Source organism: Triticum urartu, chromosome 7A, assembly GCF_056163025.1.
Source record: "Triticum urartu cultivar PI428250 chromosome 7A, HENAU_Tu73, whole genome shotgun sequence".
Classification (NCBI taxonomy): domain Eukaryota; kingdom Viridiplantae; phylum Streptophyta; class Magnoliopsida; order Poales; family Poaceae; genus Triticum; species Triticum urartu.
The window spans coordinates 24125203-24197291 of NC_141879.1; the positions used below are offsets into that span (position 1 = coordinate 24125203).

The 72089-nt window shown below is 43.9% G+C and overlaps 4 protein-coding genes and 1 pseudogene across 4 annotated transcripts; 1 reads left to right on the forward strand and 4 right to left on the reverse strand.

Moving 5' to 3' along the window:
* Window positions 1–11927: 11927 nt before the first annotated feature.
* Window positions 11928–17398, reverse strand: LOC125527796 (putative helicase MAGATAMA 3). Its single transcript, XM_087531598.1, has 5 exons — window positions 16994–17398; window positions 16556–16883; window positions 16277–16447; window positions 15735–15898; window positions 11928–12293 (listed from the first exon to the last, which is right to left on the reverse strand). The coding sequence occupies exons 1-5, from the start codon at window positions 17396–17398 to the stop codon at window positions 11928–11930; spliced, it is 1434 nt and encodes a 477-aa protein (XP_087387724.1).
* A 2572-nt stretch (window positions 17399–19970) lies between these two features.
* LOC147957154 (uncharacterized) lies at window positions 19971–22013 on the forward strand (annotated as a pseudogene).
* A 10737-nt stretch (window positions 22014–32750) lies between these two features.
* LOC147957155 (uncharacterized) lies at window positions 32751–34681 on the reverse strand. The gene is made up of 4 exons (XM_087536602.1): window positions 34578–34681; window positions 34390–34498; window positions 34143–34286; window positions 32751–33675 (listed from the first exon to the last, which is right to left on the reverse strand). Exons 1-4 carry the CDS (start codon window positions 34679–34681, stop codon window positions 33313–33315), a joined length of 720 nt encoding a protein of 239 aa, XP_087392728.1. The 3' UTR covers window positions 32751–33312.
* Window positions 34682–34743: 62 nt separating this feature from the next.
* Window positions 34744–36157, reverse strand: LOC147957156 (uncharacterized). The gene is made up of 3 exons (XM_087531599.1): window positions 36026–36157; window positions 35623–35931; window positions 34744–35400 (listed from the first exon to the last, which is right to left on the reverse strand). The coding sequence occupies exons 1-3, from the start codon at window positions 36155–36157 to the stop codon at window positions 34744–34746; spliced, it is 1098 nt and encodes a 365-aa protein (XP_087387725.1).
* A 6752-nt stretch (window positions 36158–42909) lies between these two features.
* Window positions 42910–44590, reverse strand: LOC125520871 (transcription factor MYBS1). Its single transcript, XM_048685915.2, has 2 exons — window positions 43817–44590; window positions 42910–43710 (listed from the first exon to the last, which is right to left on the reverse strand). Exons 1-2 carry the CDS (start codon window positions 44203–44205, stop codon window positions 43293–43295), a joined length of 807 nt encoding a protein of 268 aa, XP_048541872.1. The 5' UTR covers window positions 44206–44590; the 3' UTR covers window positions 42910–43292.
* Between the last annotated feature and the right edge of the window lie 27499 nt (window positions 44591–72089).

Sequence of the window (72089 nt, forward strand, 5' to 3'; positions counted from 1 at the left end):
CTGTTTTTATATGATATATGTCATTGATGTTCATTTGCATATTCCATTATTGTTGATTATATCTTTTCATTGAAGTGGCCATGTTATATGCAAATTCCTCAATAGTGTTTGCTCATGTTATATCTTTTCATTGAAGTTGTTCGATTGTGCCCAAGTGGCTTTGTTGTTTCCAGGGAATGATGCTGAGTGGCCTATGTTTTGCCGGAATGTTGATTCATTTCTGTTCCGGCAAATTTCAGGTTCTCGATTTGTCCACTTTTTAGCAAAGGTCATGCAGAAATTTTCCGTGAATTTCAGCATGACTTGTGCTACAAACTAGGACATATCGAGTGCCCGGGATTTGCCGCACCAGGAAGGAGTCAACATTCCTGCAAAACAATAGGCCTTTTTTATGTCATTATTCATTTTATTAGGTCTAGAATTAATTGACTAGATTTAATCATAGGAAACATGGCTAGCAACGATGAAGGACAGGGTTCTGGTGATTGCGACGACGTCTACCGGGCGGCAGGCGATTTTTTTAGCCTTGTCGACGATCAACCGATGTTGTTGTTGGGCCCACCGGTGGCATCGGGGACTGAGACCGACACGCAGACCGGTGCTGAGACTGAGACCGGCGCTGAGACTCAGACCGGCATCGAGACCGGCGCTGAGACTGAGACCGGCGCTGCCTCGGGGAGCGGAGCCGGTGTAGAACCGAAATCAAAGAGGCAACAACTTCCTAACAAACTCAGGACTACTAGACTGGTGGTCACAGAGGTGGACGACGGCAATTTTGAGCGAAAGGCGCCCGAGCAAGCGCGTCGATGCTACGGCAATCAAATAGGCTGCATCGTACGGACAACCGCCACCATCAACGATGAGAAACTATAGAAGATAGAAAATATGAGGAGCTCCCTCCTAAAGAAGTTTCACCAGATATTCTTGTTCCCGGGCCGGAATGAGAAGGATTATGAAGATCCAGATGAGGACCCGGCAATGAAGAAGATAAACAAACACGCCATGACCAAGTTTAGCGACGTGTTGGCCGCCTGGAAAAATCGAGTGAAAGCAAAGATCATCGACAAGAAGGAACCCTACTCCGAGATTGTAAAGGATAATCCGACAATCATGGAAGAGCAGTTTCAAATATTCAAGGAGGCTTGCGAGGCCGAAGCTGCCAAAAAAAGTCTAAGTACATGAAGGCGCTTCAAGAGAGGGACATTGGGAGCCACCACCTCGGAAGCCGTGGTTACGGCGGAAAGAGGTCCAAATGGACCAAGGAGGACGCGGAAGCCGCGAGTCTGGGCATCCCAGGCCCCTTGGCGGATTTCACCGTCTCGCAGGAGCGTGACGTCCTCAGGGCCCGGCACCGTTGGGACCCAGTGAAGAAGGTTTACGAGACAAAACTGGTCATTATGGAGTTCATGAGACTGCTGGTAATTTTAGTTTCTGATCAATTCGACTGCCCAAGTTAGTCATATTTGTAAACGATCCTTGTGCCTTTTGCAGAGAGAGCAACACCGGATTGCGGCCGAAAGCGACTTGCCGTCTGAGGCATTGGCGAGGCCCAAGTGGGACACTCCATTCAACCGGGCGTTGAACATATTGAAACGACAACCGGTGGATACTCGACCGTCGTATGGACGCGTGCATGGTGTCGGAGATGGCGCCACATGGAAGAAGTACTACCGTGAGACCACGGAGGAGAGAAAGTAAAGATTGAGGTTAACTGAAGAAAACATCGACAAGAAGATTGAGATTGCGGTTGAGAAGAAATCATCTCAGACAGTCGCAACAGCGGCAGCTGCCGCAAAACAGGTGGTTGCAGATTTGTCTACTTCCTTGGTGACGGGCGTGTTCACCTGGACAAGGCAAAATCCAGATAAAAATGCAGAGGACTTTCCCCTTACTGACTTTTTGGGGAGCAGCTCGACTAGCGTTGCACCAGCACCTGCTCCCACACCGGCTCCCGCACCGGACGTGCTCGGTGGTGCTTCGTCTTTGGCTGAGCTCGACGCCCTCACGGTATCTGTCACACCGACCCCCTTCAATATAAATGTATAATCTCCCGTTTTCGTTGCCTTTCGAATGTCTCACGTCACAGACTTTTCTTTGTAGGCCGACGAAACCCCGTGCACCATATTGTACACCATCGGCGACCAGAAGGTGGACGTGGGGAAGGCGGCGATAATGGAGCCGAAGGAACCATTGTTCCACAGCCGGCCGATCCTCCCGAACATCTTTAAGGTTTCCGTGGCCAGTGTCAAACCGGGCCACGAGAATTTGCCTCCTCCAATACTAGTGGGGGATGACGACGAGACGCCGCGACGGCTTGGTGATTGTTCCAATGGGTGGTTCCTGTTGTGGCCAAAGAGTCTGCTTCGTCTGGAGGCGGCCGGGAGCACACCCACGAGCACGCAGCCTCAGCAAGGTATGAACATCAACACCCCACCTACCCAATTAGCGTCGGGTGTCGGGTTGGGTGATAGCGGATGGGGTAAGGAGGAGGCTCCATTAGTCGCTGATGACGTCGGCATGGATGAGGATGAGGACGACGATGGTGCTGAACAGTATGTCTATACTGGCGCCTCCTCAGGGTTTGAGCATCATGAGTCGGTGCCTGAATTGTCGTCTCAATGTATTAATGACGACCTTCCGGTAGTAAAGAAGTCTAGGAAGAGAGCGAGGAAAGGCAAAAAAGCTGATTCTATGATCCAGCCGCGTCAGCAGCCTCGGCTTCCGGACCGTATAGATATCCCCGATGCGGATAAATGGCATATCTCCGGTCAACCAATCCTACCTGCAACAGCGCTACGGGTCAGATTCGACGATCTAAGGAGACTTCATGACGATGTGCTGCGGGTAGAGAAAGGCCTCATCGCCTCGAAAGATCCAGGATACCCACTCTACATGATTAACGTTCCGTGGCAAATGTCGTACGTCGACAGCTTCCCCGTGGATAAGTTCTTCCTTCGATTCGATTACATATTTGACATGTTTCACGTGAAAAAGCTAGATTTTACGTTTGTCCGCCTTTATGCCTTGCACATGAACTACATCATCGGGGTTGAGCAGATATCTCATATCTGTGTCGCTGGCCCGTACTACATGCACGAGGGCTTCTTGGGAGTCTGCGCAAAGCATCGTGAATACGCGAGGGATTACATCGTCAGTTTCATGCTCGCCAATAAGGACAAGGAGGCAATTCTCGTGCCTTATCATCCCGTGTAAGTCATCCGCGCTGCTATCCTTCCTTCGATTTCAATCATTCATTTGCACGGTGGAGGCTAATTAATTTGAGGTGTACTTATTTTGCGCAGCAGCGGGCGCGCCGTCCTCATCATCCTCTAGCCCCGATTCTCCCACGCTCTTTACTTGGACTCGTCGAAGAACATTCACAAAAAGGATTACACCCATATCAAGGATGTTCTCGACAGTGCTATGTTTTACTACCAAGCAAGGGGTGGAGAGGTCAGGGACAAGAAGAGAAGGGGCGGCAGGGTCGCCTTCGGCCATAAGACCAACTTCTGCTGCATCCAGCAACCGAACGATTCTCTTATTGATGGATTCTATGTCCTACACCACATGCTGGAGTACAGACGGGATCACCAGAACCTTCGCATGTAACCTAGATCCGGCGATGCCCATATTCTGCAATGGGCAAAGGACATAGGAGATATCGAGGATCATCGACTTCGAGCTGAGTTCTATAACATCCAACGCGAACTTGCCCAAATCATCATGAAGGAGGTCGTCGGAAAAACAAGGATGTTCTACGGAGAAGGACAAATGTCGCGGGAAGACGTCCGAACATGGATAGCCTCTCTGCGTCTCGACATGAAGCCTTTCACTAAGCTCGAGGACTGTCTCCCTGACTTGAATGGATGGAACGACATGTTGGAGTGATTGTCGATATATGACAATGTGTCCGTTTAGTCCATACTTTCTGTATGACAAAAATTTGAGTTATGGACGGCGAAACTTTATTTGTGATGTAATTAAACCGTCCTCCTCCTCGACTAGCGAAATTCACTCTAGTTAGGGCATTTTGGGGTACGATGAACTTTGTTATTTATGCTTATGCTATGTTATTTCTATTTTTGCCAAGTCTGTCTCTTTCTGTTGCTCAACTATATATGTTGCATATCATCGACTCATGTGACGATGCAGGTGCATAGATTATAGATGGCGAAGAAGTGCTACGCCAGGAGTATATATATGACAAGTGGCCGGAGTGGCAGGCCCAGGTGTACCGGTTTCCGGTTTCCGAGCGACAGGCAGTAGTTAGTTTAGGTTCACACTAATGCGAGAGAGGGATACGAACTCATGTACTTAAAGTGATAGCTCTTCTCGCGTATATCATTGTTTAGATGGATGACGATGTATTTGCAAGTAATCGAGACTTGTATCGCTATTTTCGAGATGATGACGAGAGACCACTTTGTATTGGACGATGATTATGATGATGACATGATTTGATGAGACTAATTGTATGTATATGCTATGATTACATTTGTATGTGTATGATATGCTAAAGATTATTGTATAAAGCCTATTCAAATACAAAACAAATATGCAGGGGAAAAACTAATAAAACTAGTAGTGGCGAGGGGGAAAAATTTAGCAGTAGTGCCGCGTTACCAGTAGCGCTTCCCAGTAAACAGCACTGCAGATAATATCAACAGCGCCCTTTTCTAAAGAGCGCTACAACTATTCATGTATAGTAGTAGCGTGGGACAACAGGCGCTACTACTATACGTTAGCTGTAGCGCCTTATTAGTAGCGCCGGTCCCCGCGCTACTGAGAGGCCCAAAACCCGCGTTGCTGCTAGGCTTTTCCCTAGTAGTGTATGTCGGAATGGCTTGGGCCACAGACTTTATAAGGACTTCTTTTCCTCCGGCAGATAAACACTTTTCCATCCACCCCTGCACTCGTTTTCAGATTCTGTCCTTTAAGCCTTCTTTAGCTCTCCCCACATCCGAGGGAAAACCCAGATATTTCTCTGTTAAAGACTCATTGTGCACATCTAGAATTTTCCTGATCGTATCTTTGGTGGAATCAGGTACACCCTTGTTGAAAAAATTGAGCTTTTTTCCACATTAATCCTTTGACCAGAGGCATTACAGTAAACTCTGAGCAGCTCGTTAACACGTGTAGCAGAGGCATCATTAGCCTCAAAGAAGAGTAGGCGGTCGTCTGCAAAATGAAGATGATTGACCAAAGGAGCATTGGGAGCAACCACAATCCCTCGAACACCATTTTAAGATTTCAACATACATGAAAGCCCTTCAACAGCAAGCAAAAATAAGTATGGCAAGATATGATCCCCCGCCACAAACCACGCGAAGGCCTGAAAACATCCAGACTACCGCCACTAAACAAAACAGAGAAGGAGACCGAAGTCACACACCTCATAACCGTGTCGGTGAATCTGGGGCTGAATCCCATTTTTATCATAACTACTTGTAAGTAGGGCCACTCCAAACGATCACATGCCTTCATCATGTCTAGCTTGAGCGTGCAAAATCTATTCCCTTTCACCTTCCTGGTTTTCATGTAGTGCAGACATTCATAAGCCGTGATGAAATTGTCCATAATGAGACGTCCAGGGACAAAAGCAGACTGCTCTTCAGAGATGATGTCGGGGACAATTGATTTCAGCCGGTTTGCTAAGACATTCGAAGCGATCTTGTAGATCATATTACAAAGGCTTATAAGCCGAAACCGTCCTAAAACTTTTGGACTAGATATCTTGGGAATCAAAACGATGAACGTGTTATTTATCTCCTCCAGGGAATCAACTCCATCAAGCACTCGGATGGTCAACCTTGTAACGTCATCACCACACAAATCCCAATGTTTCTGAAAAAATGCGCGGGAAATCCGTCTGGCCTGGAGCCTTAGTCGGAAACATTTGAAAAAGAGCTTCTTTTACCTCTTCTCTGCTATAACTTTCAATGAGACGGGCATTCATGTTGCCATCCACCCGTTTAGGTATATGTGACAAGACTTCCTCCGTACCAATCGTACCTTCAGAAGCATACAAATTTTTATAGAAATCCGTAGTCATTCCGGCCAGCTCACTTGGGTCCATACACGTCGTGCCATCATTCTGATCTAGTTGCACTATCCTGTTCTTCGCTCGGCGGGCACTAGCTTTCCTCTAAAAAAACTTTGTGTTACTGTCTCCCTCAGCCAGCCACATCTTTTTTGAGCGTATACCTGTGTGTATACCTGTGTGTCCCCACTAGGCCCAATGCCATGCCCCCACTCAGCCCATTTTCTCATGTATTTTGAGGAGCCCATGGGGCCTATCTAGCTCTCAAGAATCAGCCCACCAAAGAATAAGAATTGCTGCAGCCCACAGCATGACACATTTCACACATCGCATACTTCACGTACACACCTAGCTCTAAAAAAAAACTTCACGTACACACCCCCACACAACCACGCAGGATGCGGAAGCCCTGGCGGCCACCACACCTCGCCGCTCACTGGTCGTGCAGTCCTCGGCTTGGCGCCGACAATTACGACTTGCCATCGACTGTGCCTCCTGGCCTTGCACGAAGGCGCCACAGCACATTTGCATCTCTAAATCCTGATCATGCAATTCCCTCATTTTAATTAACATCAAGGTAGCCATGTAAGGCATACATGTTCTTCTTTTTTCATTTTTTTTTTGCAATTTTTATCGTAGAAATCATGCTTGTCTCACCGAGTTATATATATAATTTACTGATTGGGGTGATTAGGCCAGTTGGAACAATTCTCCTTTTCAAACGTATAAATTTTACTGTAGAATGTAACATTTTACTGACGAGTAAAATAGGCTAGTGCAATTCAGTTCGGATGATATATTAACATTTCCTAGTTCCTACCGGAACCGCAGTTCATCATAATGTAGCAATTCATGTAACGTTTTCACCTTTTTGCACAGTGAGAGGTTTTTCAAAAGGAAAAGATATATGAATTAGTTGATTTGAACACGCCTTCTAGAGTTCTGTTCAAAAGGAAAGGACTGCATATTACAATCTCAATCAGCATGAGGGTATAAGAACAAAATACTTTGTGGGGGGCTCGTGAGCCTTGTCCTATAACGTATAAACCAAGGATGATTAGGAAGATAAATCTGCATTTTAATGGCGATTAGTATGATCACTACATGGTAATTGTGTAGACTACAATGAGGCAGACAACATTGCACTGTATTGTACCGTATGATAGGGGTGAAAGATTGCCCTGGGGGGAAACATAAGATAATGAGCTAAACCTCTTTGTTCTCTGATACCTACATCCTTCAATATTTTCATTCTCTCTTGGTTTTACATTGTTTCTTTTTTCTTGCAGGTTCTTTGTAGATTGTTAGAACAATGTGTCAGTGTTCTCTTTTGCAACTTCAAAAAAAGATATTTTCAAATTGATGTAAGTCATTTTGTCTCAAATAGTTAGTTTTCTTTCAGTTTTGAATGAAATTGGCTACAATGTGAGAAATGAAGTGATTATGCCAGGTTTTGTTAGTATATGCCTATACATTCTTGCCCCCTCTCAAATTTTTTCCTGGATCCGCCCCTGACCGTGCACACGCAGAAGCCATGCACAAATCGCTGGTTCAGTTACCTTGGGCAAAAGGAAATCATATTGATCCAGGAGACGAACCGGCGGCGCCCTTCGCCTATTCTCCAAATACTGTTCGCAAGCAAGCCCGCTAGGCCGTAGAGCTGATTGCCATCGGCCATCGCATGTTTGCACGCACGGTGGCAGGCACTGGCGGCCGGCGCATGTTCGCATGCACGGGCGGCAGGCGTGACACGACGCATCATCCAGATTCCAATGGCACGAAATCCATCTCTTGCTTCCTCTGGTACTGATCTTTGCATGCATCGGTCTTCAATTTTAAGCCCTAGGTTCATCTAGCAGTATGTATGATCTATTCATCGAAATTAGATGTGTTCATCTGTCGTAATACATCGTGAGTTTTAAAATTGGTATTTGGAGTAGCTCCTCCCATGTCAATTCTTAGCTAAACTAAATCCATCTTGCTAATTAGATGTTGGTTATTGATTTCTCTTTGTATCTCATGATTCTTAGCTTGTTTTTAATTAATAGAGTTTGTTGAAGAGAATACCCTCTAACAGACTAGGAAGCCAAAAGTGCTAATAGAATCAGTTTTATAGGCCAAAACAAGGCTTTGGCTTTCAAAAAACTGCCTTTGAAATCTTGAATACACACCCTTGAAATCCAGGATTGCTGTATAGTCTATAGGTTACACGAAACTCATAGGTTACATAGCTAAGGATATGCATGCGCAAAAGGAAAACAAACATTTGCAGGATCAAAACCGTAGTCCCGAGGAACCAATCAAAGGGGTAAAGGACTAAAGTCAGGAGGGGGAGGGGCGAAAGATGCAAACAAGAGCAGAGATACCTCAAAAAAGAAAAGGAGACCGTTTCGAAAAGAAAAGAAATTCAGTTATCTCATACTCTTTGCGCTTTTCCTTGACCCCAATTGGCCTTTCATAGACCCTCATTTTATTCCTTGATTCTTTACAGGTACTATTAGTATCTTTTTTTTGCTAGTAGTGTATTATCCCAGACCCAGTGGCAGATAATATGAGCATCTTGTTGTTAAGTATTAGTATAAGGGAATGGAACGGAAAATTCATAGATGATCAAGAAAAGAAACTGATGCAGCTGGCCCGACCCACTAGGAGAGAGGCGCAGCTAATCACTTCGTTGTTTTATTACCCTAAAAAATGTGCTAATCCATTCCTTATCTCCCAGACAGCGCCGCCGTCTCTCCTTCCATCGTTCTTCTTCCAGTCTTCAATCCGTTTCTTCCCATTTGACCCAAGCGCCCAAGTGAAGAAGCAGATTAAATAATTTTTTTCTGTGTTCTTCTAGCTATCTACTAAGTGGCCCACAAGGCGAAGGCCTACGACGGCGGCGACGACAAGCCGACCTCACGCACCAGACCATATTCGGCTGCGTGTTGAGACTTTGACGGCAACGCTCAGGGCTGTATCGCGCTTCGATTACTGCGAGGCAGCGGCGTAGGCAGGCAGTAGGGCTCATGAGTTTTCAGGTTGCAGAGGCTACACACCATCCATGTAACTGTTTTAACAATTGAACCTCGTCTAACTAATTTTTTTTGTTCTAATGAAGTGATCATTAACTTTTTATATTTCATTTTTAGTACACCTGCAGGCAGGAGATAGCTTGATTGCCTAGTGTTTCTTGAGTTTCGATGAATGGGCTTAATTTTTTTTTCTAATTTACTCCAAAATTGAGTTGAGGAGTCAGGACTTCAGAATTCAGGCGTTATCTCTCCTTATAGAAATGTTGCCTAAATGATGACTGATGCAGTTTGTTGGAGCCCATGGCATATAATTACATATAAATCATGTATTAGTATCTTATTTGAAAACACGAATTCACATTTCTAATGTTTGTACTTTTATAATGATTTTGGTTGTATATAATACTCCCTTCGGTCCTTCTTACTATACATATAAGAATTGTCTAAAGTCAAACTTCGTAAAGTTTGACCATATTTATATGAAAAAATATTAACATCTACATTTCCAAATTTATACAATATGAAAATTAAAGTCATGACGCATCTAATGTTGTTGATTTCGCATTATGAATGCTAGTATATTTTTCTATAAACTTGGTCAAAGTTTACGAGGTTTGACTTCAGACAAATCTTATATGCGAACTAAAAAGGACCGGAGGGAGTATATAGACGTGCAAATATTTCTTTTAACCCTATTATAGACATTGGGCCCACTATACTCTATCGCACCAGGGCCCTCGAAATGCCAGGACCGGCCCTGCCTTTGATTCATGTGATTTCCACGGGATTTTTATAGATCGCGACCCTGAGAATTCTCTGCTCTGGTAGGCGTTTGATTTGCAGAAATTCATTTCGTAGGGATTATTCCCGTGGAACTTTTCCTGGTCTTTTTCATAGGAAATTTTCCATGAGGATTGACCTATTTGAAACATAATCCTATTATTTTCCAATGCTGTCATTCAACACCCACTTGTACCAATTCCTATGTTGTTCAATTCCATAAGACTCAAGTGAGCAGGGCATAGCAATCCTCCATTTTGCCCGTCCTACCAATCAAAGGAGTCCTAAGAAAATTGATTTAGCAATAGGTACTCCCTCCGTTCCTAAATATTTGTCTTTCTAGACATTTCGAATGACTACTACATACGGATGTATGTAGACATATTTTAAAGTGTAGATTCACTCATTTTGCTTCGTATGTAGTCACTTGTTGAAATGCCTAGAAAAATAAGTATTTAGGAACGGAGAAAGTACTATACTAGAGTATGGCCAGGGGCGAGCCACACTGGCACGCATACGCAGCACGAGTGCAGGTGCTAGTAACGCAGTACGTACGTACGATCCCAGCAAAATACAGAAAAAGGAAACGCAGGATGGGCCATGCCGTTGGCTGGCATCTGGATGGATAACCAAGAAGGACGACAAGAATCGGGATGCACGTACGTACTGGGCCTTCAATCCAGCTACGGGAGTCGCAGCGCTGCGCGTGGCCTATCCTATCCTTCTACTCATCCGGCAATGCACTCCGTCAGAGCTACACTACACATGTGCACTGATGCGTCATGCAGATGGTTTTTTTCACCTTATTGAACTGGCGTCGTGGTTACGCAGGTGTCGTGGTTACGCAGGTCAAATCTCACGCCAAACTAACCATTTACGAGCCAGTCGCAGCATTGATGTCAGTCCAGTGACTACACACATATTTATTCCCAAATTCAGGGCAAGAATTATGGAACGGAGGTAGCACGGATGCCTGCACTGGGCTTGGAATCCGGACCGAATGCACCAAGGGATCAGCATTCGTTCTCGTGGAGGAAGAGCGTCGACACCTTAACTTAATTCCGTGCGCGTTTGGCAGTTAAATTTTCATCAAAAGCATCGAAAACAAGAGCGTGTGTTCCCAGAGGAAGGCGCATGCATGCATGCAGGCCTGCTGTCCGTGTGTCTGGGGCTCTGGGCATGGTGTGGCCTGTGGGTAGATTCGTTGGCTGGTTTGGTTGCCACGCCCACGCCACGGTCTTTCAGTCATCAGTCAAAAGATCCAGCATCACTACACATCAGATATCCGCAGAGAGGAAGCCCATACGTTGCGTACAACCTTGATGCGAGGGAAAAAGAGACCGGATGCACCAGACCAGAGCATCTACCAGAGTCCACAAAGTCTTTGCCCTTGGCGTACCACGCCATGCCGTAGCACGCAGGGCGCAGGGGAATGGATCCAGAGTAAAGTCTGTTTTAAACCTTAAACTCGTAGAGCTGGTCGGAATCGGACCTCATCCTTTTAATCCCTGAAATCGATACCCTCACCTATCTGATCCCGGTCAAAATCAACCCTACACCGATCCTAGACCTGTTTGTCGCACTGGAAAACTGCAATCCCGGGCAGGATTACAGGTTCACTGCAAGTCATATCCATCTTCTTCCCCTCGGCTATCGCGCCGAGCTCGCCGAGCGATGCTGCAACAGCCAGCACTGCGATCCATGGCAAACTCCACGGCATGCTCCGACACCCGCCGAGATGCCGAAGCCGAGTCAGAGGCCGTGCTCTCGGGCGTACTCGCGCGTCCATTGAACGGCAGCTAGCTGAGTTCCGCCGGTACAGATCGATCAAGCTAGCCGGCGTGTAAGTCATTACGTACGTTAGCTAGCTCATGGAAAATCCATCCACATGTCCACCGGCTTCAAAGTCAGCTTACGTGAATACGCTAGAATACCAAAATCGTGCGAGTCAGCTTTGCACAATAGTGTTCGCCGCAGAGTACTCGGCGACGACTCGGCGTCTTGAGGCTGTGCGTAATTGCCCATGGTGGCATGCGCTGACACGGTCATCGTCCTACGGCGGAACCAGCTCCGAGCTTTGTTCCTCACAATCAAGATGCAGTTGGCGCACGTGCATGTACAAGTGCACAAGGTCCCTCGTGAGCTCTCCCCTGGTGAGATGGAACCGCACCCTCATCTTGTCGTGCTCCGCCGGCATGCCGCCGCCGGGAGCATGCCAGACACGTCTCAAGGAAGAACCCGAGCACCTTGGTCACCAGGTTCATGGCGCGCCGCAGCACGTAGTCGCCAACTGATGTGATTACCGAGGACTCAAGCACGAAGTCGAGCAGGCCCGTACAGCGATGTACGCGCTCGTCGTGCACCTCTCTGGTTAATTCGGCAACGTCGAGGCGCCATTGGCGGCCGGCAGTGGCGCAGTTGAGGAGGAAGTGGGTGAGGCAGAGGCTGGACCAGCGCTGATTTCAGATGCAGCGGAGGGGATTGAGGATGTATACGACATGTGGAGCATGGACGTCAGCGATACTAGACTTTGATCCTGGGCGGGATTGATATTTTCCTGATGCGCCAAACAAATTCAAGGTTGATATTAACTGGGATAAAAAAGGTGAGGGTGCCGATTTCAGGGATTTAGACGTCAGGGTTCAGTTCGGACAAGCTCTACGAGTTCAAGGTTTAAAATAGACTTTACCCATGGATCCATCCCGCCAGTTGAGTTTTTGCCCACTGGGTCTCCATCCCTCCAGCAGGTGCACGCGTGCGAGCTCAGGAGTCGGACACCCAGACGTGAGGGATGGCCTCCCCAGTTTCTCCATCCATCCAGCCCCCGCCAGGATAGGATACCCATTTTCTTCCTTTTCCATTTCGCAATCCATACTTTATTTTATTTTAAAAACCGCAAGGTTCCATCTTACAACAATTTTTCTTACAATCACCTCTTCGTCCATCCTTTCACCCTCCGTTGATTTTCTTTTCCGGGTTTTCATTCTCTTCTGGTTTCGTCAAGCCAATCTTTGATAACCCAATAAACAGACCAATCTACGGTATACTCCCTCCATCCGGTGAAGAGTGTACATTTGGCTTTAAAATTTATGCATAAAAGAGTGTACTTCTATCTTCCCAATGCACATTAAAATAGAAAAAAAATGTTTCTCTCTCATCACATGATAATGAAGACCAATAACATTTTACACATGGTCTTCTTAATTTCTAAATGCACTTAGCTCACTGAGGGTTGGGTAGTTAAAAAGAAAATAGATGATGGCTTGGATCTTTTCAATGCATTTTTTACTTCACTTCATAATTTGTCCTAAAAAAATTATATGTACACTTTCATCGGACGGAGGGAGTAGCAAAAGTTTCACAATCCATTAACAAATTGTTTCTTAGACTAAGACCTTATACCTGTCAGACATTTTTGGTAACGCAATAAATAGCAGTTAATCTCTTATCTTTGGTATCCAATAAAGCAGATCAATCATGAGCACATATCACATATCTTGTCCTCACACTTGTGCCTCACCATCGCCGCAGGTACCGCACTGCGGCAGAGCGGCTCACCCAACCCAACGCGCGTGGGTGCAAGACATCCGAGGTGCCCTGGGGCTGGTGGCTCTGGTGCAGTATGTTGAGCTTTGGCCACGTCTTTCACACTTCCGACTGAGTGAAGTCTGTTTAAAATCTTGAAGTTGTATCGATGGTCGAAATCAAACACTGAACTTTAAATCCCTAAAATCAGCATCCTGTATTTACTAATCCGGATCAATTTCAACCCTATATCTGTTTGCCACACTAGGAACAATAAAATCCTAGCCAGGATCACTAACTTCTCTCACCTGCTGTATGGGCCTACATGTCTTCTTCGTCCTCTTCCCCGCTTTATGCCTTTATGCGAATCCGTCAAAGAAGAAATCCCAAACTGAATCAGACTAAAAAAGCACTATGAAGTACGAACAAATAATACTAGGACAGCCCCCGCAAATATGAAAAATAAAAATACTACTAAGACACATCGGCATGGATCAGCAACGAACTGACTAATACAGTTTGCTTAGCATTCACGCCTCGACGAAAACTACACGAAACAAAGCTAGCACATTAGCCACAGTAGCGCACGGTCGCTGCTGTCTCATCCCCAGCCATCTCTGGGAGCTGCTAACGCTTGGCATGCAGCGCATGGCCGACGCTCCTACCAACGTTGTTCGACATCGTCGCAGGCTCCCGGCAGGACGTGACTCCGACGCCACACAGCTACCGGGACCCCAACGAGGCACCGGGCGCTGAAGCGGCCGTCAGAAGCGCGCGAGCGAGACCTCGAACATCTTACTCGTCTCCGATGAGTTGCTGCTACTACAGAAGGACCTCCCGTAGCACCAAAATTCTGTCAAACACTTGGTGTGCGTGCAGCCGTGCACTCTCCTACAGGCCACCTTGCCTCCAAGCTCGCTCCGACCACCCCTGTAGCTCCGCGCGACTCGCCTTCCCGCGTCCCTGAGCTACATTCATCCTCTCTCCATCGATTTCTTCCTCCACTGCTCGCGCTAGGCGGCTGCTCTACCGTGAGAGCACAGGAGGTGCAGCGTGGACGACGCGCATGATGACCAGACGTCATGCCTCTCGCTCTTCTTTTCCATGCGCTAGCCATGGACTTTCCTGCTGCCCAGCCCATCCTCCGGTGCAGGGGTGTCCCAGCACAAGGTACACCAGCTACCAAGCCTGCCGAACGGCATGCCACAGTTTTTGGGAGTGAGACAGAGACGCTATAGGAGAGAAGGTAAATATGACATGTGGGCCCATGTAGTCAGTGAGAGTAAAGCAGGATCCCGGCCGGGGTTGTTACTTTCCTACTGTGTCAAACCGGTCTATACGGGTCCAAGGTTGAGATTGACCGGGATCAATGAGTGCGGGTTACCAATTTCAGGGATTCAGAGTTCAAGGTTCAATTCCGACTAACCGTATGAATTCAGGATTTAAAATAGACTTTACTGGCGGTGGAGCTGGACCACGTCGGGCGCATGCACGGCAAGATCATGCTACCTCGCCCTCTTTCATGATTCCACCCCCGACCCCAATTGGCGGCTTAGCTGGCAAACTTGGCCTCGGCTACGTATTAAGGACACGTACAATGGTTGATAAGATAGTCTTATCTTAAGTCTTGCATATAATTTGGAGATAAAAAAAAACATGTCTACATTAGGTCATTTCTTAGCCTTATATTCAATAACTAGGTATTCCTAAAAACACGACGAGACATATTTTGCTAAGAGATTATCTCTTGTCTTCTCTTAAATAAAAGAAGACAAGCTTTTTCTTAAGATTTCTATCTTCGCAGCTTGGATAAAACCATCATTTATGTTACGTGCCATTTCTAAGATAGAACCATTATACATGCCCTAAGATATTCATGTGGCTTGCCCTCTTGGGAAGATGTTGGACGGCGAACCACCTGGCGTGTCGGGGGTGTAAGACATATGATTTGGGAACTGCTCGACACCCCAAATCGGGGTGTGGCTATCTCATTATATAGAGGTACCCAAGGGGTATAATACAATGTTACAGTATATTACAAAGGCTACGTATATACAGTCTAACACCCTCCCTCAATCTTAACTATGGCCTGAAGTACAAAGCAAGTTAAGATTGCGCCTACAGCCTACAAACTGTGCTTGTGGAAGAGGCTTCGTAAAGATGTCAGCAAGTTGATCCTTTGACGAGATGAACTTGATACAAAGTAGCTTCTGTGCAACACGTTCCCGAACAAAGTGATGATCCACCTCAATGTGTTTTGTCCGAGTATGAAACACCGGGTTAGAAGAGAGATATGTAGCACCGATGTTGCCACACCACAGAACCGGAGAATGAGCTTGAGGGACACGCAACTCTCTCAATAGAGACTGTACCCATATAATCTCAGCAGTCGCATCAGCGATAGCTTTGTACTCAGCCTCAGTACTACTGCGAGACATTGTTGCCTGCTTACGAGCATTCCAGGCGATCAAGTTAGGACCGAGGAAGACCGCATAACCCCCCGTGGATCGCCTGTCATCAGGACTACCAGCCCAATCTGCATCAGAAAAAGTTGAGAGCTCATACGAAGGTGCAGGCTGAAGAAGCAAACCATAGGAGGCAGTGAGACTGACATAGCGCAAAATACGCTTCACAGCCGACCAACGAGACGTCCTGGGTGCATGCAGAAATTGACACACACGGTTGACTGCATAGGAGATATCAGGCCTGGTAATAGTAAGGTATTACAGACCACCAACAAGGCTGCGATACTCAGTAGCATCATCAGATGAGAGAAAGAGAGTCACCATCAAGAGCAGACAACCGATCAGTGGGAGACATCGGAGTGATAGCATGTTTGCATTTGAGCATTCCAGCACGGCGCAACAAGTCCAAGGAGTACTTTCTCTGAGTGAGAGTCAACCCAGCGGAGGACCGTCCACGGCGCCCTGGAACCCGTCCACGGTCTGAACCTTCAGGGAGAAGTGTTCTCTGCCGCCGTGTGCCCCGCACTCGAGCCTTCCGAGCCTCTCCGGGATGACGTGGACTTGCGCGTTGTACGGCGATACCACGCCTATGGCGAGCTTTTGTCCCGAGCGAACCGACTCTGCACAAAAGCAAATCAAGATCATCAATCGAGCCATGTCATCGATGATAGATAGAAGGTAAACCTATTTCATGAATGTACTACTAGTAACTGATAAAATTACAGCACCATTGAACAATCTCTCCACGATCCGGGTCACAGCGGCTGCCTCGGCCGTGTTGCTCAGGCTCATGCCATGCTCGCCCGAGCTCTCGGTCCTGCCTTTGATGTCGATGAACGAGTAAGGGCCGTACATTGGGCCAGCTAGGAGCTTCCTCTCGTAATCCCTTTCGAGGATGTTGGGGCCATCTGTCACCTTGCCGAGGTAAAACCTCGAGAGGGGGAACTTGCTTATCTCCGGGTGCATCCTGTACTGCACGTCAAGGAGGTGCCTAGGATGTCCAAGGGATATAAGCCTCTCGAAGAGGCTTCTCTCGAAGTCGGCGTCCACGCTGACCTGCAAGGTACAATAGAGTTGAAAACATTACAAGACTGACTGTGTCACGTAAAAGAAAGAGAAAAAGGAGAGATCATGTTCGCATAGGGAAAGTTGGCAAGAAAGATCACCTTTCTTTTGACTAGGGCCGGTAACTGGGATTCGTCGCCGATGAGGACAGCGCGACGGACACCGGTCCGCAGAGGCATCGAGAGCTCAGTCTCCCTCAGCTGCTCCGCCTCATCAACGACAAGAAGGTCGATTGGCTTAAGTTCCCCAAGTTTCCTGCCATGGCTCAGCTGGGACGAGGTACAAGCGGTGCAAAGTATGATTTTAGCATTGTTCAGTATGTACTTTTCGAATTTGTTGTAAGATGTTGGGACGTGAAAGTGGTCGTGCAATTGCTTTAGCTTGTCGATGCACACGGCTCTTGCTTCCAGAAACTCAGGCCACCCCACCGGGTTCTTGAAGAAGAGCTTTCGCATCAGTCGTTCCAGGTCGGACCGCAGGGAGTGAATTGCAGAAAACCACCACATTGAAGCCTAGGGTTGCAGAAAAGACTCTTCTATGTTTTTGTGCCAGAAAACACTGATTTCACGCCTAATCATTTGCAGAAAACACCAAACCTTCTGTTGGGGCATTTTAAGCACTATTATGATAGGTGGGGCCCGATTTTGGGGACGTGGCGTCACGGCCGCGAGCTCACACCGTCTAACGGTGCTACAGTGGGAACGGACGCGCCGTCTCGGTCAAAACGGCACGGGTCCCTTATCCACTTCATTCTCCCCCTTTCACCACTCCTCTCCTCTGTCTCTATTTCTCCCCGTGTTCCATGGCGACGGCGAGCCCTGACGACGGCGGTGGAGTGGATGCCGCCGGCGGGGGAGTGGATGGAGGCTACAGCGGAGGGTTGCTTCACGGCAGCAAATCGAACGAAGTGGAGGAGGTGTGCGGCAGCTCAACCCCCCCGAAGAGGAGAGCACCGTCGCCGTCGCTTGAGTACCGCGCCGCCGGCGCTTTTGCCCGTGTTGTGCATGCTACTCCGACGGGTAGCCATCAATGGGCTTCTCCATTTGGCGGCGTTGAGTAAGTTCTCCCCCTCCTTCTGGGTTAGGGATCAATTTCTAGGGTTAAGGTTAGGGATCAATTTCTCATAGTTCAATAGTTAGTCTTCGATATGAATGAACTGTAGGTCAATATTGTTTGTAGTCTAACCTCTGATATGTATCCTATCAGTTAGATGAATTTGCTCCTGTGTATGAAGTTAACTGAATTTTCTCAGTGTACACAAGTTTTTCAATTGACTGAATATTGTTTAGTGTCAATAGTTTGTAAAGGCCCAGAATTTGCTCCTGTGTATGAAGCGTCTGAAGTTAACTGGATTAGGGTAGTGTATGAAGTTAAATGGATTTGCTTCACTGTATGACATTAACTGAATATTGTTTAGTGTCAATAGTTAACTGAATTCTATTAGCGTATGAAGTTAACTGGATTAGGGTAGTGTATGAAGTTAAATGGATTTGCTTCACTGTATGAACTTAACTGAATTTTTTAGTGTTTAAAAGATTTCAGTTAACTGAATATGTGTCAGTTTCACCTAGTAATTTGTAATATTTCAGTTAACTGAATATGAACTTCTTTGCTTTGTAGTTTGTGTGATGATGTGTGGGAAGTTAAGCTCCACTTTCATGACAGGGACAATTTGGAAAGGACCATGTGTGTTTCAGACATAACATTTCTGAATCTAATAGCACTAATAGAGACAGCAGGCTATGGAGAGGATGACTACATGTACTTTGTTAGGGATGCTGGCTTGGGAGTAGCTGGTTTGGAAGAGAACTGTGATGATGACAAGGTTGATGAGATGCTAGACCACATTGCCAACAGAGATCAGACCATAGTTAATCTGACAGTAGTTAGGGGTAGTGAGCCCAGACCTGGAGATTTAAACATAGGTCATGTTTGTGAGCAGCAGGTCCCTATAGATAGTGTTGGAGAGAGGACTGTGTATGAGGTCAGTGATGAAGGTGTGGTGTACAGGTCACCATCCAAAAAAACAAGGAGAGTTGCACAAGTTGATGAGCAGGATGGACATCCAATACAGTTTTACTCTAGAGAGCAGAGCACACATCTGATTATGCAGAAAGATATAGATATGGATCAAGGAAATGCAGGAGATGTTGATTTGGAGCAAGAGGAGTTGGAAAGAAGTATGGAGCTTAAGAGCAGGAATAAAATACAGAGGTATAAGAAGCATAAGAAGAGTGTTGAGAGGGTGGAGGCAATTAAAAGAAAACTTCATGTTTTACTAACTGAAGATGACTCTGACTTGGAGCAAGATGAGGATTTCATGGCTAGGATGGCTGAGATGAGGAGGCAAATATAGGACCCATTTTTACACTTTGAAGGTGACACTGATGTTGAAGAACCTTATGAGCTAGAAGAAGAGGTAGTGCATGAGGAACATGGAGAGGATGAGGAAATTGAAGAAGGGGTGGTACCACAAGGGGAAAAGAGGAAGAAGTTGAAAGTAAGAAAGGGGCCAACTAGTTGATCACATGCAAGTTTGGACAATTTGAGGGTGTTTGGGTGCCATCATCTGATGAGGATCCAAATCCTGGTGATTTGAAGGAGGAGGATGATGGGGCAGTACCCCTAGCTTTTGTGCTTGGCAATAAGAGTAGGGCCAAAAAACCCAAACCAAGAATCTTGTATGATGAGGATAGAGAGAGCCCAGAGATGCAGTTTGTAAAAAAGCTTTGTTTTGAAAGTGCTTACCAATTTAGAAGGGCACTTCTCACATTCCACATAGCTCAAAACAGAAACTATGTGTTTCATAGGAACTGCAACGACAGAATCATAGCTATTTGCAAACATGAAGATTGCCCTTTTTTCATTGCAGCTTCTGTGTTGGCAAATGAGAGAACATTTTGCATTAGAAAGGCAATTTTTTTGCACACATATCCAGCTGTAGCAGAGAGCACCAAGGTGACTACCAAGTGGGTCACACATCAGGTGTTAGAAGCAACAAGAACAGACTTGAACACACCAATAACTACAATAATGCAAAACCTGAAGAGAAAGTATGGAGTTGATATTAGCACTCATATGGCCTACAGGGCTAAGAACAAAGCAGTTGAGATGGTGCAAGGAGATCAGAGGGATCAGTATACCAGAATCAGGGATTACTTGCAGGCTGTCTTGGACACAAATCCAGGTAGTAGGTGCATTGTCACTACTAAGTTCTTAAAGGAGTATCCAAGCAAAAATCCAAGGTTCCATGGTCTGTTCATCTGTTTGAATGCTTGCAAGGAAGGATTTCTGAATGGATGTAGACCATTCATAGGTGATTACTTTACTTTCTTTACTTTGCCTTGTTTGAATGCCTTGTTTCTAACTTGTGTTGTGTGCCAATGCATGTGTGGATGGATGCTTCATCAAGCTGTCTACTGGCCAAAAAATCCTGGCTGCCACAGGAAGGGATGGGAATAATAACATATATCCCATTGCTTTTGCAGTTGTGGACAAAGAAGACACAAACAGTTGGACTTGGTTTCTATCGAAACTGAAGATAGCAATTGGTGGAGAATCAGGGAGATTTGGTTATTACACCATAATCTCTGATAGACAGAAGGTAATTCCCATGTTTAGTTGTATTTTATAATATACATTGCTTCATAATTCCTTAGTTCATAATTGCATAGTTCACAATTGCTTAGTTCATAATTGCATAGTTCACAATTGCATAGTTCACAATTGCTTAATTAGTTGTTGGTCATATACATTGCTTAGTTGTGATTATGGTGATTTCTCCAAACAGGGCCTTCTTAAAGCTGCAAACAATGTATTCCCCAACTGCCCACATAGATTCTGCCTTAGACACATCTATCAAAACTTCCAGACTGCTGGTTTTAGGGGGTCAGAATTAAAGAAGTACATGGATAAAGCTAGTTACTCTTATACTTAACATGACCATCTTGCTGCAATGGATGCTCTTAAAAATGAGTGCAAGGCTGCTTGGGCTTGGCTTAACAAAGTTCCTAGAGCTACTTGGGCTAGATTTGCAATGGACTTCAATTGCAAAACTGACCTAGCTGTCAACAATATTAGTGAGGTCTTTAACAAGATGATATTAGATGTGAGGGGCAAACCAATAAAGAGTATGATAGATGGAATCAGGACTAAGTTGATGGTTAGGTTCAATGGCAATAGGACTAAGACAGAGGTAGCCAAGTGGGATATATGCCCAACATATGCTGAGTTGCTTGAAGAAGCAAAGAAAAAATCTAGGAACTGTCAAGCATTGATGGCTGGGCCAAATATCTACCAAGTGACAAGCAATGGGAGAACTTATTCAGTTAACCTGCAGCATAGGACATGTGGGTGCATGAAATGGGACATGACTGCTATCCCATGCAATCATGCAGTATCAGCTATCACCAAAGCCAAACTGAGGCCTAAAGACTTTGTACATGACTTTTTCAAAAAGCCAATGTATCTGGCATCATACAACCCCATCATATTCCCTGTATCAGGACAAGATCTGTGGACCAAGACCAATAGCAGAGACATAGAACCTCCAGTGTTCAAGGATAAGCCAGGGAAGAAGCAAACCAAGAGGAGAAGGAGCCAGTTTGAGCCACCAGCACCCAAAGATACATCTAGGATGGCTTCAATTACATGCAACAACTGCCAGCTTGTAGGTCACAGATACACATCATGCAAACAACCTCTAAAACCAGGGTTAGCATTGAGAAAGAACAAGCATCAGGTTTGTACAAGCACTAGGTTCAGCCAGATTTTGTTTTCTAACACTTGAATGTATTAACTTGCTACAATTCTTATATGCAGTCTAACATCACAGAGGAGGGTAGCACACAAGGAAGCAAGGCACAAACAGCACCACGGGGATCAACAAGTGCAGCACCAAGGGGAACTTCTTCAACAGCTCCAGCACCAAGGGCAGCTTCTTCAACTGCAGGTGCAGCAACAAGGGCAGCCAGCTCAACTCCTGCCAGGAGAGCTTCTTCAGCTATAGCAAGTAGGAGAGGTTCAATAGCTGCAGCATCCACATCAGCACCATTCTTGCCACCAAGACAGAGAAAGCAACCCAGCAGGCTGAAAGACTATTTCTATGCTTCTGGGAACTGATGTTGAACCTTGATGATGATGTGATCTAGCTAAACTAGTAATTGCTAAGATCTATTTTGGCAACAACTTGTGGTACTGTAATCTGGCTGAACTAGTATTTGCTATGTTGTTGGATCTGGTTTCATGATGATGTGATATGGTACTGTAATCTATGGACCTATGAATCTATATGATGCAATGTACTTAAGCCTCTCTACTTCTGTTAAGTTGGCTTGTTATTATGGCCATTACAATGTTCACTAGTAATTGTTATATGATGTACTGTTAGCTTGTTGGATTGTTTAGGCCATTGCAATGTTCAATTTGGCTTGTTGGATCAAATCATCGATATGTCGACAAGATGAGGCTCAAGGTGACACCTAGGGTCAAATCATCGATATGTCGACAAGATGAGGCTCAAGGTGAACCCTAGGGTCAAATCATCGATATGTCGACAAGATGAGGCTCAAGGTGAACCCTAGGTTCAAATCATCGATATATCGACAAGATGAGGCTCAAGGTGACACCCTAGGGTCAAATCATCGATATATCAACAAGATGAGGCTCAAGGTCAACCCTAGGGTCAAATTATCGATATATCGACAAGATGAGGCTCAAGGTGACCCCTAGGGTCAAATCATCGATATATCGACAAGATGAGGCTCAAGGTGACACCTAGGGTCATCGATATATCGACAAGATGAGGCTCAAGGTCACCCCTAGGGTCAAATCATCTATATATCGACAAGGTGAGGCTCAAGGTAACCCCTAGGGTCAAATCATCGATATGTCGACAAGATGAGGCTCAAGGTGACACCTAGGGTCAAATCATTGATATATCAACAAGATGAGGCTCAAGGTGAACCCTAGGGTCAAATCATCGATATATCGACAAGATGAGGCTCAAGGTGACACCCTAGGGTCAAATCATCGATATATCGACAAGATGAGTCTCAAGGTAAACCTTAGGGTCAAATCATCGATATATCGACAAGATGAGGCTCAAGGTAAACCCTAGGGTCAAATCATTGATATATCGACAAGATGAGGCTCAAGATAACCCCTAGGGTCAAATCATCGATATGTCGACAAGATGAGGCTTAAGGTGAAACATAGGGTCAAATCATCGATATATCGACAAGATGAGGCTCAAGGTAAACCCTAGGGTCAAATCATCGATATATCGACAAGATGAGGCTCAAGGTAAACCCTAGGGTCAAATCATCGATATATCGACAAGATGAGGCTCAAGGTGACACCCTAGGGTCAAATCATCGATATATCGACAAGATGAGGCTCAAGGTAAACCCTGAAGGAAATATGCCCTAGAGGCAATAATAAAGTTATTATTTATTTCCTTATATCATGATAAATGTTTATTATTCATGCTAGAATTGTATTAACCGGAAACATAACACATGTGTGAATACATACACAAACAGAGTGTCACTAGTATGCCTCTACTTGACTAGCTCGTTAATCAAAGATGGTTATGTTTCCTAACCATAAACAAAGAGTTGTTATTTGATTAACGAGATCACATCATTAGGTGAATGATCTGATTGACATGACCCATTTCATTAGCTTAGCACCCGATCGTTTAGTATGTTGCTATTGCTTTCTTCATGACTTATACATGTTCCTATGACTATGAGATTATGCAACTCCCGTTTGCCGGAGGAACACTTTGTGTGCTACCAAACGTCACAACGTAAATGGGTGATTATAAAGGTGCTCTACAGGTGTCTACAAAGGTAGATGTTGGGTTGGCGTATTTTGAGATTAGGATTTGTCACTCCGATTGTCGGAGAGGTATCTCTGGGCCCTCTCGGTAATGCACATCACATAAGCCTTGCAAGCATTGCAACTAATGAGTTAGTTGCGGGATGATGCATTACAGAACGAGTAAAGAGACTTGCCGGTAACGAGATTGAACTAGGTATTGGATACCGATGATCGAATCTCGGGCAAGTAACATACCGATGACAAAGGGAACAACGTATGTTGTTATGCGGTCTGACCGATAAAGATCTTCGTAGAATATGTAGGAGCCAATATGGGCATCCAGGTCCCGCTGTTGGTTATTGACCAGAGATTTTTCTCAGTCATGTCTACATTGTTCTCGAACCGTAGGGTCCGCACGCTTAACGTTACGATGACAGTTATTATGAGTTTATGCATTTTGATGTACCGAAGTCAGTTCGGAGTCCCAGATGTGATCACGGACATGACGAGGAGTCTCGAAATGTTCGAGACATAAAGATTGATATATAGGATGGCTATATTCGGACACCAGAATTGTTCCGGGTGATTTCGGAGAAAACCGGAGTGCCGGAGGGGTTACCGGAACCCCCCGGGAAAGTAATGGGCCTTATTGGGCCTGAGGGGAGAGAGAGGGCAGCAGCCCAAGAGGTGGTGCGCCCCCCTCATGGGGAGTCCAAATTGGACTAGGAGGGGGGGCGGCCCCCCTTTCCCTCTTCCTCTCCCTCTCTTTCCTTCCCCCTCAAGTCTCCTAGTTGGACTAGGAAAGGGGAGTCCTACTCCCACTAGGAGGAGGACTCCCCCTCCCCTTGGCGCGCCCCATAGGGCCGGCCGGCCTCCCCCCTGCTCCTTTATATACGGGGGCAAGGGGGCACCCTAGAACACACAAGTTGATCCTCGTGATCATTCCTTTGCCGTGTGCGGTGCCCCCCTCCACCATATTCCACCTCGGTCATACCGTTGTAGTGCTTAGGCGAAGCCCTGCGTCGGTAGAACATCATCATCGTCACCACGCCGTTGTGCTGACGGAACTCATCCCCGAAGCTTTGCTGGATCGGAGCCCGGGGAGCGTCATCGAGCTGTACGTGTGCTAAGAACTCGGAGGTGCCGGAGTAACGGTACTTGGATCGGTCGGATAGGGAAGACGTACGACTACTTCCTCTACGTTGCGTCATCGCTTCCGCAGTCGGTCTACGAGGGTACGTACACAACATTCTCCCCTCTCGTTGCTATGCATCACCATGATCTTGCGTGTGCGTAGGAAATTTTTTGAAATTACTGCTTTCCCCAACAGTGGCATCCGAGCCTAGGTTTTATATGTTGATGTTATATGCACGAGTAGAACACAAGTGAGTTGTGGGCGATATAAGTCATACTGCCTACCAGCATGTCATACTTTGGTTCGGCGGTATTGTTGGACGAAGCGGCCCGGACCAACATTACGCGTACGCTTACGCGAGACCGGTTCTCCCGACGTGCTTTGCACAGAGGTGGCTTGCGGGTGACAGTTTCTCCAACTTTAGTTGAACCGAGTATGGCTACGCCCGGTCCTTGCGAAGGTTAAAACGGCATCAACTTGACAAACTATCGTTGTGGTTTTGATGCATAGGTGAGATTGGTTCTTGCTTAAGCCCGTAGCAGCCACGTAAAACTTGCAACAACAAAGTAGAGGACGTCTAACTTGTTTTTGCAGGGCATGTTGTGATGTGATATGGTCAAGACATGATGCTAAATTTTATTGTATGAGATGATCATGTTTTGTAACCGAGTTATCGGCAACTGGCAGGAGCCATATGGTTGTCGCTTTATTGTATGCAATGCAATCGCGCTGTAATGCTTTACTTTATCACTAAGCGGTAGCGATAGTCGTGGAAGCATAAGATAGGCGAGACGACAATGATGCTATGATGGAGATCAAGGTGTCGCGCCGGTGACGATGGTGATCATGACGGTGCTTCGGAGATGGAGATCACAAGCACAAGAAGATGATGGCCATATCATATCACTTATATTGATTGCATGTGATGTTTATCTTTTATGCATCTTATCTTGCTTTGATTGACGGTAGCATTATAAGATGATCTCTCACTAAATTATCAAGAAGTGTTCTCCCTGAGTATGCACCGTTGCCAAAGTTCGTCGTGCCCATAGACCACGTGATGATCGGGTGTGATAAGCTCTACGTCCATCTACAACGGGTGCAAGCCAGTTTTGCACATGCAGAATACTCAGGTTAAACTTGACGAGCCTAGCATATGCAGATATGGCCTCGGAACACGGAGACCGAAAGGTCGAGCATGAATCATATAGTAGATATGATCAACATAATGATGTTCACCATTGAAAACTAATCATTCACGTGATGATCGGTTATGGTTTAGTTGATTTGGATCACGTGATCACTTAGAGGATTAGAGGGATGTCTATCTAAGTGGGAGTTCTTAAGTAATATGATTAATTGAACTTAAATTTATCATGAACTTAGTACCTGATAGTATCTTGCTTATGTATGTTTGATTGTAGATAGATGGCCCGTGCTGTTGTTCCGTTGAATTTTAATGCGTTCCTTGAGAAAGCAAAGTTGAAAGATGATGGTAGCAATTACACGGACTGGGTCCGTAACTTGAGGATTATCCTCACTGCTGCATAGAAGAATTACGTCCTGGAAGCACCGCTGGGTGCCAGGCCTGCTGCTGGAGCAACACCAGATGTTATGAACGTCTGGCAGAGCAAAGCTGATGACTACTCGATAGTTCAGTGTGCCATGCTTTACGGCTTAGAATTGGGACTTCAACGACGTTTTGAACGTCATGGAGCATATGAGATGTTCCAGGAGTTGAAGTTAATATTTCAAGCAAATGCCCGGATTGAGAGATATGAAGTCTCCAATAAGTTCTATAGCTGCAAGATGGAGGAGAACAGTTCTGTCAGTGAGCATATACTCAAAATGTCTGGGTATAATAATCACTTGATTCAATTGGGAGTTAATCTTCTAGATGATGGCATCATTGACAGAATTCTCCAATCACTGCCACCAAGCTACAAGAGCTTCGTGATGAACTATAATATGCAAGGGATGAATAAGACTATTCCCGAGCTCTTCGCAATGTTGAAAGCTGCGGAGGTAGAAATCAAGAAGGAGCATCAAGTGTTGATGGTCAACAAGACCACTAGTTTCAAGAAAAAGGGCAAAGGGAAGAAGAAGAGGAACTTCAAGAAGAACAGCAAGCAAGTTGCTGCTCAGGAGAAGAAACCCAAGTCTGGACCTAAGCCTGAAACTGAGTGCTTCTATTGCAAGCAGACTGGTCATTGGAAGCGGAACTGCCCCAAGTATTTGGCGGATAAGAAGGATGGCAAGGTGAACAAAGGTATATATGATATACATGTTATTGATGTGTACCTTACTAGAGCTCGCAGTAGCACCTGGGTATTTGATACTGGTTCTGTTGCTAATATTTGCAACTCGAAACAGGGACTACGGATTAAGCGAACACTGGCAAAGGACGAGGTGACGATGCGCGTGGGAAATGGTTCCAAAGTCGATGTGATCGCGGTCGGCACGCTACCTCTACATCTACCTTCGGGATTAGTATTAGACCTAAATAATTGTTATTTGGTGCCAGCGTTGAGCATGAACATTATATCTGGATCTTGTTTGATGCGAGATGGTTATTCATTTAAATCAGAGAATAATGGTTGTTCTATTTATATGAGTAATATCTTTTATGGTCATGCACCTTTGAAGAGTGGTCTATTTTTGATGAATCTCGATAGTAGTAACACACATATTCATAATGTTGAAGCCAAGATGCAAAGTTGATAATGATAGTGCAACTTATTTGTGGCACTGCCGTTTAGGTCATATCGGTATAAAGCGCATGAAGAAACTCCATACTGATGGGCTTTTGGAACCACTTGATTATGAATCACTTGGTACTTGTGAACCGTGCCTCATGGGCAAGATGACTAAAACGCCGTTCTCCGGTACTATGGAGAGAGCAACAGATTTGTTGGAAATCATACATACCGATGTATGTGGTCCGATGAATATTGAGGCTCGTGGCGGATATCGTTATTTTCTCGCCTTCACAGATGACTTAAGCAGATATGGGTATATCTACTTAATGAAACACAAGTCTGAAACATTTGAAAAGTTCAAAGAATTTCAGAGTGAAGTTGAAAATCATCGTAACAAGAAAATAAAGTTTCTACGATCTGATCGTGGAGGAGAATATTTGAGTTACGAGTTTGGTGTACATTTGAAACAATGCGGAATAGTTTCGCAACTCACGCCACCCGGAACACCATAGCGTAATGGTGTGTCCGAACGTCGTAATCGTACTTTACTAGATATGGTGCGATCTATGATGTCTTTTACTGATTTACCGCTATCGTTTTGGGGTTATGCTTTAGAGACGGCCGCATTCACGTTAAATAGGGCACCATCAAAATCCGTTGAGACGACGCCTTATGAACTATGGTTTGGCAAGAAACCAAAGTTGTCGTTTCTTAAAGTTTGGGGCTGCGATGCTTATGTGAAAAAGCTTCAACCTGATAAGCTCGAACCCAAATCGGAGAAATGTGTCTTCATAGGATACCCAAAAGAGACTGTTGGGTACACCTTCTATCACAGATTCGAAGGCAAGACATTCGTTGCTAAGAATGGATCCTTTCTAGAGAAGGAGTTTATCTCGAAAGAAGTGAGTGGGAGGAAAGTAGAACTTGACGAGGTAACTGTACCTGCTCCCTTATTGGAAAGTAGTACATCACAGAAAACTGTTTCTGCGACACCTACACCAATAAGTGAGGAAGCTAATGATAATGATCATGAAACTTCAGGACAAGATACTACTGAACCTCGTAGATCAACCAGAGTAAGATCCGCACCAGAGTGGTACGGTAATCCTGTTCTGGAAATCATGCTGCTAGATCATGATGAACCTACGAACTATGAAGAAGCGATGGTGAGCCCAGATTCCGCAAAATGGCTTGAAGCCATGAAATCTGAGATGGGATCCATGTATGAGAACAAAGTATGGACTTTGGTTGACTTGCCCGGTGATCGGCAAGCAATTGAGAATAAATGGATCTTCAAGAAGAAGACTAACGCTGACGGTAATATTACTGTCTACAAAGCTCGACTTGTTGCAAAAGGTTTTCGACAAGTTCAAGGGGTTGACTACGATGAGACCTTCTCACCCGTAGTGATGCTTAAGTCTGTCCGAATCATGTTAGCAATTGCCGCATTTTATGATTATGAAATTTGGCAGATGGATGTCAAAACTGCATTCCTGAATGGATTTCTGGAAGAAGAGTTGTATATGATGCAACTGGAAGGTTTTGTAGATCCAAAGGGAGCTAACAAAGTGTGCAAGCTCCAGCGATCCATTTATGGACTGGTGCAAGCCTCTCGGAGTTGGAATAAGCGCTTTGATAGTGTGATCAAAGCATTTGGTTTTATACAGACTTTCGGAGAAGCCTGTATTTACAAGAAAGTGAGTGGGAGCTCTGTAGCATTTCTGATATTATATGTGGATGACATATTACTGATTGGAAATGATATAGAATTTCTGGATAGCATAAAGGGATACTTGAATAAAAGTTTTTCAATGAAAGATCTCGGTGAAGCTGCTTACATATTAGGCATAAAGATCTATAGAGATAGATCAAGACGCTTAATTGGACTTTCACAAAGCACATACCTTGACAAGATTTTGAAGAAGTTCAAAATGGATCAAGCAAAGAAAGGGTTCTTGCCTGTGTTACAAGGTGTGAAGTTGAGTCAGACTCAATGCCCGACCACTACAGAAGACAGAGAGAAAATGAAAGATGTTCCCTATGCTTCAGCCATAGGCTCTATCATGTATGCAATGCTGTGTACCAGACCTGATGTGTGCCTTGCTATAAGTCTAGCAGGGAGGTACCAAAGTAATCCAGGAGTGGATCACTCGACAGCGGTCAAGAACATCCTGAAATACCTGAAAAGGACTAAGGATATGTTTCTCGTATATGGAGGTGACAAAGAGCTCATCGTAAACGGTTACGTTGATGCAAGCTTTGACACTGATCCGGACGATTCTAAATCGCAAACCGGATACGTGTTTACATTAAACGGTGGAGCTGTCAGTTGGTGCAGTTCTAAACAAAGCATCGTGGTGGGATCTACATGTGAAGCGGAGTACATAGCTGCTTCGGAAGCAGCAAACGAAGGAGTCTGGATGAAGGAGTTCATATCCGATCTAGGTGTCATACCTAGTGCATCGGGTCCAATGAAAATCTTTTGTGACAATACTGGTGCAATTGCCTTGGCAAAGGAATCCAGATTTCACAAGAGAACCAAACACATCAAGAGACGCTTCAATTCCATCCGGGATCTAGTCCAGGTGGGAGACATAGAGATTTGCAAGATACATACGGAGCTAAATGTAGCAGACCCGTTGACTAAGCCTCTTCCACGAGCAAAACATGATCAGCACCAAAGCTCCATGGGTGTTAGAATCATTACTGTGTAATCTAGATTATTGACTCTAGTGCAAGTGGGAGACTGAAGGAAATAAGCCCTAGAGGCAATAATAAAGTTATTATTTATTTCCTTATATCATGATAAAGGTTTATTGTTCATGCTAGAATTGTATTAACCGGAAACATAATACATGTGTGAATACATAGACAAACAGAGTGTCACTAGTATGCCTCTACTTGACTAGCTCGTTAATCAAAGATGGTTATGTTTCCTAACCATAAACAAAGAGTTGTTATTTGATTAACGAGATCACATCATTAGGTGAATGATCTGATTGACATGACCCATTTCCTTAGCTTAGCACCCGATCGTTTAGTATGTTGCTATTGCTTTCTTCATGACTTATACATGTTCCTATGACGATGAGATTATGCAACTCCCGTTTGCCAGAGGAACACTTTGTGTGCTACCAAACGTCACAACGTAAATGGGTGATTATAAAGGTGCTCTATAGGTGTCTCCAAAGGTAGATGTTGGGTTGGCGTATTTCGAGATTAGGATTTGTCACTCCGATTGTCGGAGAGGTATCTCTTGGCCCTCTCGGTAATGCACATCACATAAGCCTTGCAAGCATTGCAACTAATGAGTTAGTTGCGGGATGATGCATTACAGAACGAGTAAAGAGACTTGCCGGTAACGAGATTGAACTAGGTATTGGATACCGACGATCGAATCTCGGGCAAGTAACATACCGATGACAAAGGGAACAACGTATGTTGTTATGCGGTCTGACCGATAAAGATCTTCGTAGAATATGTAGGAGCCAATATGGGCATCCAGGTCCCGCTGTTGGTTATTGACCAGAGATTTGTCTCGGTCATGTCTACATTGTTCTCGAACCGTAGGGTCCGCACGCTTAACGTTACGATGACAGTTATTATGAGTTTATGCATTTTGATGTACCGAAGTTAGTTCGGAGTCCCGGATGTGATCACGGACATGACGAGGAGTCTCGAAATGTTCGAGACATAAAGATTGATATATAGGATGGCTATATTCGGACACCGGAATTGTTCCGGGTGATTTTGGAGAAAACCGGAGTGCCGGAGGGGTTACGGGAACCCCCCGGGGAAGTAATGGGCCTTATTGGGCCTGAGGGGAGAGAGAGGGCAGCAGCCCAAGAGGTGGCGCCCCCCCCCTCATGGGGAGTCCGAATTGGACTAGGAGGGGGGGGCGCGGCCCCCCTTTCCCTCTCCCTCTCCCTCTCTTTCCTTCCCCCTCAAGTCTCCTAGTTGGACTAGGAAAGGGGAGTCCTACTCCCACTAGGAGGAGGACCCCCCCTCCCCTTGGCGCGCCCCATAGGGCCGGCCGGCCTCCCCCTTGCTCCTTTATATACGGGGGCAAGGGGGCACCCTAGAACACACAAGTTGATCCTCGTGATCGTTCCTTAGCCGTGTGCGGTGCCCCCCTCCAGCATATTCCACCTCGGTCATACCGTTGTAGTGCTTAGGCGAAGCCCTGCGTCGGTAGAACATCATCATCGTCACCACGCCGTTGTGCTGACGGAACTCATCCCCGAAGCTTTGCTGGATCGGAGCCCGGGGAGCGTCATCGAGCTGTACGTGTGCTAAGAACTCGGAGGTGCCGGAGTAACGGTACTTGGATCGGTCGGATCGGGAAGAGGTACGACTACTTCCTCTACGTTGCGTCATCGCTTCCGCAGTCGGTCTACGAGGGTACGTAGACAACACTCTCCCCTCTCGTTGCTATGCATCACCATGATCTTGCGTGTGCGTAGATTTTTTTTGAAATTACTGCGTTCCCCAACAAACCCTAGGGTCAAATAATCGGTATATCGACAAGATGAGGCTCAAGGTGACACCTAGGGTCAAATCATCGATATATCGACAAGATGAGGCTCAAGGTCACCCCTAGGGTCAAATCATCGATATATCGACAAGATGAGGCTCAAGATAACTCCTAGGGTCAAATCATTGATATGTCGACAAGATGAGGTTTAAGGTGACACATAGGGTCAAATCATCGATATATCGACTAGATGAGGCTCAAGGTAACCCCTAGGGTCAAATCATCGATATATCGACAAGATGAGGCTCAAGGTGAACCCTAGGGTCAAATCACCGATGTGTCGACAAGATGAGGCTCAAGGTGAACCCTAGGGTCAAATCATCGATATGTTGACAAGATGAGGCTCAAGGTGAACCCTAGGGTCAAATCATCGATATGTCGACAAGATGAGGCTCAAGGTAAACCCTAGGGTCAAATCATCGATATGTCGACAAGATGAGGCTCAAGGTGAACCCTAGGGTCAAATCATTGATATGTCGACAAGATGAGGCTCAAGGTGAACCCTAGGGTCAAATCCATGAATCTAGATGACAGAATTTACTAACTTAGCACATGACAATCAAAGTTCACTCACATTCATAAAGGTTCATCAAGGTTGGATCCAACACCTGATCTCACAAAATACATAGACAAAGGTTCACAAAATACATAGACAAAGTTTCAGAAATAGATACTAAAGTACTTAATAGATGATTATCATCTTGATTACAACACTGCTGGATCCAACACCATAGATCACAAATTCATCACTGAAGTACTTGTGTCACAAGTTCATACTAAAGTACTGGATAGAAGATTATCATCTAGAGACTAATAGATGATTATCATACTAGAAGGCACCCTACTCATCTAAGATGGCCTTCACACCCTGAAGCTTCAACTTTATCTTTTCCTCAGACTTTTTAAGCTCAGAAATGTGATACTGCAGTTTAAGCCTCTCTTCTGTGAGCCTCTCCTTCTCCTTCAAATGATTGAACTTCAAGTTCCTAATCACATTGGCTTAGCATATGTCAGGTTCTTCAGAGTTTCATAGTTTAGCAGCATCTTCTTCTTCTCCTCCTCTGTCTTTGACAGCTCTGCCTTCAAGTTCCCCACTACAGTCTCAAGCTCAACAATCTTCACATCAACATATTCCTTCTGCTCCTTCTGATTGTTTAACTCCACACCCCTCTGCTGCTGGGTATCCAAGAGAGAATTCACATCAGCATACAAACTGTCATAGTTCTCCTATAGTTTCTTCTTCTCCTCCTCTTTCTTTGACAACTCTGCCTTCAAGTTGCCAACTACAGTTTCAAGCTCAGCAATCTTCACTTCAAGATATTGCTTCTGCTCCTTTTGATTGGTTAACTCCACACCCCTCTCCTGCTGGGCATTCAAAAGAGCATTCACATCAGCATACAAACTGTCATAGTTCTCTTGTAGTTTCTTCTCTTTTGTCAGGTTGTGAATTGCAAAGGAACTCTCTAGATTGTCATTGGTCCTAGCTGACTTAGTCTCCTCATACATATCCCATAGCTTGGCCAATGCCTTCTCCATTGAGTCTGGCCATTCAAAATCAATCAATTGAACTACTCCACAGTTTATGCCTTCATGTATTATAAACAATAAAAGAATAAATAATTGTCTAAGACCATCAAACCAACAGGTTCATGTATCTAATATGTGCACTGTTAAATAGACAAATTAACAAGTCACTAAGCACTCACAGGTTCCTTACCATACAGCAGACAAATTAACAATGCCCACTGATAAACAAGTCATTAAGCACTGACCATAATAAACAATGACTACCATCCACTAATGAGAACACACTCCAACACAGTGGCTAAAGCAAATTAAACAAAGACAAAGCACTTAACCAAGCTTAACAACTTGATAAACAAAGGAGTAAGCACTGGCCACAATAAACAATGTGTGGTAAGAACAAGCTAAAAAAATTCACTAATGACAAGGCATGTCATAATAGGCAAAACAAAGACCAAGCTAAAAAAATCTTAAGAGCTTGATAAACAAAGCATTAAGCAAACAGCTTCCTTTACACAGGATGTGAATCATACCTTATTAGCACATCCAAGAAACCTCCTGCCCGTGTGCATCCCTTCAAATGCTACAAAGCGTTCGGCCGGCTCACCGTGTTCACACAACACATTCACATCTGCGTCAGTGCCATTGAAATTTGGATCGTGCATCGTAGCTGGAAGCTGTGGGAGCAAGCAAAGAGAAGGCTAGGTTCAGATTGAGCTCAGTGAAAAAATCCCCAATTCACTAACCCTAACCCTAGCTCTAGGTATCTAACCAACTGACCTTGATGATGCCATCGCAGGAGGAGGAGATGTTCAGGACTGAATCCTCACTGGTCTCGTCGCTCCACGACACCATGGCACCGGGGAGCAGCAGAATGGCGGTCGGCGGTCTGGCGGCGCCGGGGAGGAAGAACAGAGTGAGGAGAGGGCGAGGAAGAGGCGAAGTGTGAGGAGAGAGCTGGATCGAACCTGTTTTTACCCACACGCCAGAGCAGTAGCGGCCGCCACGCCGTTAGACGGCGTGAGCTCGCGGCCGTGATGCCACGTCCCCAAAATCGGGCCCCACCTGTCATAATAGTGCTTAAAATGCCCCAACAGAAGGTTTGGTGTTTTCTGCAAATGATTAGGCGCGAAATCAGTGTTTTCTGGCACAAAAACATAGAAGAGTCTTTTCTGCAACCCTAGGCTTCAATGTGGTGGTTTTTTGCAATTCACTCGACCGCAGGAGGTCCCCCAAGGTTTCCCAATCACATTCCTCGTACTCCTTCCTGGCGTCCCAACGGTACGAGCAATACAAACTCCACGACTTCTCAAGAAGGTATAACAAGTTGTTCAAATGGTCGCCCCAGTCCTCGACATCACTGAGCCGGCAAATACGCCTGTGGAGTAACATCTTCTTGAGGTTTGCATCCACGGCATAGATATGATCCTTGCTGCCAAGCACCACCACGTCACTCCAGGAGAAGGGAGAATCGCGATCGAAGAGAGCGAGGAGACTGGACGCGACCTCCATCATCGCGGTGTTGGTGGGGGCGAGGGCCAGTGTCCTGTGGTTCTTCATCATCATGGACCACAACAGGGGCACCATGGTCTTGGTTTTCCCTGTCCCGGGAGGCTCGCAGATGAGGCGCACCCAACACGACGTATCTTGTTGCATTGCTGAAACGCAGTCCAGCACCGCTTTGTGCTGTGAGGGGTTGAGCTTGAATTTCTCGAGACCATCATCAAGCGCCTTGTCTGGTGGTATTTGTGGAGGTGGTTTTGGCAACAACAAATTGCGCTCTTGGCCAACCTGCCATGATAACATGAAACATACATAAATACTCCCTCTGTCTTACATTTACAACAACCGAAATTTCTGTCATACATAAATACCGTCCGCTCTCAGATTGAACTACCAAAATGTCTTACATTTAGAAACAGACGTAGTAGGTCGCAACATACTGACTGAGAGCAGTTGGTAGCTAGAGAAACTAAAGAGGAAACCATGTGAACAATCAAGAAAAATGCATACCATTGGAGCATACTTGGCAATTTTCTCAATGAGCTTAATGTCCCTGTGATCGGTGGTGGGTAGCCGGCTCGGAGCATACATTGCCGTCTTCTGGTTGATCAGGTGCACCGCGAAAAGAGATAACGCGATCTTTTCTGCCCTTCCGTTATGTTGTTTGAGCGGTAGACTACCTGACAGCAGCTCAACCAGAGTGTGGACATTGAAACCCTCGATCACTGCGTCGCCTCTAACGATAGCTATGGCGCACGACTGCTCCGGCGCCGACGTGCACGTCGGCCTCCGGTGCGTCAACAGCACCACAATGTCGTCCTTGGGGAAATAACAGTCGCCGTCACCAGTCGACGACCAGAGAGTGTACCCTAACAGTGACCGATCGGAGAGTGGACGGTACTCCTCAGTCTACCTTAGCCACCGGTGCGTGGCCGATGCCTTCCAGCGCGGCGCGGACGCCGGCGCGCCTCTCTTCCATCAGTGGCACCATGAAGGACCTCGTGTAGTCTCTGATTGAGGTGAAAGTCGCCGGGATTCTCTTCATCTGAATGTCGCAGCGGCAACAGATTAATTACGGAGTAGCAGATTGGAGTTGGGTATGCAGGTGGAAACCAAAAGGAGTGAAGAAAGAACTTGTCCGGTCCTTGTACAAGTCTTCGTTGAGCAGGTCCTGGAGCTCCCATGAGAAGGTCGGCTGCTCCTCCTTCGGATCCAGCGTGGTGGAGTATTTGGCCAAATCTGCCCTCGTCGTGCTGAAAAGGGGCGGCATATAATGCGCCTTCTCCTGACCCGACGCAGGGTCGCCGTCGATCGCCGCCTTGGTCCGACCAAGCTATCGGACTCCGCCGGCCCCAAAATGGCCAGTGGCGGTGGCTCGGTTCCAGTTCAATGCCGCCGCGGCGAGGCGGCGACGAACCGGATGTTGGAACATGGCCGCCACCAGGTGAAGACGGAAAGATCTGCATTTACCAACCGTCTCCTTGCCGGCCCGCTGGTCACGTGGCACTTTTTTATGAATTTTTGTTTTGTACAAAAATGTCAAATTTGCACAGATGTTGTTCAGTTACATGGCAAATTTAGAAAATTATGTGTCATAAATCATGTCACATATTTACAGTAAAGCTTGTAATGGTCACATGGCAAATGCTGGATTTTTTGCCTCTAAAACATGCTAAATTTTGAACATGCTATCTACTGGTCACGTGGCACTTTTTTATGAATTTTTGTTTTCTACAAAATGTCAAATTTGTACAGATATTGCTCAGTTACATTGCAAATTTAAAAATTATGTGTCATAAATCATGTCACATATTAACAGCAAAGCTTGTAATGGTCACATAGAAAATGCTGAATTTTTTGCCTCTAAAACGTGCTAAATTTTGAACATGGTATCTACTGGTCAGATAGCACTTTTTTATGAATTTTTATTTCATACAAAAACGTCAAATTTGTAAAAATATTGGTCAGATACATTGCAAATTTAGAAATTATGTGTCATAAATCATGTCACATATTTACAGTAAAGCTTGTAATGGTCACATGGTAAATGCTGGATTTTTTGCCTCTAAAACATGCTAAATTTTGAACATGCTATCTACTGGTCATGTGGCACCTTTTTATGAATTTTTGCTTTGTACAAAATGTTAAATTTGTAAAAATATTGCTCAGATACATTGCAAATTTAGAAAATTATGTGTCATAAATCATGTCACATATTTACAGTCAAGCTTGTACTGGTCACATGGCAAGTGCTGGATTTTTTTCCTCTAAAACATGCTAAATTTTGAACATGCTATCTACTGGTCACGTGTCACTTTTTTATGAATTTTTGTTTTGTACAAAATGTCAAATTTGTAAAAATATTGCTCAGATACATTGCAAATTTAGTAAATTATGTGTCATAAATCATGTCACATATTTACAGCAAAGCTTGTAGTGGTCACATGGCAAATGCTGATTTTTTTGCCTCTAAAACATGCTAAATTTTGAACATGCTATCTAATGGTCACGTGGCACTTTTTTATGATTTTTTGTTTTGTACAAAAATGTCAAATTTGTAAAAATATTGGCTAGATACATTGCAAATTTAGAAATTATGTGTCATAAATGATGTCACATATTTACAGTAAAGCTTGTAATGGTCACATTTTTTAAATGTCAGATTTTTTGCCTCTAAAACATGCTAAATTTTGAACATGCTATCTACTGGTCACGTGTCACTTTTTTATGAATTTTTGCTTTGTACAAAATGTTAAATTTGTAAAAATATTGCTCAGATACATTGCAAATTTAGAAAATTATGTGTCATAAATCATGTCACATATTTACAATAAATCTTGTAATGTTCACATGTCAAATGCTGGATTTTTTGCCTCTAAAACATGCTAAATTTTGAACATGCTATCTACTGGTCACGTGGCACTTTTTTATGAATTTTTGTTTTGTACAAAATGTCAAATTTGTAAAAATATTGCTCAGATACATTGCAAATTTAGTAAATTATGTGTCATAAATCATGTCACATATTTACAGTGAAGCTTGTAGTGGTCACAGGGCAAATGCTGGATTTTTTGCCTCTAAAACATGCTAAATTTTGAACATGCTATCTACTGGTCACATGGCACTTTTTTATGATTTTTTGTTTTGTACAAAATGTCAAATTTGAAAAAATATTGCTCACATACATTGCAAATTTAGAAAATTATGTGTCATAAGTCATGTCACATATTTACAGTAAAGCTTGTAATGGTCACATGGCAAATGTTGGATTTTTTGCCTCAACATGCTAAATTTTGAACATGCTATCTACTGGTCACGTGGCACTTTTTTATGAATTTTTGCTTCATATAAAATGTCAAATTTGTAAAAATATTGCTCAGATACATTGCAAATTTAGAAAATTATGTGTCATAAATCATGTCACATATTTACAGTAAAGCTTGTAATCGTCACATGGCAAATGCTGGAATTTTTGCCTCAACATGCTACATTTTGAACATGCTATCTACTGGTCACGTGGCACTTTTTTGTGAATTTTCGTTTTGTACAAAATGTCAAATTTGTAAAAATATTGCTTAGATACATTCCAAATTTAGAAAATTATGTTCATAAATCATGTCACATATTTACAGTAAAGCTTGTAATGGTCACATGGCAAATGCTGGATTTTTTGCCTCAACATGCTATCTACTGGTCACGTGGCACTTTTTTATGAATTTTTGTTTTGTACAAAATGTCAAATTTGTAAAAATATTGCTCAGATACATTCCAAATTAAAAAAATTATGTGTCATAGATCATGTCACATATTTACAGTAAAGCTTGTAATGGTCACATGGCAAATGCTGGATTTTTTGCCTGTAAGACATGCTAAATTTTGAACATGCTATCTACTGGTCACGTTGCACTTTTTTATCAATTTTTGTTTCATACAAAATGTCAAATTTGTAGAAATATTGCTCAGATACATTGTAAATTTAGAACATTATGTGTCATAAATCATGTCACATATTTACAGTAAAGCTTGTAATGGTCACATGGCAAATGCAGGATTTTTTGCCTCTAAAACATGCTACATTTTGAACATGTATCTACTGGTCACGTGGTACTTTTTTATGTATTTTTGTTTCATACAAAATGTCAAATTTGTAAAAATATTGCTCAGATACACTGCAAATTTAGAAAATTATGTGTCATAAATCATGTCACATGTTTACAGTAAAGCTTGTAATGCTCACATGGCAAATGCTGGATTTTTTGCCAATAAAACATGCTAAATTTTGAACATTCTATCTACTGGTCACGTGGCATTTTTTTATGGTTTTTTGTTTTGTACAAAATGTCAAATTTGTAAAAATATTGCTTAGATACATTGCAAATTTAGAAAATTATGTGTCATAAATCGTGTCACATATTTACAGTAAAGCTTGTAATGGTCACATGGCAAATGTACTATTTGTATGCAAAGTTTGAAAATGTTTTCTACTAGTGACATGAGAATTGTAAAAAAATTGTTTTTGTACACCATGGCATAATTATAGTCTTACGTACATGCTAATGGAATATGTGGATCCATTTTTTCCTAAACATTGCCAAATTTGAGGGGAATATATTAATGGTCACATGGAAATGTCAGAACATTGTTGTAGGAATGTTGCTCTCTGCAACAAGACAATTATTTTGATGATGATTTTGTGGTGGTAACATGGCAAATTCACAAAAAAAATGAATTCACATGGCAAACTTATGAAATCTTGTGTTCCAAATCATGGCAAGCAAGGAAAATTTTGTCATTGTCACATGGAAAATGTAGGAAAGTTTGTTCTCTACAACATGATTTTTTTAATAAAAATTGTAATGGTCACATGACAAAATTTTGAATTTTAGTTACAAAATGACCATTATATAAGCTTTGGTGTCATGATATATGTACAATTGCAATGATGCATGATCATTGCAATATGTTTGGTGATACAAATCATGGTAGTTTCATTGCATACACGATGGCAAAGTTTTTCATAGCATATATTATGGCAATTGTTTTTTGTCCTTTGTGTTATAGAACATGACAGATTCATTGTTTACACCATTGCTACTTTTTTGCATCACATCACACAAAGTAGTTTAGTTTAGTCTGTTTAGATCTTTGCAAATTTTTGGGTGATATCGAACATGACAGTTTTTTTAACACAGTACAATCAAAGCCGCTCACATACACGAGCATACATTCAACCCTATGAACGCACGCACACACGCACACCCTACCCCTATGAGCATCTCCGAGAAGCCCGAGCCGACATAGCATCTTGAAATTTTACAAAGTCAAAAACATGCGCCTCCCAGTTGACGAGAACGTCTCCTTCCACTGAACGAACATCGCGGGAAGCCTAAAATAAATCCAGGAATAATGCGAGCACCAATGTCAAGTCTACGACTTGAACTATTGGCATTTTTTGTTTGATTTGTGGTGGCAACTTTGGACATAGGAAAGCATGGTCAATACTAATTTGGGCAAATTCAAATGATTGTTAGCAGTCATTAGGCACAACTTATAATTTCCTAAAATTCCCTAGATATTTAGAAATCAATTATATTCAACAATTTTCGATGTGAGCACGACAAACTTTTCTAAATTAACCATGTTGTAGAATATATTTTTTGTATTTTACCATGTTATCTTATTTTGAGGATAATTTTTTACACACTGTTGCCATGATTTTTTAGGTACTTTTATGTTGTTTGCTTTTCTATTGTCTTTTTTAGAATAATTTATGTTATTCATTCTTTTATGAAGTTCCCAATCTTATGATACATTAACTATTTATTTAATTATTGTCCTCTTTTTTTACATGTTATCTCTCTATATAAAATGCTGGATATGTGGCAGTTTATTTTATACATCATGGCAATTTATTATTTATGGCATGTCAAATTTTATTATTTTGGATCATGGTCATTTTACTATTTATGGCATGGCAATTTTATTAATTAAAACATGGCAATTTCATTATTTTATAGGATATCAACTTTGCATCAGTCTTAGCTACAACTTGAAAATGTCTGCCATGGTAATTTCTTGTAGGCTTTTTCTTATTGTAGATTAATACGCAAATTTGTCGTGTAGGTGTTTTATTCCTGTTGTAATGGACAATGGCAATTTCCCATTGGAATTTCCTTCCGTAGTTGACCATAGCAGATGTTCTTTTTGTAGGGTTCCGACCATGGCAAATTTCTTGTAGGTATTTTTCCTTATACATTTTGTGTGTATTTTTTTCATGGTCATTTTTTTGGAGGGCTGGTGCCAAAAAAATGGTCACGTAAATAAATAAAAATGAATATATCTAGAACTAAAATACGTCTAGATACATCCATTTCTCCGATAAGTAATAAGTACTCCCTCTGTAAACTAATATAAGAGCGTTTAGATCACTATAAGAGCGTTTAGAACATTAATTTAGTGATCTAAACGCTCTTATATTAGTTTACAGAGGGATGTTCTAAACGCTCTTATATTAGTTTACGGAGGAAGTACTTTAAATAATATTAGCAAAAATGCCCGTGCGTTGCAAGGGGAGAAAATTTAACTTTCCTAGCATAGACTAAAATATAAACAATTATTTAATTTATGATCCACGACAATTATTCTCAAGATGAACAACAATTATGCTTTCAATCATACCGTCTTTGCAAAATGATCACAGATCAGTTTGCGGCTTCATAGTTTCATTCTCGCCTCCATGCCACAATCAAATGAGAAGAAAGAAAAAAAGGTTTCGGAATAGGCCCATCTTGGCCGACATAGGGGAGAATTAGAAACGTATTATTTTTTGCTGCTCCACAATTGAATCGAAGAAAGAAAAAAGTGTGGAGCAGCCTAGCTCAGCCCACGTGTCGGAGAAACATAAAAGGTTTGTGGTACATTGGTAGATAGATGACGGCCAAAACTATTATTGGACGGAAGAATCCTTCCTTCCTTTAATATTCATTTAATAATTAGTATATGTACCTAGACGTATCTAGATGTATCTAGACGTATCCATTCCTTTCATATTCATTTAATATAGAAATAGAAACTTTTTTGAAATTCACGATAATTTTTCATTTTTGTGAACATTGTTTCTAAATTAATAAACATTTTACTACTTCTGAAACATTTTTCAAATTTAACATTTTTCTAATTTGGCACTTTTCTAAAATCCCAAATTATTGAAAGAAGAAAAAGAAAAACGAAATAAGAAAACAGTGGCGTCCCTCCCCGATCATGGGCTAGCCTAATAGGGTGCACGGCTTCTAAAACATTTTTCAATATTCACATTTTCTTTTGAAATCCCAAATTATTTTAAATAAGGAAAAAAAATAAAAAAATGAAATAAGAAAAAGAGGAGTCCCTCCCCGCTAATGGGCCGGCCCTATAGGGCGCGAGGGAGTGATGTATATATAAGGATTTTCCTCTGTTTTTCTTTACAAACACTTTGGTTATTGCATTGCGGCCGGACATAATTGGCATGGGTTCGAGTCCGTTTCAGAGCTTTATTATTATTTATTTTTAACGTAAAATAGCGACAGATAAAACACAAAAAATGTACGAAAAACATCGATAGACCAAAAATAGTGGAGAAACAATCCGTCCTTTAATATTAGGTATAGATATAGACATAGATATATATATAGATATAGAATGGTTCATGTCTCGGTACGGCCAGGTTTGGGGGCAAAAGAAAGCATTCAGAGATGATTAGTTCGTTCCTTGCTGTTACAGTGAAATTAAGGTGCATGCTTATACGAGCAGAGACATGCATTGATGCATGTGTAATTTATTCACGTCAAAGTATAAAGATACAAGTAATTTACATCCGGTAAATGGAAATCAGTCTCCAGTCGCAGCTCTACAAGCATGAACAGCTACACATCGGGAGGCCGCAGCTAATTACATTTACCTCTCTCAACCTTTCCCGGGTCTGTGATCATATAGGAGTATAAGCTAGCACTTGCAACAGTCAGCAAATACTTACTTATTCGCCGCCCATCCCTGCAATCAGATGAGGATGAGGAACGGACGGCGACGCAAAATGAATCAATCAAGAAAGAACAAGGAAGAAATGCTTGTGCGGTTCATCGAGGCGCCTGACATGCATGCCGGCGTGCCCCGCGCGCGCACGAACCAGAGCAAGCATGGCATGCTCACTGATGCGGCGCCGGGTAGCCGACGGGCATGGCGTAGGGCGGGTGGCCCGGCCCCGGCGGGAACATGACCGGCGTGCCGACGGCGGCGGGGACCATGTGGCCCGCGACCGGGTGGCCCATGGGCGCCCCTCCGTACATGCCGACCATCCCGGGATGCTTCATCATGCCCCCGGGCGGCCCCCCTAGCGCGGCGGGGGCCTGGCCGGTGATGGGCGGCACGGCCTGGGCGGCGTTGTTGATGCTGGTGATGTCGTGGATGCTGGAGCGGCGGCGGTCCCGGTTCATGGAGTTGAGGCGGATGAAGTACTTCTGCGCGTGGCTGGCCACCTGCGTGGGCGTCCGGGAGATGACGAAGTTGCGCGAGATGCTCCGCCAGTCGCCCTTGCCGAACTTGTCCAGCCCCAGCAAGAACAGCCTGCACGCCACGCCACGCACGCCGATCATCAAGAAGATGCAGAGCTTCCTCTGTTTTCCATGGGAGATCCGATCCGAGCTTTCTTTCTTGTATATATAGTACGTACCTGTGCTCCTCCTCCGTCCACGGGATGCCCTTGCGCCGCTCCTGCTCGGCCTTGGAGCAGCCCTTGCCGGAGTCGGAGTCGAAGCTCTTCCGATCCTCGCGCCGGTCCTTGCTAGGCGCCGCTGCGGCGGCAGGGGTGGAGTCCTCCCCGGCGTAGCGCGGGAGGGGGACGCGGCCGGCGTCGATCGCGCCGACGTCCTCCACCAGGGCCTCGTAGTGGCGCCGCACCTCCTCCGTCGACCGCGCCGGCACGCTCGCCGCGAGCGCCGCGAACCAGTCCTCCTCCGGCACGCCGTCCAGCGGCGGCGGTGCACCGGATGCCACCGCGTTCTCGAACGCCTTGTCCTCCTCGTTGGTCCACGCCGCCGTGGCTGCTCTCTGAGTGGCCATCGTGGGCTGTGCCGCTAGGCCGGCGGCGGCAGAGGCTTATCCGCAAGGAAGGAGGTGGGAATCGGCGGCCGGCTACGTGCGCGCGGGATCGGTCGGGTGGGTCGCACACAAGCGCGCTCCCTTTTGCTGTTGGCCACGCACGCCCGCCACGACCCACTGACCAACCTTATCCATTCGTCCACAGGCTCTGGTGGATAGCTTTGCCCGCCAAAAACATCTCTCTCGCTCTCTGTCTCTCCGCGCGCGCATCGCAGGCTCCGCCGCGCCGCAGCTCTCCGATCTCTCGCCGGCGGCCGGCCTCCATGAACACAACGACGGCGAGCGCTGCAAGGCTAGTTGCCGCAAGCCGCCCGCCCTCTGCGCCATGCTGCAAACGCAGACACCATGCTCGAAACAGGGGCGGACCAGGGATTTGGATGCAGGGGGGCCGAGCTAGTAAAAAGATCCAGTGCCCAAAACATTACTCCTATATTCCGTTTCACATTAAGAAAAAGGGTGTGTCTATGTGTTAGTCGACTGAGACTTAACAAGGGATAGTGTATATGAGAAGAAAAAGAAAAAAACTGAATTTTTTTTTGTATGAATCTCAATGCAAGATCAATAGAATACAACATCAACTGAGACATAATGAAGTCTAAGTCGACCGAGACTTAGCAAAACTGTAAGAAAAAACCCATTAAATTTGTAGCTGCTAATTTTCATATGAGGACTTTTATTTCATCAAAAGGGATCGTAGCTGCTAATTTTCTTTCTCATCTCCCATCTTACATCGAGAATTCAAAGCAACGTGCTTAAAAAATAAATCCATCTATTGTTGTTTGGCGACGCTTTTCTGTTGAAGCTGCTAAACTAGAAGTCTCTGAATTAGCATCACATGTCAGACAATCTAAAGAAGCTAAACCTGACTAATATTTTTGACACGCAAGATCAAAATTGGGAAATATTTACTAGCACTAATGCTCAGTAAATAGATAGAGTTAAAGTTGACATTGCCTAATTAGTGGCCAGAGAACGAGATCGAATGCACGTCGTCATCACGGAGCCGGATATCATCGGATGTTAGAGCAACTCTAGCAGACCCTACAAAAAGCCCCGAGCCGTAAAATAACTGTCAAAATACGGGCCGGTACGAAAAATCCCGTTCGAACAGACCCCACAAACACAGCCGGCCCGCAAAAAAATGTGAGGGGCGCGGCAAAAACTTGACCCCAACTCGCGAATATGCAGGTTTGCCCTTTCCCCGCCCCGTCGGTGCCCTGCATATAGCGGGAGTGGTTGGTGGGGAGGACATTTCAGCACGCGCTTTTCCCCACTAACCACCTCCCCTCTTCCCCTCACCCCACCGCCGGGCCGCCGCCCAAAATTCCGGCGAAAGTAGCCGGCGGGAGCACGCCGAAAGGCTGCCACACGCACGAGGTGGCCCTCCCCCCTCCTGCGTCGGCGGCCCAGAAAGTTGCGGATCTGCGGCCCTTCATCGCGGACGGCCGGATTTGGCATTTTTGGTCGCCGGTGGCTGCGCCAAGCAATGGGGTGGTCGGGGAGCATCTCGCGCAGCTCCGGCAAGGTCGCATCGCCGCATACAGGTACGGGTTCGTCCTCCCGCCGCCGCCGCCGGTTCGCGGGCATCGATTCGGCCGGCCGTCCACCGGGTTCGGCGCTCGCGCAGCGGCTCTGTGGCTCACCGATGCCGCTCATACAGTGCGACGACTGCACGCAGACAGTGCTGCGGCTAACTTCGGGCATGCCAAAGCACTCCGAATGGGTATTCTTCAAATGCGAAAACGATGGGGTACGTGCGGTTTTCATTCGGCTCATTTTGATAGCTCATTCTTTGGTTCAATTGCGGTAGCTCATTTCGAACATGCTCATTCATGTGTGTAGGAAGATGGATGCTCATTTTGGTTTTGGGAAGGAAAATACATTAATTTATTGATAGAAAAAAATTAATAGACGTTCGTGCACTCCTTAGTAGAATCGAAGGCAATGTTGCGGCTGTATATGCAACTAGAGGGGAAGCAACGTCTACTTCTTTCGAACGAAAAATGAAGAAAGAAGAATGTAAAATCAAGAATCCACAGATCAACAATGAATGCATGGAGAAGATATTTGTCCAACTAGTGGGAGCAGTTATGGAAGTTGGAAATCTTCTAAAATGCATATTTGTGGTTCTTGTTTTCTTTGTCTTGCTATTCTAGCAAAGATTTGATGAAAAAACAAAGAAATGCATCATGTTCCTGTATTCAATGTTGTTGAAAAAAAATAAAGAAATGCATTATGTTGGATTAAATTGAGGTGCCAATTTAGATTTTCCTGGTAGGGAGGAGCGGCGCTTGACCAGACCCCGCAAAGTCGACCCGTAAAAGAGCATATTCCATGAATATCTTTTTTACGGTCAGTTATGTGGGATCTGCATCTGCGGCCGTCCGCGTCGCCCGTAAAGTTGTTTCTTCGTATACTGCAAACGCGTTTTACAGACCGACGGGATACGGGGTCGGCTAAAGATGCTCTTAAGGAGATGAGCCGCACGGTAAAAATTTAGGAACAGGGATCTCCTCCGTAAAAGTCCTCTAGTGAGCCCGTACGTCTACGATTATTGTAATTTTGGTAGGTAGCAGGAGATCAGGACTTCTGGAGCCAGTTTTTTTTTTAGGGGTACTTCAGGAATCAGGAACCAGCTGGGGTGAAGGGCGGCTCCGGCGCAATCGAAATACAGTTTTTTAGGGCTACTGCAGTCACAGATTAATTAAGGGAGAGCTGACGCATTTGACGCTAAGCTAGCACCAGGAAACATCTTGTCATGAGTGGCTTCCACGTGGGCATTTTCTCCACGTTAGAGAGAAGTATTCCCTCCGTTCGAAATTATTTGTCTTAAAAATGGTTGTATCTAAAACTAAAATATGTTTAGATACATTTATTTTTTCGACAAGTAATTCCGAGCGAAGGGAGTAGAGGATAACGCATGCTTTGTTGTTCCGTTCTTCGGTTTTAGAATTAATTTATTTTCTCTCAATGGTTATTATGGCTTTTCACATTTCATGCGTACGGCGGATGCGGTCGAGCAGACGTACACACCCGCGGACGCTATTGTTTTGGCCATGTAGCTTAGGCTTGTCCTTTTGATCTTGTTCGGGTTTTCTTTTATTTTTTTCTTCACCGAATTTTCCCTCTTCATTTTTATATTTGTTTTATTTTTTAATCCGTGAAAGTTTTTCAAGTTTAATATAATATGGTTTGAAATTCAGGAACATAGCTAATTTTTTTGGACGCCGATAACTGCCACACATGTGGCATATCGGCTAGTTGTGCCACACACACGAAGACGACCCCGCCCGCACAACCGCGTCCGGACGCGCGCAACCACAGCCCGCACGTCCCGTGTGTGGTAAAATCGTCCAGACGTCCGGGCGAACCACCGCGCTGCCCGCACGACCCAACACGCTAGTCGTCCCGGACTCCTTTCGATCCCCAGATCGACCTGCCGCCGTCGTCTCCTACCTCTCGACCCCCTTCCTCCACCGCCTTCCTTCTCTGGTTGCCATGGCAACCAGAGCAGATCCCTAGCGCCTCCCGACTGCTAACCACCCACCCCCCAACCCCGCCCTCCCAAGACGACGAGCTAAAAACAGGTGGATCTCCGATCTCCTCCTGTTTCTCACCCTTCTTCTGTCCAGAAATTTGAAACTGCACATTTCCCACGAAGAAGGTGACTAGATCCACGTTGTCAGGGCAAACACCCAACGAATTTGTGTGTATTCACATTTGCCCACGGACATACGCCAGATCTGCCATATACTATGCTAGAGTTGAGCTAAGCTTATGGGTTGGCTTGGTGCGAGTAGTTGGTAATGAAGGATGCGTATGAATCACTAAAATAGGGAGAGAAGGGAGGAATTTGGCATAGGGAGGGAGGAAACAATAATTGCCACTTGTATATAACGTCAGTTGCCACCTATCATTGTCGTTAGCTGCCATCACATTATGTTGTTGCTTGCCATCCTATTTTATTGGCTGTTGCCATCGCTTCAAAATGATAGATGGCATCCAGATTTTAGAAAAGAGACTGAATGTGCATGTCCTACTTGCCATGATGTGTTGATTGCCTACGCAGGAAATATGATAAGATTGTCGTGTTATCTTCGATGTGCAAATAGCAAGAATGCATTTTGCGGATTGTTGATGCGTTCTTGTTCATGCAGTGATTGAAAACACAGTGGCAGAAAAAAGCGGAAGAAATGAATCACGAAGACGGCACTGATTCTTGGTTTTCCCAAATGCCGCAAACGCCCCCTTGGGATGCAGCAGAGTACAATCAACTAATTTCTGCAGGGCCGTTGCTGCCACTACTAGAGCAGTACGCAGGCATCGGTACGATGCATGAAAAAAAAGAAGGAACAGTTGCCATGTTTGTGACGAGGAAGATGCAATTCTAGTTATGTCATACAATGTCATTTTTCGCAGGTTCTTATGACTCAACCACACTCACGGGGATACCATGGCAAGTTCAGTCACAGGGCGCTAACACTGACAAATGTACGGGCGACCAACTTCAAGTAGATAATGTGGCAAATCAAGGTAATGCATACAAAAAAGAAACATACTGGTGTGGCCACGAAATTAAACTTGCAAGGATGGCAAAAGACTCACGAGTTATATGGGAAAAATGTACGACCTTCATGCATCACGTGGCATCAGGTGGCAACCATGTACCTGCCATCAACGTCGTACCAGGTGAGTCCATGAAGTGAAGTTGTGGATAGTGAATTAGGAGAAGGAACATAGGTGACATTCGGGTTGTCATGCCTGGACAACTACAGTTGCCATGCCATGATAACTGCAGTTGCCATGACTGGATAGCTGCAGTTGCCATGTGTCATAAAAATGTGATTGCAAATGTCTAAACAATTGTGAATGACAGGTGTGAACAAATATGTCTGGCATGGATGCACCGCTACATGTGCCATGTTGTACAAACTACAGTTGCCATGCATTGACCAACCGCTAAACTGATCACAGGTTTTTATGGTGCAACCATGATACGTCTCCAACGTATCTATAATTTTTGATTGTTCTATGCTATTATATTATCAACCTTGGATGATTTATATGCATTTATATGCTATTTTATATGATTTTTGGGACTAACCTATTAACCTAGAGCCCAGTGCCAGTTTCTGATTTTTTCCCCTTGTTTTAGAGTATCGCAGAAAAGGAAAATTAAACGGAGTCCAATTGACCTAAAACTTCACAGAACTTATTTTTGGACCAGAAGAAGCCCACGGAGTATCGGAGATGGACCAGGAGAGTCCTAGGCTGCCCACGAGGGTGGGGGGTGCGCCCACCCCCTGGGTGCGCCCCCTGCCTCGTGGACAGCCCGGAGATCCACCGACGTACTTCTTCCTCCTATATATACCCATATACCCTAAAAACTTCGAGGAGCGGAATAGATCAGGAGTTCCGCCGCCAGAAGTCTCCGTAGCCATCGAAAACCAATGTAGACCCGTTCCGGCACCCTGCCGGAGGGGGGAACCCCTCACCGGTGGCCATCTTCATCATCCCGGCGCTCTCCATGACGAGGAGGGAGTAGTTCTCTCTCAGGGCTGAGGGTATGTACCAGTAGCTATGTGTTTGATCTCTCTCTCTCTCGTGTTCTTGAGGTGATACAATCTTGATGTATCGCTAGCTTTGCTATTATAGTTGGATCTTATGATGTTTCTCGCCCTCTACTCTCTTGTGATGAATTGAGTTTTCCCTTTGAAGTTATCTTATTGGATTGAGTCTTTAAGGATTTGAGAACACTTGATGTATGTCTTGCATGGGATACCCGTGGTGACAATGGGGTATTCTATTGATCCACTTGATGTATGTTTTGGTGATCAACTTGCGGTTTCCGCCCATGAACCTATGCATAGGGGTTGGCACACGTTTTTGTCTTGACTCTTCGGTAGAAACTATGGGGCACTCTTTGAAGTTCTTCGTGTTGGTTTGAATAGATGAATCTGAGATTGTGTGATGCATATCGTATAATCATACCCACGGATACTTGAGGTGACATTGGAGTATCTAGGTGACATTAGGGTTTTGGTTGATTTGTATCTTAAGGTGTTATTCTAGTACGAACTCTATTATAGATCGAACGAAAAGAATAGCTTCATGTTATTTTACTATGGACTCTTGAATAGATCGATCAGAAATGATAACTTTGAGGTGGTTTCGTACCCTACAATATTCTCTTCGTTTGTTCTCCGCTATTAGTGACTTTGGAGTGACTCTTTGTTGCATGTTGAGGGATAGTTATGTGATCCAATTATGTTATTATTGTTTAGGGAACTTGCACGAGTGAAAGTATGAACCATAGGCCTTGTTTCAACGCATTGCAATACCGTTTGTGCTCACTTTTATCATTAGTTACCTTGCTGTTTTATATTTTCAGATTACAAAAACCTATATCTACTATCCATATTGCACTTGTATCACCATCTCTTTGCCGAACTAGTGCACCTATACAATTTACCATTGTATTGGGTGTGTTGGGGACACAAGAGATTCTTTGTTATTTGGTTGCAGGGTTGCTTGAGAGAAACCATCTTCATCCTACGCCTCCTACGGATTGATAAACCTTAGCTCATCCACTTGAGGGAAATTTGCTACTGTCCTACAAACCTCTGCACTTGGAGGCCCAACGACGTCTACAAGAAGAAGGTAGTGTAGTAGACATCAAGCTATTTTCTGGCGCCGTTGCCGGGGAGGTTAGCACTTGAAGGTATATCTTTAGATCTTGCAATCGAATCTTTTAGTTTCTTGTTTTAGCACTAGTTTAGTTTATTAAAAAAAACTACAAAAAATGGAATTGAGTCTGCCTCGTACACTTCATATTTTTAATATCTTTCGTGAGAATGATGGAAAGGAAAATTGTTCTCGAGTGCTAGAAGAAGAATGCATTAGAATGTTTGGCACTAAATCTTTGTATGATTAGCATGATTGCAATGTTGTTAGTATGAATTCCTTGAATAACTATGATGCTAATGATATGCAAAGCCACAAGCTTGGGGATGCTATGTTTGATGAAGATGATATTTTTTGTCTCCCAAGTTTTGATGAGCAAATTTATTATGATGATAGCATGCCTCCTATTTATGATGGTTATATTGATGAAAGTGGATTTGGAGAGGTCATGACTTTATTTAGTAATGATTCCACTATTTCGGAAGAGGTTCCAATTGATTATGAGAACAAAGTTGCTAGCTATGATGATTATTGTGATGACATGTATGCTATAAAGAATAATGATATTCATGAAACTTGTCATCATGATTTTAACTTTCAATTGGATTATGCCTCACATGATAGTTATTTTGTTGAGTTTGCTCCCACTATTATTCATGAGAAGAATTTTGCTTATGTGGAGAGTAGTAAATTTTCTATGCTTGTAGATCATGAAAAGAATGCTTTATGTGATGGTTATATTGTTGAATTCATTCATGATGCTACTGAAAATTATTATGAGGGGGGAACATATGCTTGTAGGAATTGCAATAATATCAAGTTTCCTCTCTATGCGCTTAAAATCTTGAAGTTATGCTTGTTTTGCTTTCCTATGCAAGTTGATTCTTGTTCCCACAAGTTGTTTGCTTAAAAAATCCCTATGCATAGGAAGAGGGTTAGACTTAAATGTGATAGTCATATTCTTCATGATGCTCTCTTTATGTTTCAATTCTTATCCTTTATGTGAGCATCGTTGAAATCATCATGCCTAGCTAGGGGCGTTAAACGATAGCGCTTGTTGGGAGGCAACCCAATCTTATTTTTGTTCCTTGCTTTTTGCTCCTGTTTAGAAATAAATAATTTATCTAGCCTCTCTTATTATTAATTTTTTTATGTTTTAATTAGTGTTTGTGCCAAGTAGAACCGTTGGGAAGACTTGGGGAAAGTCTTGTTGATCATGCTGTAAAAACAGAAACTTTAGCGCTCACAAGATTTGCTGCCATTTTTTATTGGAGAGTGATATTTAGTTAATTATTTTTGCAGATGATTAATAGATAAATTCCTCACGTCCAGAAATTTATTTTAGAATTTTTTAGGTTCCATAAGTTTGCATTAGCTAAAGATTACTACAGACTGTTCTGTTTTTAACAGATTCTGTTTTTCATGTGTTGTTTACTTATTTTGATGAATCTATGGCTAGTAAAAGAGTTTATAAACCATAAAGATGTTGGAATACATTAGGTTTAACACCAATATAAATAAATAATGAGTTCATTACAGTACCTTGAAGTGGTATTTTGTTTTCTTTCGCTAACGGAGCTTACGAGTTTTCTGTTAAGTTTTGTGTTGTGAAGTTTTCAAGTTTTGGGTAAAGATTCGATGGACTATGGAATAAGGAGTGGCAAGAGCCTAAGCTTGGGGATGCCCAAGGCAGCCCAAGTTAATATTCAAGGACAACCAAGAGCCTAAGCTTGGGGAAGCCCCGGAAGGCATCGCTTCTTTCGTCTTCGTTCATCGGTAACTTTACTTGGAGCTATATTTTTATTCGCCACATGATATGTGTTTTGCTTGGAGCATCATTTTATTTACTTTTGTTTTGCTTGCTGTTTGAATAAAATAACAATATATGAAATTCTTAAATGTTAGAGAGTCTTCACATAGTTGCATAATTATTCGACTACTCATTGATCTCCACTTATATCTTTCGGAGTAGTTTGACATTTGCTCTAGTGCTTCACTTATATCCTTTTAGAGCACAGTGGTGGTTTTATTTTATAGAAATAGATGAACTCTCGTTCTTCACTTATATTATTTTGAGAGTCTTTAGAACAGCATGGTAGTTTGCTTGGGTTGTGAAACTAGTCCTAATATGATGGGCATCCAAGTGGGATATAATAAAAACTTTCATATAAAGTGCACTGAATACTAAGAGAATTTTGATACTTGATAATTGTTTTGAGATATGGAGATGGTGATATTAGAGTCATGCTAGTTGAGTAGTTGTGAATTTGAGAAATACTTGTGTTGAAGTTTGTGATTCCCATAGCATGCACGTATGGTGAACCGTTATGTGAAGAAGTCGGAGCATGATTTATTTATTGATTGTCTTCCTTATGAGTGGCGGTCAAGGACGAGCGATGGTCTTTTCCTACCAATCTATCCCCCTAGGAGCATGCACGTAGTACTTTGCTTCGATAACTAATAGATTTTTGCAATAAGTATGTGAGTTCTTTATGACTAATGTTGAGTCCATGGATTATACGCACTCTCACCCTTCCACCATTGCTAGCCTCTCTAGTACCGCGCAACTTTCGCCGGTACCATAAACCCACCATATACCTTCCTCAAAACAGCCACCATACCTACCTATCATGGCATTTCCATAGCCATTCTGAGATATATTGCCATGCAACTTACCACCGTTCCATTTATTATAATACGCTCCATCATTGTCATATTGCTTTGCATGATCATGTAGTTGACATTGTATTTGTGGCAAAACCACCGTTCATAATTCTTTCATACATGTCACTCATGCATCATTGCTATCCCGGTATACTGCCGGAGGCATTCATATAGAGTCATACTTTGTTCTAGTATCGAGTTGTAATCATTGAGTTGTAAATAAATAGAACTGTGATGATCATCAATAATAGAGCATTGTCCCAAAAAAAAGAAAAAAAAGAAAAAGAGAAAGGCCAAATAAAAAAAGGGAAGGCCCAAAAAAAGGGGCAATGCTACTATCCTTTTTCCACACTTGTGCTTCAAAGTAGCACCATGATCTTCATGATAGAGAGTCTCCTATGATATCACTTTCATATACTAGTGGGAATTTTTCATTATAGAACTTGGCTTGTATATTCCAATGATGGGCTTCCTCAAATTGCCCTAGGTCTTCGTGAGCAAGCGAGTTGGATGCACACCCACTTAGTTCTTTTTGTTGAGCTTTCATATACTTATAGCTCTAGTGCATCCGTTGCATGGCAATCCCTACTCACTCACATTGATATCTATTAATGGGAATCTCCATCGCCCGTTGATACGCCTAGTTGATGTGAGACTATCTTCTCCCTTTTTGTCTTCTCCACAACCACCATTCTATTCCCCATATAGTGCTATGTCCATGGCTCACGCTCATGTATGGCGTGAAGATTGAAAAAGTTTGAGAACATCAGAAGTATGAAACAATTGCTTGGCTTGTCATCGGGGTTGTGCATGATTTAAATATTTTGTGTGGTGAAGATGGAGCATAGCCAGACTATATGATTTTGTAGGGATAGCTTTCTTTGGCCATGTTTTTGAGAAGACATAATTGCTTTGTTAGTATGCTTGAAGTATTATTATTTTTATGTCAATATTAAACTTTTGTCTTGAATCTTATGGATCTGAATATTCTTGCCACAATAAAGAGAATTACATGGATAAATATGTTAGGTAGCATTCCACATCAAAAATTCTATTTTTATCATTTACCTACTCGAGGACGAGCAGGAATTAAGCTTGGGGATGCTGATACGTCTCCAACGTATCTATAATTTTTGATTGTTCCATGCTATTATATTATCAACCTTGGATGTTTTATATGCATTTATATGCCATTTTATATGATTTTTGGGGCTAACCTATTAACCTAGAGCCCAATGCCAGTTTCTGGTTTTTCCATGTTTTAGAGTATCGTAGAAAACGAAAATCAAACGGAGTCCAATTGACCTGAAACTTCACGAAACTTATTTTTGGACCAGAAGAAGCCCACGGAGTATCGCAGATGGACCAGGAGAGTCCCGGGCTGCCCACCAGGGTGGGGGGCGCGCCCCCTGCCTCGTGGACAGCCCGGAGATCCACCGACGTACTTCTTCCTCCTATATATACCCATATACCCTAAAAACTTCGAGGAGCAGAATAGATCGGGAGTTCCGCCGCCAGAAGCTTCCATAGCCACCGAAAACCAATCTAGACCCGTTCCGGCACCCTGCCGGAGGGGGGAACCCCTCACTGGTGGCCATCTTCATCATCCCAGCGCTCTCCACGACGAGGAGGGAGTAGTTCTCCCTCGGGGCTGAGGGTATGTACCAGTAGCTATGTGTTTGATCTCTCTCTCTCTCTCTCTCTCGTGTTCTTGAGGTGATACAATCTTGATGTATTGCGAGCTTTGCTATTATAGTTGGATCTTATGATGTTTCTCCCCCTCTACTCTCTTGTGATGAATTGAGTTTTCCCTTTGAAGTTATCTTATTGGATTGAGTCTTTAAGGATTTGAGAACACTTCATGTATGTCTTGCGTGGGATACCCGTGGTGACAATGGGGTATTCTATTGATCCACTTGATGTATGTTGTGGTGATCAACTTGCGGGTTCCGCCCATGAACCTATGCATAGGGGTTGACACACGTTTTCATCTTGACTCTCCGTTAAAACTATGGGGCACTCTTTGAAGTTCTTTGTGTTGGGTTGAATAGATGAATTTGAGATTGCGTGATGCATATCGTATAATCATACCCACGGATACTTGAGGTGACATTGGAGTATCTAGGTGAAAGTAGGGTTTTGGTTGATTTGTATCTTAAGGTGTTATTCTAGTACGAACTCTATTATAGATCGAACGGAAAGAATAGCTTCATGTTATTTTACTATGGACTCTTGAATAGATCGATCAGAAAGGATAACTTTGAGGTGGTTTCGTACCCTACAATAATCTCTTCGTTTGTTCTCCGCTATTAGTGACTTTGTAGTGACTCTTTGTTGCATGTTGAGGGATAGTTATGTGATCCAATTATGTTATTATTGTTGAGGGAACTTGCACTAGTGAAAGTATGAACCCTAGGCCTTGTTTCAACGCATTGCAATACCGTTTGTGCTCACTTTTATCATTAGTTACCTTGCTGTTTTTATATTTTTAGATTACAAAAACCTATATCTACTATCCATATTGCACTTGTATCACCATCTCTTTGCCGAACTAGTGCACCTATACAATTTACCATTGTATTGGGTGTGTTGGGGACACAACAGACTCTTTGTTATTTGGTTGCAGGGTTGCTTGAGAGAGACCATCTTCATCCTACGCCTCCTACGGATTGATAAACCTTAGGTCATCCACTTGAGGGAAATTTGCTACTGTCCTACAAACCACTGCACTTGGAGGCCCAACAACGTCTACAAGAAGAAGGTTGTGTAGTAGACATCAAACCACATCAGCAAACGTCTCATGGCAAGCTTCACAGTTGCAGGACAACGTTATTGCCGATAGAGCACATCAAATTGGAATGACAAACCAGATACGATCAGCACATGCGGCACAACAAGGTAAAAAAATGTGAACCAGAAAAACAGTAGTTCATTTGCTTTTGTGGAAAAAGCATGAGAGGAAAAAGTAGTTTTTTCACGGGTCGTGGTGGAAAAAACAGACAAAAAATTCTACCAAGTGGTCGCGTGCAAAAAGTCATCTATTATGTTCAGGATTTGCCAACTGCTATATGATTATGTGCAACATTAATGATTGATCGCATTTGACTAGTGAACTCGTACCTAGAGTACAAGTTTTGATGCTAAAAAAGATGTTGGTTGCCATGTCTTGGCAACAGTAGTGGCCATCTTTGTTGGGCTGTAGCTTCCATGGCTATAGAATCCAAAGTTTTGATGCTAAAAAATGCTGGTTGCCATGTCTTGGCAATAGTAGTTGCCATCTTTGTTGGGTTGTAGCTGCCATGACTGGAGAACTACCGTTGCCATGCATGGCCATATGTAGATTCCATGGCTTGCTGTGTGAATGATGTCATGCAGGATCACATGCAGCTACTGTATTCCGTTATGATAAACATGCCATCCAAGCAATGATTACCCTCGTACCTGTTTTTTTATCGCAGGACCTTCAACTACAATCAACAGCGGCGCGGGGACATCTATTGCGGGAAGCTCTGAGTGCACGGAAGAAGCGTTCAACCAGCCTGCCAACAATCATGCCACAAACAATGCGGAGTCAGTGTCGAAAATGGCAATCGTTCCAGCAATGCCGACAAGCACACCTTTACACACCAGCACAAGAAACACTCAAGACGATGAAACAACCGCCGATACTGAAGTGAATGATGAAACTGATGATGAAGCACAGAGATTTGATTCGTTCGAAGATGCCAAGGAATTCTACCAGAGATATGCAATGTTCCATGGATTTGCGGTCAACACCGAATACCATAGGAAAATTAAAAAAAACTAACGAGTACAACAGAGGTGAGATGAGGTGCTACAAGGCCCAAAGGAACAAGAAGGGTAAAGGTGTTGCGCCTGTCGTTCCGGAATGAAAGAGAGGTATCATTGTCAAGACGGAATGCCCTGTCCGGTGTAAGCTAAACGTAGACGGAGCACGATGGGTGGTCACTGAATATTTTGACGAGCAGAACCATGAACTCATAAAGAAGTTTGACCTGGTAAATTTTCTGAGCGCCCACAGAGGATTCACCCTCCTCGAAAAGAAATTCATAAAGTTGCTACATTATTGTAACGTCGGTCCATCAAGAATGGTCCAATACTGTCCCTCATCCACAACGGAGATGGTAGGCTGAGTAGCATGCCCTACATACCGACAGATGTCACAAACCTAAAGGCAAAGTACCATAGAGAGAGCGGGTTAGCTGACATAGAAGACACGATAGACTACTTCGATGAGAAAGCGAAAGCAGATCCAGATTTCTTCTACAGGATAAGATTGGACGATGAGGACCGTGTCAGGAACATGTATTGGGTGGATGGTGCTGCAAGAAGAGCCAACAAACATTTTCGAGATTGCATTTCGTTCAGCGCGACATATCTCACTAATATGTACAAGATGCCATGCGCTCCATTCATAGGAATAAATAACCACAATCAGTCATTGCAGTTTGGATGCGGGCTCATTCGGAACGAAGACACGGATGGGTACACTTGGCTGTTCAAAACCTTCTTGGAATGCATGGCTGGACTTGATCCAATGAACATAATAACGTGCCAGAATTTTAGCATGCGTGCGGGCATAGAGGAGGTCTTTCTGTTGGCAGTGCACAGGCACTGCAGGTGGTGTTGGGGAACGTAGTAATTTCAAAAAATTTCCTACGCGCACGCAAGATCATGGTGATGCATAGCAACGAGAGGGGAGAGTGTGATCTACGTACCCTTGTAGATCGACAACGGAAGCGTTTGGTTGAAGTAGTCGTACGTCTCCATGGCCCGACCGATCAAGCACCGAAACTACGGCACCTCCGAGTTCTAGCACACGTTCAGCTCGATGACGATCCCCGGACTCCGATCCAGCAAAGTGTCGGGGAAGAGTTCCGTCAGCACGACGGCGTGGTGACGATCTTGATGTACTACTGTCGCAGGGCTTCGCCTAAGCACCGCTACAATATCATCGAGGACTATGGTGGCAGGGGGCGCCGCACACGGCTAAGAATATGATCACGTGGATCAACTTGTGTTCCTCTGGGGTGCCCCTGCCTCAGTATATAAAGGCTCAAGGGGTGCGGGGTGCGGCCGGCCTAGGAGAGGCGCGCCAGGAGGAGTCCTACTCCCTCTGGGAGTAGGATTCCCCCCCAATCCTAGTTGGAATAGGATTCGCGGAGGGGGGAAAAGAGGAAGGGGGGCCGGCCCCTCTCCTTGTCCTATTCGGACCAAGGGAGGGGAGGGGCGCGCGGCCCATCTCTGGCTGCCTCTTCTCTTTTCCACTAAGGCCCACTAAGGCCCATATATCTCCCGGGGGGTTCCGATAACCTCCCGGTACTCCGGTAAAATCCCGATTTCACCCGGAACACTTCCGATATCCAAACATAGGCTTCCAATATATCAATCTTTATGTCTCAACCATTTCGAGACTCCTCGTCATGTCCGTGATCACATCCGGGACTCCGAACAACCTTCGGTACATCAAAACGTATAAACTCATAATATAACTGTCATCGAAACCTTAAGCGTGCGGACCCTACGGTTCGAGAACAATGTAGACATGACCGAGACAAATCTCTGGTCAATAACCAACAGCGGGACCTGGATGCCCATATTGGCTCCTACATATTCTACGAAGATCTTTATCGGTCAGACCGCATAACAACATACGTTGTTCCCTTTGTCATCGGTATGTTACTTGCCCGAGATTCGATCGTCGGTATCCAATACCTAGTTCAATCTCGTTACCGGCAAGTCTCTTTACTCGTTCTGTAATGCATCATCCCGCAACTAACTCATTAGTTGCAATGCTTGCAAGGCTTATGTGATGTGCATTACCGAGAGGGCCAAGAGATACCTCTCCGACAATCGGAGTGACAAATCCTAATCTCGAAATACGCCAACCCAACATCTACCTTTGGAGACACCTATAGAGCACCTTTATAATCACCCAGTTACGTTGTGACGTTTGGTAGCACACAAAGTGTTCCTCTGGCAAACGGGAGTTGCATAATCTCATAGTCATAGGAACATGTATAAGTCATGAAGAAAGCAATAGCAACATACTAAACGATCGGGTGCTAAGCTAAGGAAATGGGTCATGTCAATCAGATCATTCACCTAATGATGTGATCTCGTTAATCAAATAACAACTCTTTGTTTATGGTTAGGAAACATAACCATCTTTGATTAACGAGCTAGTCAAGTAGAGGCATACTAGTGACACTCTGTTTGTCTATGTATTCACACATGTATTATGTTTCCGGTTAATACAATTCTAGCATGAACAATAAACCTTTATCATGATATAAGGAAATAAATAATAACTTTATTATTGCCTCTAGGGCTTATTTCCTTCAGTCTCCCACTTGCACTAGAGTCAATAATCTAGATTACACAGTAATGATTCTAACACCCATGGAGCTTTGGTGCTGATCATGTTTTGCTCGTGGAAGAGGCTTAGTCAACGGGTCTGCTACATTTAGCTCCGTATGTATCTTGCAAATCTCTATGTCTCCCACCTGGACTAGATCCCGGATGGAATTGAAGCGTCTCTTGATGTGTTTGGTTCTCTTGTGAAATCTGGATTCCTTTGCCAAGGCAATTGCACCAGTATTGTCACAAAAGATTTTCATTGGACCCGATGCACTAGGTATGACACCTAGATCGGATATGAACTCCTTCATCCAGACTCCTTCGTTTGCTGCTTCCGAAGCAGCTATGTACTCCGCTTCACATGTAGATCCCACCACGATGCTTTGTTTAGAACTGCACCAACTGACAGCTCCACCGTTTAATGTAAACACGTATCCGGTTTGCGATTTAGAATCATCCGGATCAGTGTCAAAGCTTGCATCAACGTAACCGTTTACGATGAGCTCTTTGTCACCTCCATATACGAGAAACATATCCTTAGTCCTTTTCAGGTATTTCAGGATGTTCTTGACCGCTGTCGAGTGATCCACTCCTGGATTACTTTGGTACCTCCCTGCTAGACTTATAGCAAGGCACACATCAGGTCTGGTACACAGCATTGCATACATGATAGAGCCTATGGCTGAAGCATAGGGAACATCTTTCATTTTCTCTCTGTCTTCTGTAGTGGTTGGGCATTGAGTCTGGCTCAACTTCACACCTTGTAACATAGGCAAGAACCCTTTCTTTGCTTGATCCATTTTGAACTTCTTCAAAATCTTGTCAAGGTATGTGCTTTGTGAAAGTCCAATTAAGCGTCTTGATCTATCTCTATAGAACTTTATGCCTAATATGTAAGCAGCTTCACCAAGGTCTTTCATTGAAAAACTCTTATTCAAGTATCCCTTTATGCTATCCAGAAATTCTATATCATTTCCAATCAGTAATATGTCATCCACATATAATATCAGAAATGCTACAGAGCTCCCACTCACTTTCTTGTAAATACAGGCTTCTCCGAAGGTCTGTATAAAACCAAATGCTTTGATCACACTATCAAAGCGTTTATTCCAACTCCGAGATGCTTGCACCAGTCCATAGATGGATCGCTGGAGCTTGCATATTTTGTTAGCACCTTTAGGATTGACAAAACCTTCTGGTTGCATCATATACAACTCTTCTTTAAATCCATTAAGGAATGTAGTTTTGTTTATCCATTTGCTAGATTTCATAAAATGCGGCAATTGCTAACATGATTCGGACAAACTTAAGCATAGATACGAGTGAGAAACTCTCATCGTAGTCAACACCTTGAACTTGTCGAAAACCTTTTTCGACAATTCTAGCTTTATAGATAGTAACACTACTATCAGTGCCCGTCTTCCTCTTGAAGATCCATTTATTTTCTATGGCTTGCCGATCAACGGGAAATCCATCAAAGTCCATACTTTGTTCTCATACATGGATCATATCCCAGATTTCATGGTCTCAAACCATTTCGCGGAATCTGGGCTCATCATCGCTTCCTCATAGTTCACAAGTTCGTCATGGTCTAGTAACATGACTTCCAGAACAGGATTACCATACCACTCTGGTGTGGATCTCACTTTAGTTTACCTACGAGATTCGGTAGTAACTTGATCTGAAGTTTCATGATCATCATTATTAGCTTCCTCACTAATTGGTGTAGGTGTCGCAGAAACAGTTTTCTGTGATGTACTACTTTCCAATAAGGGAGAAGGTACAATTACCTTATCAAGTTTTCTACTTTCCTCCCACTCACTTCTTTCGAGAGAAACTCCTTCTCTTGAAAGGATCCATTCTTAGCAACGGATGTCTTGCCTTCGGATCTGTGATAGAAGGTGTACCCAACAGTCTCCTTTGGGTATCCTATGAAGACACATTTCTCCGATTTGGGTTCGAGCTTATCAGGTTGAAGCTTTTTCACATAAGCATCGCAGCCCCAAACTTTAAGAAACGACAACTTTGGTTTCTTGCCAAACCATAGTTCACAAGGCGTCGTCTCAAAGGATTTTGATGGTGCCCTATTTAACGTGAATGCGGCCGTCTCTAAAGCATAACCCCAAAACGATAGCGGTAAATCAGTCAGAGACATCATAGATCGCACCATATCTAGTAAAGTACGATTACGAAGTTCGGACACACCATTACGCTGTGGTGTTCCGGGTGGCGTGAGTTGTGAAACTATTCCGCATTGCTTCAAATGTACACCAAACTCGTAACTCAAATATTCTCCTCCACGATCAGATCGTAGAAACTTTATTTTCTTGTTACGATGATTTTCAACTTCACTCTGAAATTCTTTGAACTTTTCAAATGTTTCAGACTTATGTTTCATTAAGTAGATATACCCATATCTGCTTAAGTCATCTGTGAAGGTGAGAAAATAACGATATCCGCCACGAGCCTCAATATTCATCGGACCACATACATCTGTATGTATGATTTCCAACAAATCTGTTGCTCTCTCCATAGTACCGGAGAACGGTGTTTTAGTCATCTTGCCCATGAGGCACGGTTCGCAAGTACCAAGTGATTCATAATCAAGTGGTTCCAAAAGCCCATCAGTATGGAGTTTCTTCATGCGCTTTATACCGATATGACCTAAACGGCAGTGCCACAAATAAGTTGCACTATCATTATCAACTCTGCATCTTTTGCCTTCAACATTATGAATATGTGTGTTACTACTATCGAGATTCATCAAAAATAGACCACTCTTCAAAGGTGCATGACCATAAAAGATATTACTCATTTAAATAGAACAACCATTATTCTCTGATTTAAATGAATAACCGTCTCGCATTAAACAAGATCCAGATATAATGTTCATGCTCAACGCTGGCACCAAATAACAATTATTTAGGTCTAATACTAATCCCGAAGGTAGATGTAGAGGTAGCGTGCCGACCGCGATCACATCGACTTTGGAACCATTTCCCACGCGCATCGTCACCTCGTCCTTTGCCAGTGTTCGCTTAATCCGTAGTCCCTGTTTCGAGTTGCAAATATTAGCAACAGAACCAGTATCAAATACCCAGGTGCTACTGCGAGCTCTAGTAAGGTACACATCAATAACATGTATATCACATATACCTTTGTTCACCTTGCCATCCTTCTTATCCACCAAATACTTGGGGCAGTTCCGCTTCCAGTGACCAGTATGCTTGCAGTAGAAGCACTCAGTTTCAGGCTTAGGTCCAGACTTGGGTTTCTTCTCTTGAGCATCAACTTGCTTGCTGTTCTTCTTGAAGTTCCCCTTCTTCTTCCCTTTGCCCTTTTTCTTGAAACTAGTGGTCTTGTTGACCATCAACACTTGATGCTCCTTTTTGATTTCTACCTCCGCAGCTTTCAGCATTGCGAAGAGCTCGGGAATAGTCTTATTCATCCCTTGCATATTATAGTTCATCACGAAGCTCTTGTAGCTTGGAGGCAGTGATTGGAGAATTCTGTCAATGACGCAATCATCTGGAAGATTAACTCCCATCTGAATCAAGTGATTATTATACCCGGACATTTTGAGTATATGCTCACTGACAGAACTGTTCTCCTCCATCTTGCAGCTATAGAACTTATTGGAGACTTCATATCTCTCAATCCGGGCATTTGCTTGAAATATTAACTTCAACTCCTGGAACATCTCATATGCTCCATGACGTTCAAAATGTCGTTGAAGTCCTGATTCTAAGCCGTAAAGCATGGCACACTGAACTATCGAGTAGTCATCAGCTTTGCTCTGCCAGATGTTCATAACATCTGGTGTTGCTCCAGCAGCAGGCTTGGCACCCAGCGGTGCTTCCAGGACGTAATTCTTGTGTGCAGCAATGAGGATAATCCTCAAGTTACGGACCCAGTCCGTGTAATTGCTACCATCATCTTTCAACTTTGCTTTCTCAAGGAACGCATTAAAATTCAATGGAACAACAGCACGGGCCATCTATCTACAATCAAACATATATAAGCAAGATACTATCAGGTACTAAGTTCATGATAAATTTAAGTTCAATTAATCATATTACTTAAGAACTCCCACTTAGATAGACATCCCTCTAATCTTCTAAGTGATCATGTGATCCAAATCAACTAAACCATAACTGATCATCACGTGAAATGGAGTAGTTTTCAATGGTGAACATCACTATGTTGATCATATCTACTATATGATTCACGCTCGATCTTTCGATCTCAGTGTTCCGAGGCCATATCTGCATATGCTAGGCTCGTCAAGTTTAACCTGAGTATTCTGCGTGTGCAAAACTGGCTTGCACCCGTTGTAGATGGACGTAGAGCTTATCACACCCGATCATCACGTGGTGTCTGGGCACGACGAACTTTGGCAATGGTGCATACTCAGGGAGAACACTTTTATCTTGATAATTTAGTGAGAGATCATCTTATAATGCTACCGTCAATCAAAGCAAGATAAGATGCATAAAAGATAAACATCACATGCAATCAATATAAGTGATATGATATGGCCATCATCATCTTGTGCTTGTGATCTCCATCTCCGAAGCACCGTCATGATCACCATCGTCACCGGCGTGACACCTAGATCTCCATCGTAGCATCGTTGTCGTCTCGCCAATCTTATGCTTCCACGACTATCGCTACCGCTTAGTGATAAAGTAAAGCATTGCAGCGCGATTGCATTGCATACAATAAAGCGACAACCATATGGCTCCTGCCAGTTGCCGATAACTCGGTTACAAAACATGATCATCTCATACAATAAAATTTAGCATCATGTCTTGACCATATCACATCACAACATGCCCTGCAAAAACAAGTTAGACGTCCTCTACTTTGTTGTTGCAAGTTTTACGTGGCTGCTACGGGCTTAAGCAAGAACCAATCTTACCTACGCATCAAAACCACAACGATAGTTTGTCAAGTTGGTGCTGTTTTAACCTTCGCAAGGACCGGGCGTAGCCACACTCGGTTCAACTAAAGTTGGATAAACTGTCACCCGCAAGCCACCTATGTGCAAAGCACGTCGGGAGAACCGGTCTCGCGTAAGCGTACGCATAATGTCGGTCCGGGCCGCTTCGTCCAACAATACCGCCGAACCAAAGTATGACATGCTGGTAAGCAGTATGACTTATATCGCCCACAACTCACTTGTGTTCTACTCGTGCATATAACATCAACACATAAAACCTAGGCTCGGATGCCACTGTCGGGGAACGTAGTAATTTCAAAAAAATTCCTACGCACACGCAAGATCATGGTGATGCATAGCAACAAGAGGGGAGAGTGTGATCTATGTACCCTTGTAGATCGACAACGGAAGCGTTTGGTTGAAGTAGTCGTACGTCTCCACGGCCCGACCGATCAAGCACCGAAACTACGGCACCTCCGAGTTCTAGCGCACGTTTAGCTCGATGATGATCCCCGGACTCCGATCCAGCAAAGTGTCGGGGAAGAGTTCCGTCAGCACGACGGCGTGGTGACGATCTTGATGTACTACCGTCGCAGGGCTTCGCCTAAGCACCGCTACAATATCATCGAGGACTATGGTGCCAGGGGGCGCCGAACACGGCTAAGAATATGATCACGTGGATCAACTTGTGTTCCTCTAGGGTGCCCGTGCCTCAGTATATAAAGGCTCAAGGGGGGGTGCAGCCGGCCTAGGAGAGGCGCGCCAGGAGGAGTCCTACTCCCTCTGGGAGTAGGATCCCCCCCAATCCTAGTTGGAATAGGATTCACGGAGGGGGGAAAAGAGGAAGGGGGGCCGGCCCCCTCTCCTTGTCCTATTCGGACCAAGGGAGGGGAGGGGCGCGCGGCCCATCTCTGGCTGCCTCTTCTCTTTTCCACTAAGGCCCACTAAGGCCCATATATCTCCCGGGGGGTTCCGGTAACCTCCCGGTACTCCGGTAAAATCCCGATTTCACCCGGAACACTTCCGATATCCAAACATAGGCTTCCAATATATCAATCTTTATGTCTCGACCATTTTGAGACTCCTCGTCATGTCCGTGATCACATCCGGGACTCTAAACAACCTTTGGTACATCAAAACGTATAAACTCATAATATAACTGTCATCGAAACCTTAAGCGTGCGGACCCTACGGGTTCGAGAACAATGTAGACATGACCGAGACAAGTCTCCGGTCAATAACCAATAGCGGGACCTGGATGCCCATATTGGCTCCTACATATTCTACGAAGATCTTTATCGGTCAGACCGCATAACAACATACATTGTTCCCTTTGTCATCGGTATGTTACTTGCCCGAGATTCGATCGTCGGTATCCAATACCTAGTTCAATCTCGTTACCGGCAAGTCTCTTTACTCGTTCCGTAATACATCATCCCGCAACTAACTCATTAGTTGCAATGCTTGCAAGGCTTAATTGATGTGCATTACCGAGAGGGCCCAGAGATACCTCTCCGACGATCGGAGTGACAAATCCTAATCTCGAAATACGTCAACCCAACATGTACCTTTGGAGACACCTGTAGAGCACCTTTATAATCACCCAGTTACATTGTGACGTTTGGTAGCACACAAAGTGTTCCTCCGGCACACGGGAGTTACATAATCTCATAGTCATAGGAACATGTATAAGTCATGAAGAAAGCAATAGCAACATACTAAACGATCGGGTGCTAAGCTAATGGAATGGGTCATGTCCATCAGATCATTCAACTAATGATGTGATCCCGTTAATCAAATGACAACTCTTTGTCCATGGTTAGGAAACATAACCATCTTTGATTAACGAGCTAGTCAAGTAGAGGCATACTAGTGACACTCTGTTTGTCTATGTATTCACACATGTATTATGTTTCCGGTTAATACAATTCTAGCATGAATAATAGACCTTTATCATGATAAGGAAATAAATAATAACTTTATTATTGCCTCTAGGGCATATTTCCTTCAGGTGGCACATTATTAAGAAGGCTGAGGAGACGCTAGGACCGTTCTTTGCTGACCGTCCAGAGCTGCACAAGGCATTTGAGCTGTGCGTGGACCATAACTTGATGGTGGAGGAGTTTGAATGGAGCTGGAAGGCTATGATTGAAACATATCAAGTCCAAGACAGCGAGACGCTTGCTAGCCTGTGGGAGAAGCGAATGTACTGGGTGTCGGCCTACTTCATGCAGTGCTTCTTCCCATTTCTCCAGACTAAGCAGTGCAGCGAGGGGTTCAATGCTGTTCTGAAGCGGTACGTGAGCCCTGGCAACTCATTGCTGCAGTTTGCCAAGCAACACACGGCTTTGCAACAAAAACTACTAGGATCTGAGTTGCAGCAGGAGGCAAACACCGCACTCAAGGAGGCAAAATTGCTAACATATTTACTGATGGAGAGGCAGATGAGCAAGACATATACCAACAAGATTTTTAACAAGTAAGTCAGTTGTGTTACAATCTTATTTGCACAAGCATGAAGGTAGTAGGAGCCATGTAGAATGCAATGTAGTTGCCAGCTTTTTTGAAATGATGATATGTTGAAAGTAGCCATTGAGTACAGGGTAACCATGGTATGTAGTTGCCATGTTACTGAACTGCAGTTGCCACGTGAAGTCAACTACAGTTGCCAGGTTTAATGAACTACAGTTGCCATGTTAAATGAACTGTAGTTGCCTTGTTTAATGAACTGTAGTAGCCGTGTGAAATCAACTATGATTGCCATATTTAATGAATTGTACTTGCATTTCCCATATTGGTGTGGAATGCACTTGCCAATTAAAATGTTATGCATTTGCCATGTGAAAAATATCATAAAGTTGCCATAGCCATCATTCATTTTAGATGCCTTTGCTACATTACAGCCTACATCAACATAAGGTGCTACAAAACATCATATAAGATTTTAATAGAACCACAAAAAACTGACAGATTCTAGGAAGAAATAAAGCGTGCCAGCATGTACACCACTTACCAGGTGGACGAACATACGTTCAAGGTGTGTTCTCTCTTGGGCATGTCGGATTCAGAACCTGAAGACCCAGACAAAGGAAGGAACTACTTTGTGAAGGCCTCAATAAAAGAAGGCAAATACTACTACCAATATTGCAAATTCGAATGGGATGGGATTGTGTGTTGCCACATACTAAAAGAAATGGACATGAACACGGTGACACGAATGCCTTGCCATTTCATACGGCGGCGATGGACTTGGGACGCTGACGACGCATTGGGGCCACAAACATCAAATGCAGTTTTGGCTGTGCATGATGAGAGACCAGAGTCAACCATGGAAGCTGTCAGGCACGTTGTGTTGACAACGAACTATGCTGAACTAATAGATGAAGCGTGCAAGAGTGATGAGACAGCGAGGGTTGCAGAAAAACACAGGAAGGCCCTGAAAAGAGAGCTTGATGACATCAAAAAGAGGAAAGCTGAGGAAGCCTTACACAGGTTCCCCCACACCTCAAGTGTGCCTTCGTCCACGGGGCCATCATCTGAAAACTCGAAGGTAGGATCTGGAACAGGAAGCACACAAACCCAGGTCAGGAACCCGCCCCTTCCATCACAAAGGGCGTCCAAAAGAGATAAGATACAAATCGGGATTGGAGATTCAAGCAAAACACAAGAAAGCAAAGAAAGGGGCGGGCAATCCATAAGCAACATTGGAGCGCTGTGACTTGGTTTGTTGGTGACATTTTTTGTAAGATAGATGTTCTAAATTTTTAAAAATGGGAGAATGACTTTGAAGGGGCATTAGAATTTGAAGGAAAATGCCATGAATGAATAACTGCAGTTGCCCCATGTGTTCTACTGAATCTGCCATGTCTGTTCTACTGAATCTGCCATGTTATTTATATTGAGTCTGCCATGCCTATTCTACTGAATATGCCATGTTATTTATACTGAAATCTGCCATCCCGTAGATTCCCGTTTTCAGTCAACGCATTTTAGTCCACACGTACTGTATTGTGTGCAAACTATGAAAAACAAGTTGGAACGATCGCGTGCAAAAAAACGCAAGGTTACGGCTGCTTATGAACTACCATGCTAACCGATATAGTTAGCAATGCAAAAAAACAAAAGACAAACAAAAAAGGACGAAAACTTTCACTAACCGTGTCGGATCAACTACATTTGCCATGTTTTCAGACATCATAGACGCATTCAAAACACCAAACTGGTACTACCAACCACGAACACATAATAATACTGAAAACATAAACGTATCTGCTGTCACACCTAAGTAGGTTCACATCCACACATAGATTACACAAATATTCAATGTCGCTCACACGCCACCACTATATACTAGGCTACGGGGAGATGTAGTCATAACATAGTACACGAACATAGTTTTGAAAGAACAAGGTAATACCTTACATTCCTCGGCAACAGAATGTAAGGTAGGCGTTCGGTATGGAGCAGCACGTGATCACTTGTACTTCTTGTTGGCTTTCTTGACAGCTTCCTCTATGAACTCTCGTGCGTTGGCCCGCGTGTTGAAATCTTCAATCATCAACCAGTTCCATGTGTATATTTTGCGGAGCTCAACGACCATTGCAGCTGTGACGACAGGGACCCATCAGCCTTCCCACTTTGCAAGGTATTCCAGCATGTGAAAGCCATAGTCGTACCTATAAAAAGAAAAGAATCAGGTCAACTCAAGAGAATAGAAAAAAATCATAAACTTCAATGCATAGGTGTCAAAAAAGGTTTACGATTGGTGTCGATGGCACATGAAAAAATATAGTAATTACCGGTTTCCTTGCTTCGTAGTCGCGGCATACTCGATTGGAAAATGACCGGTCTGAACCCTTGAATTTTCGTAGTGACGGTTCCATGTCTCTTTGAGGTTGTTGACGAAGAATTCAGCGTGTGTAGTAAGGTCTGCATCAGCTCCTGAACGCATTGAATCAATCACCTCAAAACGTTGGTTCTTCAGGTCAAGGCAAATCACGTAGTGGTGACCACACTTGTCATCTGGGTTGTCTGGTGCAAGCTCCTGGAACATGGGGAACAGGACCTGCAAGTGAAATAAAGGAAAGAATAAGCAGAGTTCACATCAAAAATAGAAATGACGTAGTTGGAAAAATGATCTGTAAAGATATTGCTGCATGCAATGAGAGTTGCATGAATGACATACCAGCAAGTGTCCATAAAATGCGCCCACAAAGAATGTGTATTTTCCATGTTTAATTAAAAGAAGTTGCAGTTCATGTATGAACAAGCTGCCAACTATTTTAATTGAAATTGCCACATAAGTTGTATTAAAAAGCAGCCAAACTTATTTTACATGGCAGTTGTTGCCACATGAAACATCTGTCACAAAAAACAGTATGTAGCCCGCATGTGAAAGCATAGCTACCGACAAAACATAGAATGGGACAAAAAATATGTGCAACCAAGGAGGTAACACTCACACATTTCTTCATTGTGAGCTTGAAATCACCATGCGCATCAAAATGCTTCCTCGGGATTTTGTGGTGGAAGTCACCATCCCATATTTTACATGTCACGCTGTACTGCATGATCATTTTGTCGGGAGACATATCCATATGCCTGTTGATGAAGTCAATCCCGCACGCAACTACATTCTTCGACATTTTGCCGAGTGGCCTCACGGATTCAGCATGATCATCCAGGTCAATGTATGTCGCATCGCATTGTATGATCTTGGTTCTGTCCAAACATGAGCTGTATGAAAATGATATAACATGAAAGAATCATGTCTACTAAGTAAAAAAAGAAATAAATCGTAAACAGAGCATCTATAGAATAGCAAAAAAGAAAGAAAAGTAAAGAGGAAAGCAAATGAGGGGTTATGCGGTGTGATCATTACGCTTTCAGCTCCTTCATGTACTTGCTGTTGTACCTCGCTTTCCAAAGAGCTTGACAATATCGTACAACATGTTCTGATCTTTTGTGGCCTTGACTTCTTGCTCATAGTCATCCGCAGGTGGTGTGTGAACTACCCTATGATGCCTCACAGAACCAGGGGTGGCACTTCTAACAGTATCCTCAGATACTGACTCAGTAGGCACGTTAGAACTTGATTGCCCCTGACCCCATGACGACCTCCTTTTCAATGCTTCCTCCTCAATCCCGCGGTAAGCTTCATAAAGTGACGACGTAATCTCCTCAGGGGTGGCTGCAATGATCAAAATAGTGGGTTAGGATACCTGGGAAATAAATCAAGTTAATTGTGCAAAGAAAGGGTGTAGAATGTGAAAATGTAGGTGCAAAAAGTAGGGAGTTGCCATGTGGAGGAAACTACAATTGCCAGGTATAATGCACTGGAGTTGCCATGTGGCAACAACTATAGTTGCCATGTGGGTTTGCAGTTGTCATGTTGTATCAACTCCAGTTGCCATGTGCTTGCCGAATGAAAATGCAACATGGCAACAAAATATAGGTGACGTATCAGCAAATCCAGTTGCCATGTTCATCAGTTAACATTTGCCATCAACAGTGAGAAGCCAAAAAAACTTGGGACAAAATTCAGACTAAAAAATGTGTACAATAAAATGATAAACGCGGAAAAAATGTACCTTGCACAATCGGCTCTGCAAACTTCACAGCCTTCCTGCCCTTAGACATTGGCTGCGCCATCATTGGGGCCATGCCTGCCGGGAAAGCAAAGGCAACTGGCATAGGATCATGCATCACTGGTACATCTTGACTGATGCCAAGGCTAAAGCTCGGAGGGGTGAATGCCATTGGGTGCCTCTCCTGCCTACTAGCCGGACCACGAACAACTTGCTGGGCAGAATCCAAGGGTGAAAGATCAACAAACATTTCTGCCTCGTCTGCTGCAGAATCATCAGGCTTATCGGTAGGGCGGGGCGTGTTGTCAGCGGTATTAGTCACCACTTTCTTGCCAATCTTCTTGTTTGGGCTGTAGGGGACACCAATGTTGACTGGGAGCTTAGAAGTGCGTAGATTTAAGCTGGGGTCCTCCGCGGTGGGTAAAGACGCAGTCTGCTCCGGACGTTCACCTCCGTCAATCGTGCCCGGCTTGCCACCTGTGTCAGTTGTACTCCGGTCTTCCGTTTTCTCCATAACGTTGCTTTTGGCAGGTGGTGGGAACAGTGTGGACGCAGGCGCATAACCAGAGTCATCTCTGCTGCTCCTA

Excerpts from the sequence above, each read along its gene's own strand:
- LOC147957155 (XM_087536602.1), bottom strand. The coding sequence starts at position 34,681 with ATGACAGGTGGGGCCCGATTTTGGGGACGTGGCATCACGGCCGCGAGC. Across the intron at positions 34,499-34,577 it reads TGGCGTGTGGGTAAAAACAG|ACCGCCGACCGCCATTCTGC; the intron begins GTTCGATCCAGC and ends CGGCGCCGCCAG. Across the intron at positions 33,676-34,142 it reads TTCTTGGATGTGCTAATAAG|GAAGGCATAAACTGTGGAGT; the intron begins GTATGATTCACA and ends TTTATAATACAT.
- LOC147957156 (XM_087531599.1), bottom strand. The coding sequence starts at position 36,157 with ATGAAGAGAATCCCGGCGACTTTCACCTCAATCAGAGACTACACGAGG. Across the intron at positions 35,932-36,025 it reads GCCACGCACCGGTGGCTAAG|GACGACATTGTGGTGCTGTT; the intron begins GTAGACTGAGGA and ends TATTTCCCCAAG. Across the intron at positions 35,401-35,622 it reads TTGCCAAGTATGCTCCAATG|GTTGGCCAAGAGCGCAATTT; the intron begins GTATGCATTTTT and ends TTATCATGGCAG.
- LOC125527796 (XM_087531598.1), bottom strand. The coding sequence starts at position 17,398 with ATGTGGTGGTTTTCTGCAATTCACTCCCTGCGGTCCGACCTGGAACGA. Across the intron at positions 16,884-16,993 it reads CGGCCCTAGTCAAAAGAAAG|GTCAGCGTGGACGCCGACTT; the intron begins GTGATCTTTCTT and ends TGTACCTTGCAG. Across the intron at positions 15,899-16,276 it reads GTTCCAGGGCGCCGTGGACG|ATTGGGCTGGTAGTCCTGAT; the intron begins GTCCTCCGCTGG and ends TTTCTGATGCAG.
- LOC125520871 (XM_048685915.2), bottom strand. The coding sequence starts at position 44,205 with ATGGCCACTCAGAGAGCAGCCACGGCGGCGTGGACCAACGAGGAGGAC. Across the intron at positions 43,711-43,816 it reads TGGACGGAGGAGGAGCACAG|GCTGTTCTTGCTGGGGCTGG; the intron begins GTACGTACTATA and ends CGTGGCGTGCAG.